The sequence below is a fragment of the Ranitomeya imitator genome, chromosome 2 (assembly GCF_032444005.1).
Source record: "Ranitomeya imitator isolate aRanImi1 chromosome 2, aRanImi1.pri, whole genome shotgun sequence".
Lineage (NCBI taxonomy): Eukaryota > Metazoa > Chordata > Amphibia > Anura > Dendrobatidae > Ranitomeya > Ranitomeya imitator.
In genome coordinates, this window is record NC_091283.1 from 403807221 (window position 1) to 403874485 (window position 67265).

At 46.4% G+C, this 67265-nt stretch overlaps 1 non-coding gene and 1 pseudogene across 1 annotated transcript; one reads left to right on the forward strand and one right to left on the reverse strand.

Annotated features, from left to right (window-relative positions):
- Positions 1-50001: 50001 nt before the first annotated feature.
- On the reverse strand, positions 50002-50097 carry LOC138668304 (U6 spliceosomal RNA; annotated as a pseudogene).
- A 663-nt stretch (positions 50098-50760) lies between these two features.
- Positions 50761-50832, forward strand: TRNAQ-CUG (transfer RNA glutamine (anticodon CUG)). Its single transcript has one exon. It is a non-coding gene; the product is annotated as a tRNA-Gln (tRNA).
- The last annotated feature ends 16433 nt before the right edge of the window (positions 50833-67265 follow it).

Sequence of the window (67265 nt, forward strand, 5' to 3'; positions counted from 1 at the left end):
CCAGCTGGAGACGTATAGCGCTCTCCTTTAATTGGGCAAATGTCAATTCAGGGTTCTTAAAAACAAGCATACTCACATGCCCCCGGTGAGAAGGGGTGTAGAGTCCCTCAATAAATTGATCTCTTAGCAGTTTATCCGCTCCGGTGTTAAAAATGGGTTCAGCCAGTGTAAGTGATTTAAGGGCTTCCTGCAGGTTTAAGGCAAAGTCTCTCACGCCCTCATTAACTTTTTGTTTGCAATTAAAGAATCGTACTTTAGCTTTGCTGCTGGCAGTGGTTTCAAATGTAGCTTTTAATCCAGCAAATATGCGTTCAACAGTGCCTTTTAGATCAGCTGCCCATGCTGTGACTTCTCGCTTAGCATGGCCACTTAACTGCATCATCAGGAGACTAACACGCTGAACTTCACCCACAGGGAACATGTCAAAATGGGCCAGCATCTTTTCTCTGAAATCGTCAAGGGTATTAGGCTCACCTTCATACATTGGAAGCCATGGGCCACCCGGGGTATATGGCATCAGCACCGGCATGATGGGCGCCACTCCTTGCACCGCTGCGCTACCGGACTCTCTATCGACACTCTGTCTTTCAGCTGCATTAGCGTCGCCGGGTGCTGCGGCGTCTCCGTGCTGCGACATACTGTGCCCCCTTAGTTAATCCGGACCCTTCCGGTCCTCCGCTTCCGTCGGGATAGTGTAGATTCGTTCCGCTGTGCAGCAGGATCGATTTTCCCCTTGCTCTGATGTCAGAGCGCTCAGCTTGGTGCCGCCCACAATGACACGCCCCCTGCTGCTCCAACCCACCGCGCTCTGTAATGGCGGATTCTGAAGTTTTTCAGTTAGACTGGGGCTCAGGTGATGGCGTAGCTCAATTAACAGTCTCGTGCCTAACGGTTATGAAGTGATTACCTCAGGGGATGGCGGCCATCTTTACTCCATTATAACCAATGGGGAAAAGTCACTTTCAATAGTTTTCAATGGGGAATGGATTTTTCTTTAATAAAGTCAATTTTCAAGATTTTTCATCCAAGTTTTCACAGTTTTGGGCTCCAATCACGGCACACAATACCCGGTATACGGGCTGGCTAGATCCTGTTCGTGACGCCAATTGTGACGCCCAAGAGACCGGGATACCCAGCACCGGACCAATGGGGTCTGTCTCTTGAGGGGGATGTCACGGGTGGCTTGACCCGGTGCTGTGGCCTCAGGCAATGCACAGTGTAAGGGGTATCGTGAGGGGACAGGCACTTACTTGATCAGCAGCAGGTTCTCCCAGCGGCGATGATCCTGATCCTGGATAGATGGATATTGTCCAAATGAAAGACTGAGGCACTGAAACGTTTAACCAGTTTACTTTAACATAAAAGGATTTACAACCAGTCCTGTCACCGGAGTCTGTATGGGAACTCTGAGTTACTTTGACCCTGCCGGGGTCTTCGCCTCTTATTGTGCGCAATTTCTGTGTGGCCCTGCTGCTGTATGTGAACTGGCTGCCGGCCCAATCTGTCCCCTCTGGGTCCTGGTTCGACGGGCAACCCGAGTCCTTTTATCGGCTTACCCCCTCCGGGAGTACCGCTGAACTCTGTGTCTGTTGCTGCGTCCGGCCCTAGTGAAGCTGATATCACCTCACGTTTTTCCGGTTGCTGTATTATATATAATGAATACAGCCACGGATCCGGTATCCGTCTTTGCGCCTGTTCTGGGTAGTGATTAATGCTACCCGGTTCTCACAATGTCCCTTTTCTCTGTCCCTCTTCTCCTCAGGCCGGTGATTTGGGCCTGGAAACCGTCATAGGGCTGTTAGAAATTCAGCTGTATGACCTCTCACTATCAGCTCCTTAGCCCAACTGCCATTTCTTCTCTCAGACCAGAATGGATTAAGGGGAGTCTCTGGAGCTCCCCCTTCTGGCCGGAGGTGGTAGTGCAGTTTTACTATTTTAGTATTTGTGTCTAGTGTCAGTAACTATTTTTGTGGCAAATACCCCTAGGGGTGCCACATTAACATAGGAACCCTTCTTTGATATCACCTTCACAATTCTTGCATCCACTGAACTTGTGAGTTTTTGGAGAGTTTCTGCTTGTATTTCTTTGCATGAAGTCAGAATAGCCTCCCAGAGCTGCTGTTTTGGTGTGAACTGCCTCCCACCCTCATAGATCTTTGGCTTGATGATACTCCAAAGGTTCTCTATAGGGTTGAGGTCAGGGGAAGATGGTGGCCACACCATGAGTTTATCTCCTTTTATGCCCATAGCAGCCAATGACTCAGAGGTATTCTTTGCAGCATGAGATGGGGCATTGTCAGCATGAAGATGATTTTGCTCCTGAAGGCATGTTTCTGCTTTTTATACCATGGAAGAAAGTTGTCAGTCAGAAACTCTATATACTTTGCAGAGGTCATTTCACACCTTCAGGAACCTTAAAGGACCAGCTGCTTCCCCATGATTCCGGATCAAAACAATACGCCTGACTGGCGTATTGGGCCCGGTCAGCAGGAGGGCCCGCATCGTGCCCCGTCTCTTCTGCTGATCGGGCCCCAGCGGCAGGATTTTGCCGGTGCTGTAACTGAACGCTGCGTCCGAGATGCAGGGTTCAGTTACACTCTATTCCCGTGCGAGCCCGACCCCGCATGCCAAAAGTTAAAGCCGCCAGCCAATAGGAGGCTGGCAGCTGGCGTCAGTGCGCACGTCACCGGCGTCAGACGTCATCCTGATTCGCCGGCGAGTGCTCGCATTCAGCCTGGAGGGAAGATCACCCGCCGCAGGAGCGCGGCAAGGTAAGAGGAAAGGTTTTTTTTTATTTTTTTTATTTTTATTGAAAGCAGCAAGCCGTCAGGATGGAGACAAGTGTCCATCCTGCAGGGTGCATAATAGAGACGGGGCAGAATGGAGACGGGTCAGGGTGAAAGATATGGAGGCATGATTGGAAACACAGGGGGCAGGATTGGAGACACCAGGCATGATTGACAGGGGGAATAATGGCGTCACGGGGCATGATTGGAGACATAGGGCAGAATGGAGACACAGGGGGCATGATTGGAGACACGGGACATGATTGGAGACATGGGCATGATTGGAGACACAGGGGCATGATTGACAGGGGGAATAATGGAGACACGGGGCATGATTGGATACATGGGGCAGTATGGAGACACAGGGGACATGATTGGAGACACAGGGCATGATTGGAGACACAGGGCAGAATGGAGACACAGGGGGCATGATTGGAGACACGGGGCATGATTGGAGACACAGGGGCAAGAATGGAGACACAGGGGGCATGATTGGAGACACAGGGGGCATGATTGGAGACACGGGGCATGATTGGAGACACGGGGCAGAATGGAGACACGGGGGGCATGATTGACAGGGGGAATAATGAAGACACAGGGCATGATTGGAGATACGAGACAGAATGGAGACACAGGAGACATGATTGGAGACACGGCCAGCGTCGGACTGGAGTACCTTGGGCCCACCAGAGAAAAATCATTCTTGGGGCCCACCATGCCGTTTAAAAATACCACACAGGATAGATCCTATATACCACCCGACACATGAGAGCTGACAGATCCTCTATATACTACACCACACACGAGAGCTGACAGATCCTCTATATACTACACCACACAGGAGAGCTGACAGATCCTCTATATACTACACCACACGGGAGAGCTGACAGATCCTCTATATACTACACCACACAGGAGAGCTGACAGATCCTCTATATACTACACCACACAGGAGATCTGACAGATCCTCTATATACTACACCACACAGGGGAGCTGACAGATCCTCTATATACTACACCACACGGGAGAGCTGACAGATCCTCTATGTACTACACCACACAGGAGAGCTGACAGATCCTCTATATACTACACCACACGGGAGAGCTGACAGATCCTCTATATACTACACCACACAGGAGAGCTGACAGATCCTCTATATACTACACCACACAGGATAGATCCACTATATACTACACCACACAGGAGAGCTGACAGATCCTCTATATACTACACCACACAGGAGAGCTGACAGATCCTCTATATACTACACCACACAGGAGAGCTGACAAATCCTCTATATACTACACCACACGGGAGAGCTGACAGATCCTCTATATACTACACCACACAGGAGAGCTGACAGATCCTCTATATACTACACCACACAGGAGATCTGACAGATCCTCTATATACTACACCACACAGGAGAGCTGACAGATCCTCTATATACTACACCACACGGGAGAGCTGACAGATCCTCTATATACTACACCACACGGGAGAGCTGACAGATCCTCTATATACTACACCACACAAGAGAGCTGACAGATCCTCTATATACTACACCACACAGGATAGATCCACTATTTACTACACCACACAGGAGAGCTGACAGATCCTCTATATACTACACCACACACGAGAGCTGACAGATCCTCTATATACTACACCACACAGGACAGATCCTCTGTATTCTACACCACACAGGAGAGCTGACAGATCCTCTATATACTACACCACACAGGAGAGCTGACAGATCCTCTATATACTACACCACACGGGAGAGCTCACAGATCCTCTATATACTACACCACACAGGAGAGCTGACAGATCCTCTATATACTACACCACACGGGAGAGCTGACAGATCCTCTATATACTACACCACACAGGACAGATCCACTATATACTACACCACACAGGAGATCTGACAGATCCTCTATATACTACACCACACAGGAGAGCTGACAGATCCTCTATATACTACACCACACGGGAGAGCTGACAGATCCTCTATATACTACACCACACAGGAGAGCTGACAGATCCTCTATATACTACACCACACGGGAGAGCTGACAGATCCTCTATATACTACACCACACAGGAGAGCTGACAGATCCTCTATATACTACACCACACAGGATAGATCCACTATATACTACACCACACAGGAGAGCTGACAGATCCTCTATATACTACACCACACACGAGAGCTGACAGATCCTCTATATACTACACCACACAGGACAGATCCTCTGTATACTACACCACACAGGAGAGCTGACAGATCCTCTATATACTACACCACACAGGAGAGCTGACAGATCCTCTATATACTACACCACACGGGAGAGCTGACAGATCCTCTATATACTACACCACACAGGAGAGCTGACAGATCCTCTATATACTACACCACACAGGAGAGCTGACAGATCCTCTATATACTACACCACACAGGATAGATCCACTATATACTACACCACACAGGATAGCTGACAGATCCTCTATATACTACACCACACACGAGAGCTGACAGATCCTCTATATACTACACCACACAGGACAGATCTTCTGTATACTACACCACACAGGAGAGCTGACAGATCCTCTATATACTACACCACACAGGAGAGCTGACAGATCCTCTATATACTACACCACACAGGAGAGCTGACAGATCCTTTATATACTACACCACACAGGAGAGCTGACAGATCCTCTATATACTACACCACACGGGAGAGCTGACAGATCCTCTATATACTACACCACACGGGAGAGCCGACAGATCGTCAATATACTACACCACACGGGAGAGCCGACAGATCGTCCATATACTACACCACACAGGATAGATCCTCTATATACTACACCACACGGGAGAGCTGACAGATCCTCTATATACTACACCACACAGGAGAGCTGACAGATCCTCTATATACTACACCACACAGGAGAGCTGACAGATCCTCTATATACTACACCACACGGGAGAGCTGACAGATCCTCTATATACTACACCACACAGGAGAGCTGACAGATCCTCTATATACTACACCACACAGGAGAGCTGACACATCCTCTATATACTACACCACACAGGAGAGCCGACAGATCCTCTATATACTACACCACACAGGAGAGCTGACAGATCCTCTATATACTACACCACACAGGAGAGCTGACAGATCCTCTATATACTACACCACACAGGAGAGCTGACAGATCCTCTATATGCTACACCGCACAGGAGAGCTGACAGATCCTCTATATACTACACCACACAGGAGAGCTGACAGATCATCTATATACTACACCACACAGGAGAGCTGACAGATCCTCTATATACTACACCACACAGGAGAGCTGACAGATCCTCTATATGCTACACCGCACAGGAGAGCTGACAGATCCTCTATATGCTACACCGCACAGGAGAGCTGACAGATCCTCTATATACTACACCACACAGGAGAGCTGACAGATCCTCTATATACTACACCACACGGGAGAGCTGACAGATCCTCTATATACTACACCACACGGGAGAGCCGACAGATCGTCCATATACTACACCACACAGGATAGATCCTCTATATACTACACCACACAGGATAGATCCTCTATATACTACACCACACAGGAGAGCTGACAGATCCTCTATATATTACACCACACAGGAGAGCTGACAGATCCTCTATATACTACACCACACAGGAGAGCTGACAGATCCTCTATATACTACACCACACGGGAGAACTGACAGATCCTCTATATACTACACCACACAGGAGAGCTGACAGATCCTCTATATACTACACCACACAGGAGAGCTGACAGATCCTCTATATACTACACCACACGGGAGAGCTGACAGATCCTCTATATACTACACCACACAGGAGAGCCGACAGATCCTCTATATACTACACCACAGAGGAGAGCTGACAGATCCTCTATATACTACACCACACGGGAGAGCCGACAGATCGTCCATATACTACACCACACAGGATAGATCCTCTATATACTACACCACACAGGATAGATCCTCTATATACTACACCACACAGGATAGATCCTCTATATACTACACCACACAGGAGAGCTGACAGATCCTCTATATACTACACCACACAGGATAGATCCTCTATATACTACACCACACAGGATAGATCCTCTATATACTACACCACACAGGATAGATCCTCTATATACTACACCACACAGGAGAGCTGACACATCCTCTATATACTACACCACACAGGAGCACTGACAGATCCTCTATATACTACACCACACAGGATAGATCCTCTATATACTACACCACACAGGAGAGCTGACAGATCCTCTATATATTACACCACACAGGAGCACTGACAGATCCTCTATATACTACACCACACAGGAGAGCTGACAGATCCTCTGTATACTACACCACACGGGAGAGCTGACAGATCCTCTATATACTACACCACACAGGAGAGCTGACAGATCCTCTATATACTACACCACACAGGAGAGCTGAAAGATCCTCTATATACTACACCACACAGGAGAGCTGACAGATCCTCTATATACTACACCACACAGGAGAGCTGAAAGATCCTCTATATACTACACCACACGGGAGAGCTGACAGATCCTCTATATACTACACCACACAGGAGAGCTAACAGATCCTCTATATACTACACCACACGGGAGAGCTGACAGATCCTCTATATACTACACCACACGGGAGAGCTGACAGATCCTCTATATACTACACCACACGGGAGAGCTGACAGATCCTCTATATACTACACCACACGGGAGAGCTGACAGATCCTCTATATACTACACCACACAGGAGAGCCAACAGATCGTCCATATACTACACCACACAGGAGAGCTGACCGATCGTCCATATACTACACCACACAGGATAGATCCTCTATATACTACACCACACAGGAGAGCTGACAGATCCTCTATATGCTACACCGCACAGGAGAGCTGACAGATCCTCTATATACTACACCACACAGGAGAGCTGACAGATCCTCTATATACTACACCACACGGGAGAGCTGACAGATCCTCTATATACTACACCACACGGGAGAGCCGACAGATCGTCCATATACTACACCACACAGGATAGATCCTCTATATACTACACCACACAGGATAGATCCTCTATATACTACACCACACAGGATAGATCCTCTATATACTACACCACACAGGAGAGCTGACAGATCCTCTATATATTACACCACACAGGAGAGCTGACAGATCCTCTATATACTACACCACACAGGAGAGCTGACAGATCCTCTATATACTACACCACACGGGAGAACTGACAGATCCTCTATATACTACACCACACAGGAGAGCTGACAGATCCTCTATATACTACACCACACAGGAGAGCTGACAGATCCTCTATATACTACACCACACAGGAGAGCTGACAGATCCTCTATATACTACACCACACGGGAGAGCTGACAGATCCTCTATATACTACACCACACAGGAGAGCTGACAGATCCTCTATATACTACACCACAGAGGAGAGCTGACAGATCCTCTATATACTACACCACACGGGAGAGCCGACAGATCGTCCATATACTACACCACACAGGATAGATCCTCTATATACTACACCACACAGGATAGATCCTCTATATACTACACCACACAGGATAGATCCTCTATATACTACACCACACAGGAGAGCTGACAGATCCTCTATATACTACACCACACAGGATAGATCCTCTATATACTACACCACACAGGATAGATCCTCTATATACTACACCACACAGGATAGATCCTCTATATACTACACCACACAGGAGAGCTGACACATCCTCTATATACTACACCACACAGGAGCACTGACAGATCCTCTATATACTACACCACACAGGATAGATCCTCTATATACTACACCACACAGGAGAGCTGACAGATCCTCTATATATTACACCACACAGGAGCACTGACAGATCCTCTATATACTACACCACACAGGACAGATCCTCTGTATACTACACCACACGGGAGAGCTGACAGATCCTCTATATACTACACCACACAGGAGAGCTGACAGATCCTCTATATACTACACCACACAGGAGAGCTGAAAGATCCTCTATATACTACACCACACAGGAGAGCTGACAGATCCTCTATATACTACACCACACAGGAGAGCTGAAAGATCCTCTATATACTACACCACACGGGAGAGCTGACAGATCCTCTATATACTACACCACACAGGAGAGCTAACAGATCCTCTATATACTACACCACACGGGAGAGCTGACAGATCCTCTATATACTACACCACACGGGAGAGCTGACAGATCCTCTATATACTACACCACACGGGAGAGCTGACAGATCCTCTATATACTACACCACACAGGAGAGCTGACAGATCCTCTATATACTACACCACACGGGAGAGCTAACAGATCCTCTATATACTACACCACACGGGAGAGCTGACAGATCCTCTATATACTACACCACACGGGAGAGCTGACAGATCCTCTATATACTACACCACACAGGAAAGCTGACAGATCCTCTATATACTACACCACACGGGAGAGCTGACAGATCCTCTATATACTACACCACACGGGAGAGCTGACAGATCCTCTATATACTACACCACACGGGAGAGCTGACAGATCCTCTATATACTACACCACACAGGAGAGCTGACAGATCCTCTATATACTACACCACACAGGAGAGCTGACACATCCTCTATATACTACACCACACAGGAGAGCTGACAGATCCTCTATATACTACACCACACAGGAGAGCTGACACATCCTCTATATACTACACCACACAGGAGAGCTGACAGATCCTCTATATACTACACCACACAGGAGAGCTGACAGATCCTCTATATACTACACCACACAGGAGAGCTGACAGATCCTCTATATGCTACACCGCACAGGAGAGCTGACAGATCCTCTATATACTACACCACACAGGAGAGCTGACAGATCCTCTATATATTACACCACACGGGAGAGCTGACAGATCCTCTATATACTACACCACACGGGAGAGCCGACAGATCGTCCATATACTACACCACACAGGATAGATCCTCTATATACTACACCACACAGGATAGATCCTCTATATACTACACCAGAGGTCCCCAACTTCAGTCCTCAAGGCCCACCAACATGTCATGTTTTCAGGATTTCCTTAGTCTTGCCCAGGTAATAATTGCATCACCTGTGCAATGCAAAGGAAATCCTGAAAACATGACCTGTTGGTGGGCCTTGAGGACTGGAGTTGGGCACCTCTGTACTACACCACACAGGATAGATCCTCTATATACTACACCACACAGGAGAGCTGACAGATCCTCTATATATTACACCACACAGGAGAGCTGACAGATCCTCTATATACTACACCACACAGGAGAGCTGACAGATCCTCTATATACTACACCACACGGGAGAACTGACAGATCCTCTATATACTACACCACACAGGAGAGCTGACAGATCCTCTATATGCTACACCACACGGGACAGCTGACAGATCCTCTATATACTACACCACACGGGAGAGCTGACAGATCCTCTATATACTACACCACACGGGAGAGCTGACAGATCCTCTATATACTACACCACACAGGAGAGCCGACAGATCGTCCATATACTATACCACACAGGAGAGCTGACCGATCGTCCATATACTTCACCACACAGGATAGATCCTCTATATACTACACCACACAGGATAGATCCTCTATATACTACACCACACAGGATAGATCCTCTATATACTACACCACACAGGAGAGCTGACAGATCCTCTATATACTACACCACACAGGATAGATCCTCTATATACTACACCACACAGGATAGATCCTCTATATACTACACCACACAGGATAGATCCTCTATATACTACACCACACAGGATAGATCCTCTATATACTACACCACACAGGATAGATCCTCTATATACTACACCACACAGGATAGATCCTCTATACACTACACCACACAGGAGAGCTGACAGATCCTCTATATACTACACCACACAGGATAGATCCTCTATATACTACACCACACAGGATAGATCCTCTATATACTACACCACACAGGATAGATCCTCTATATACTACACCACACAGGATAGATCCTCTATATACTACACCACACAGGATAGATCCTCTATATACTACACCACACAGGAGAGCTGACAGATCCTCTATATACTACACCACACAGGATAGATCCTCTATATACTACACCACACAGGATAGATCCTCTATATACTACACCACACAGGATAGATCCTCTATATACTACACCACACAGGATAGATCCTCTATATACTACACCACACAGGATAGATCCTCTATATACTACACCACACAGGATAGATCCTCTATATACTACACCACACAGGAGAACTGACAGATCCTCTATAAACTACACCACACAGGAGAGCCGACAGATCGTCCATATACTACACCACGCAGGATAGATCCTATGTATACTACACCACACAGGAGAGCTGACAGATCCTCTATATACTACACCACCCAGGAGAGCTGACAGATCCTCTATATACTACACCACACAGGAGAGCTGACAGATCCTCTGTATACTGCACCACACAGGAAAGCTGACAGATCCTCTATATACTACACCACACAGGAGAGCTGACAGATCCTCTATATACTACACCACCCAGGAGAGCTGACAGATCCTCTATATACTACACTACACCACACGGGAGAGCTGACAGATACAGGTCCTTCTCAAAAAATTAGCATATAGTGTTAAATTTCATTATTTACCATAATGTAATGATTACAATTAAACTTTCATATATTATAGATTCATTATCCACCAACTGAAATTTGTCAGGTCTTTTATTGTTTTAATACTGATGATTTTGGCATACAACTCCTGATAACCCAAAAAACCTGTCTCAATAAATTAGCATATCAAGAAAAGGTTCTCTAAACGACCTATTACCCTAATCTTCTGAATCAACTAATTAACTCTAAACACATGCAAAAGATACCTGAGGCTTTTATAAACTCCCTGCCTGGTTCATTACTCAAAACCCCCATCATGGGTAAGACTAGCAACCTGACAGATGTCAAGAAGGCCATCATTGACACCCTCAAGCAAGAGGGTAAGACCCAGAAAGAAATTTCTCAACAAATAGGCTGTTCCCAGAGTGCTGTATCAAGGCACCTCAATGGTAAGTCTGTTGGAAGGAAACAATGTGGCAGAAAACGCTGTACAACGAGAAGAGGAGACCGGACCCTGAGGAAGATTGTGGAGAAGGACCGATTCCAGACCTTGGGGAACCTGAGGAAGCAGTGGACTGAGTCTGGTGTGGAAACATCCAGAGCCACCGTGCACAGGCGTGTGCAGGAAATGGGCTACAGGTGCCGCATTCCCCAGGTAAAGCCACTTTTGAACCATAAACAGCGGCAGAGGCGCCTGACCTGGGCTACAGAGAAGCAGCACTGGACTGTTGCTAAGTGGTCCCAAGTACTTTTTTCTGATGAAAGCAAATTTTGCATGTCATTCGGAAATCAAGGTGCCAGAGTCTGGAGGAAGACTGGGGAGAAGGAAATGCCAAAATGCCTGAAGTCCAGTGTCAAGTACCCACAGTCAGTGACGGTGTGGGGTGCCATGTCAGCTGCTGGTGTTGGTCCACTGTGTTTCATCAAGGGCAGGGTCAATGCAGCTAGCTATCAGGAGATTTTGGAGCACTTCATGCTTCCATCGGCTGAAATGCTTTATGGAGATGAAGATTTCATTTTTCAGCACGACCTGGCACCTGCTCACAGTGCCAAAACCACTGGTAAATGGTTTACTGACCATGGTATTACTGTGCTCAATTGGCCTGCCAACTCTCCTGACCTGAACCCCATAGAGAATCTGTGGGATATTGTGAAGAGAAAGTTGAGAGACGCAAGACCCAACACTCTGGATGAGCTTAAGGCCGCTATTGAAGCATCCTGGGCCTCCATAACATCTCAGCAGTGTCACAGGCTGATTGCCTCCATGCCACGCCGCATTGAAGCAGTCATTTCTGCCAAAGGATTCCCGACCAAGTATTGAGTGCATAACTGAACATTATTATTTGTTGTTTTTTTTGTTTGTTATTAAAAAACACTTTTATTTGATTGGATGGGTGAAATATGCTAATTTATTGAGACAGGTTTTTTGGGTTATCAGGAGTTGTATGCCAAAATCATCAGTATTAAAACAATAAAAGACCTGACAAATTTCAGTTGGTGGATAATGAATCTATAATATATGAAAGTTTAATTGTAATCATTACATTATGGTAAATAATGAAATTTAACACTATATGCTAATTTTTTGAGAAGAACCTGTATATATATACATACATCTCTATATACTACACCACACAGGAGAACAGTAATGTAAATCCAGTGTGTGTAGTAAAATACTTACCGGTGGCCATATTCCACTGCAATGAAGAAGACAGAAGCAACGACACAGCGGCAGAAGACGGCGACTGCTGCGTATTTTATTACGCACAGGGAAGCTCTCTGTTGGGGGCGAGACATTGTTTTTATTAGTATGATTTTGGTATAGATGTGATTTTTTTCTTCACTTGTTATAGCTTTTTTTGTGGAATTGTGGCGACCCGAAAAAAGGACATTTGGAATTCTTGAGTTGTTTCTGTTTACGGTGTTTACTGATCGAGTTAATTGTTTTTATATTTTGATAGATCGGACGTTTCTGAACCCAGCAATGCCAAATATGTGTTGTTTTTTTATTTTTTAAATATATTTATTTTCAATTGACTAAAAAGGGGTGATTTGAACTTTTAGGAATTTTTAAAATTTTGTTTTTACCTTTCACTGGTACAGATAGCCCCCTTAGAGGACATGAGGATGCGATCATCCGATCGCATGTGCCATTAAATACAGTTATGCCACAGCATCACTGCAGATAGCAGAAATCACAGTCTCCTTTAAAGCCCGGCTACAGGAAGAAGACCCCTGGCTGTCATTACAACCCATCGGTGACCCACGATCACCTCATGGGCACCAATGGGTGAGAGAATGATACGCACGCATGTTGGCATGTGTTATATGCTGCTGTCAGAGATTGACACTGGCATTTAACACGCGCCATACATGTAAGGCTGATGTCGTAAAGGCGTTACCTGAGGACCCCCTTCACCACTGTGTCACCTCTTTTTTTCTGTGGGCCCCCTCCCCCACTGTGCCACCTCTATTTTCCTGTGGGCCCCCTCCCCCACTGTGTCACCTCTATTTTCCTGTGGGCCCCCTCCCCCACTGTGCTACCTCTATTTTCCTGTGGGCCCCCTCCCCCACTGTGTCACCTCTATTTTCCTGTGGGCCCCCTCCCCCACTGTGTCACCTCTATTTTCCTGTGGGCCCCCTTCCCCACTGTGTCACCTCTTTTTTTCTGTGGGCCCCCTCCCCCACTGTGTCACCTCTATTTTCCTGTGGGCCCCCTCCCCCACTGTGCCACCTCTATTTTCCTGTGGGCCCCCTCCCCCACTGTGCTACCTCTATTTTCCTGTGGGCCCCCTCCCCCACTGTGCCACCTCTATTTTCCTGTGGGCCCCCTCCCCCACTGTGCTACCTCTATTTTCCTGTGGGCCCCCTCCCCCACTGTGCTACCTCTATTTTCCTGTGGGCCCCCTCCCCCACTGTGCCACCTCTATTTTCCTGTGTGTCCCCTCCCCCACTGTCACCTCTATTTTCCTGTGGGCCCCCTCCCCCACTGTCACCTCTATTTTCCTGTGGGCCCCCTCCCCCACTGTGTCACCTCTGATTTCCTATGGGCCTAGTCAGAGAGGGAAAGGGGAGCCACAGTAAAATAGAGGTGGATGACACAATAGGAGAGGGGGTCCACAAGAAAATTAGAATATCACTGTGGGCCCCCTCCCCTAACTGCCTCTGTGCAGGCATCATAGAGTTATTTACTTACAGTCACAGTGACTCTGACTGCAGCCATCAGACTCCTTCTGCTCCACTGCAGCTTGGGTTGTAGGACTCCTGACCAATCACAGCACAGCTCCTTGCCTGAGCTGTGCTGTGAGCTCACACAAAGAAAACTAACGCTGATTGGCTGAATTGCAGCCAATCAGCGTTTGCACTGCTGCCCAGGGCTTTGTGGATTGTGGAAGAGGAGCAGAGATCATACCCAGGCACCCAGCACAGGAAACAGGTGACTGCGGCGGGTCAGCTGTGTGCTGTCTGCTCTCAGCCTCACAGTCAGCTGTTCCTCTGACTGCTGGCTGAAGAGAGGGTCGGCACACACACACAGCTCTTCCGGCAGAGGAATAGCAGCGGCAGCAGGTGATGTGAAGGAGCTGCTCCTGCACTTCCCATCTCCTGTGCAGTCTGCCAGCCGATGCCGGCTATATAATGTGCGCACTAGGGTTGAGCGAAACGGGTCGAAATTTTTCAAAAGTCGGCGACTTTTGGCAAGGTCGGGTTTCATGAAACCCGACCCGACCCCAGTGTGGGGTCGGCCATGAAGTCGGCGATCTTTTGAATCTAGAATCAGGAGGGCGTTAAACTAGAAGAAGAGGGGACGGGAAGAAAAACATTAGACTCGAACAAAGACGACCCAGGAAAACATACTCAGAAGGGAGGTAAGAACATTTCTAAAACAATCCACAGTGAGGAGATTGGAACAAAACAAAATCCTCTAAACTGCATGCTCGCAAACGCCAGAAGCCTGACAAACAAGATGGAAGAACTAGAAGCAGAAATATCTACAGGTAACTTTGACATAGTGGGAATAACCGAGACATGGTTAGATGAAAGCTATGACTGGGCAGTTAACTTACAGGGTTACAGTCTGTTTAGAAAGGATCGTAAAAATCGGAGAGGAGGAGGGGTTTGTCTCTATGTAAAGTCTTGTCTAAAGTCCACTTTAAGGGAGGATATTAGCGAAGGGAATGAGGATGTCGAGTCCATATGGGTCGAAATTCATGGAGGGAAAAATGGTAACAAAATTCTCATTGGGGTCTGTTACAAACCCCCAAATATAACAGAAACCATGGAAAGTCTACTTCTAAAGCAGATAGATGAAGCTGCAACCCATAATGAGGTCCTGGTTATGGGGGACTTTAACTACCCGGATATTAACTGGGAAACAGAAACCTGTGAAACCCATAAAGGCAACAGGTTTCTGCTAATAACCAAGAAAAATTATCTTTCACAATTGGTGCAGAATCCAACCAGAGGAGCAGCACTTTTAGACCTAATACTATCTAATAGACCTGACAGAATAACAAATCTGCAGGTGGCCGGGCATCTAGGAAATAGCGACCACAATATTTTACAGTTTCACCTGTCTTTCACTAGGGGGACTTGTCAGGGAGTCACAAAAACATTGAACTTTAGGAAGGCAAAGTTTGAACAGCTTAGAGATGCCCTTAATCTGGTAGACTGGGACAATATCCTCAGAAATGAGAATACAGATAATAAATGGGAAATGTTTAAGAACATCCTAAATAGGCAGTGTAAGCGGTTTATACCTTGTGGGAATAAAAGGACTAGAAATAGGAAAAACCCAATGTGGCTAAACAAAGAAGTAAGACAGGCAATTAACAGTAAAAAGAAAGCATTTGCACTACTAAAGCAGGATGGCACCATTGAAGCTCTAAAAAACTATAGGGAGAAAAATACTTTATCTAAAAAACTAATTAAAGCTGCCAAAAAGGAAACAGAGAAGCACATTGCTAAGGAGAGTAAAACTAATCCCAAACTGTTCTTCAACTATATCAATAGTAAAAGAATAAAAACTGAAAATGTAGGCCCCTTAAAAAATAGTGAGGAAAGAATGGTTGTAGATGACGAGGAAAAAGCTAACATATTAAACACCTTCTTCTCCACGGTATTCACGGTGGAAAATGAAATGCTAGGTGAAATCCCAAGAAACAATGAAAACCCTATATTAAGGGTCACCAATCTAACCCAAGAAGAGGTGCGAAACCGGCTAAATAAGATTAAAATAGATAAATCTCCGGGTCCGGATGGCATACACCCACGAGTACTAAGAGAACTAAGTAATGTAATAGATAAACCATTATTTCTTATTTTTAGTGACTCTATAGCAACAGGGTCTGTTCCGCAGGACTGGCGCATAGCAAATGTGGTGCCAATATTCAAAAAGGGCTCTAAAAGTGAACCTGGAAATTATAGGCCAGTAAGTCTAACCTCTATTGTTGGTAAAATATTTGAAGGGTTTCTGAGGGATGTTATTCTGGATTATCTCAATGAGAATAACTGTTTAACTCCATATCAGCATGGGTTTATGAGAAATCGCTCCTGTCAAACCAATCTAATCAGTTTTTATGAAGAGGTAAGCTATAGACTGGACCACGGTGAGTCATTGGACGTGGTATATCTCGATTTTTCCAAAGCGTTTGATACCGTGCCGCACACGAGGTTGGTACACAAAATGAGAATGCTTGGTCTGGGGGAAAATGTGTGTAAATGGGTTAGTAACTGGCTTAGTGATAGAAAGCAGAGGGTGGTTATAAATGGTATAGTCTCTAACTGGGTCGAAGTGACCAGTGGGGTACCGCAGGGGTCAGTATTGGGACCTGTTCTCTTCAACATATTCATTAATGATCTGGTAGAAGGTTTACACAGTAAAATATCGATATTTGCAGATGATACAAAACTATGTAAAGCAGTTAATACAAGAGAAGATAGTATTCTGCTACAGATGGATCTGGATAAGTTGGAAACTTGGGCTGAAAGGTGGCAGATGAGGTTTAACAATGATAAATGTAAGGTTATACACATGGGAAGAGGGAATCAATATCACCATTACACACTGAACGGGAAACCACTGGGTAAATCTGACAGGGAGAAGGACTTGGGGATCCTAGTTAATGATAAACTTACCTGGAGCAGCCAGTGCCAGGCAGCAGCTGCCAAGGCAAACAGGATCATGGGGTGCATTAAAAGAGGTCTGGATACACATGATGAGAGCATTATACTGCCTCTGTACAAATCCCTAGTTAGACCGCACATGGAGTACTGTGTCCAGTTTTGGGCACCGGTGCTCAGGAAGGATATAATGGAACTAGAGAGAGTACAAAGGAGGGCAACAAAATTAATAAAGGGGATGGGAGAACTACAATACCCAGATAGATTAGCGAAATTAGGATTATTTAGTCTAGAAAAAAGACGACTGAGGGGCGATCTAATAACCATGTATAAGTATATAAGGGGACAATACAAATATCTCGCTGAGGATCTGTTTATACCAAGGAAGGTGACGGGCACAAGGGGGCATTCTTTGCGTCTGGAGGAGAGAAGGTTTTTCCACCAACATAGAAGAGGATTCTTTACTGTTAGGGCAGTGAGAATCTGGAATTGCTTGCCTGAGGAGGTGGTGATGGCGAACTCAGTCGAGGGGTTCAAGAGAGGCCTGGATGTCTTCCTGGAGCAGAACAATATTGTATCATACAATTATTAGGTTCTGTAGAAGGACGTAGATCTGGGTATTTATTATGATGGAATATAGGCTGAACTGGATGGACAAATGTCTTTTTTCGGCCTTACTAACTATGTTACTATGTTACTATGTTACTATGGAATTCCTATACCGATTCCCGATATGTTTAAGATATCGGGAATTGGTATCGGAATTCAGATTTAAGTGTAAAATAAAGAATTAAAATAAAAAATATCGCAATACTTACCCTCTGACGCGCCCTGGTACTAACCGGGAACCTTCCTTCCTTAGAATCAGCCTTCCAGGACCTTGCGGTGACGTCGCGGTGACGTCGCGGCTTGTGATTGGCCGCGCGGCCGCCCATGTGACCGCTCGCGCGGCCAATCACAAGCCGCGACGTCACCCGCGATGTCACCGAAGGTCCTGGAAGGGCTGATTCTTAGGAAGGAAGGCTGCCGGAAAGAAGCAGGGCGCGTCCGAGGGTGAGTATATACCTAATAGGAATATACTCACCCTCGGACGCGCCCTGCTTCTTTCCGGCAGCCTTCCAGGACCTTCGGTGAAGTCGCGGGTGACGTCGCGGCTTGTGATTGGCCGCGCGAGCGGTCACATGGGCGGCCGCGCGGCCAATCACAAGCCGCGACGTCACCGCAAGGTCCTGGAAGGCTGATTCTAAGGAAGGAAGGTTCCCGGTTAGTACCAGGGCGCGTCAGAGGGTAAGTATTGCGATATTTTTTATTTTAATTCTTTATTTTACGCTAAAATATGGATCGCAGGGCCTGAAGGAGAGTTTCCGCTCCTTCAGACCCTGGGAACCATGGAAACCCAATGCACTGCATTGGGTTTCGAGTTTCGTCCGACCCCGACCCCGACTTTTTTATAGGATCGGCCGATTTCACTCGACCCAACTTTTTCAAAAGTCGGGTTTCGTGAAACCCAACCCGATCCTATAAAAGTAAAGGTCGCTCAACCCTAGTGCGCACTGCTGTGCGCAAGCTATGAGCATGCAGGGCAGGCACAAATGAAGGAGGCAGGAGATGGGGGGCGGGTGTCCCGGTGCCCCAGTCCGACCCTGGACACGGCAGAATGGAGACACTGAGCAGAATGGAGACACATGGGGCATGATTGGAGACATGAAGCAGAATGGAGACACAGGGGGCAGACTGGAGGCACAGGGGGCAGAATGGAGACAAGGGCAGAATGGAGACATGGGGCAGAATGGAGACACGGGGCATGATTGGAGTCACGGGGCATGATAGGAGACACGAGGCAGGATTGGAGACACAGGGCAGGATTGGAGACATGGGGCAGGATTGGAGACATGGGGCAGGATTGGAGACATGGGGCAGGATTGGAGACACGGGGCAGGATTGGAGACATGGGGCATGATTGGAGACACAGGGGGTATGATTGGAGACATGGGGCAGAATGGAGACATGATGGCAGGATGGAAGATATGGGGGCAGGATGGGAGACATGGTGGCAGGATGAAAGATATGGGGGCTGGATTGGAGACACAGGGGGCAGGATTGGAGACATGGTGCGGAAAGGAGACAGATTGGGCAGGATGGAAACAGATGGTGCAGATTCATGGGGCAGGATCATGTGACAGATGGGGCAGGATAATGGGAAAGATGGGGCAGGAGCATGGGACAGATGGGGCAGGATCATGGGACAGATGGGGCGGGATGGGGAGACCATATGGGGCAGAATGGATACTCATGAGGGCCGGATGGGAGAACATATGGCTGGAGCCAGGAATGAGACACACGATGGCCAGGATGGGGGATATTATTACCATAGGGGCTAATTAAGGGATACTATTACTGCAGTGATGTATTTATTTTATTTTTTGAGGATACGGTTTTAAATGGGGAGGCGGTCCTGTTACTGTGCAGAGTGACACTATGTTGCCTTTTTTCTTTGTTTGGTGTAGTGTAGAAGTTGGGGAAAAAAGTAATGTGTTCTGCAAGCGGTGCTCTAGATAACTGTGTTATTTCCTGCATAGATGTGTCCTGGCTGGAAGAAGTGACGTCGATCTGTGCTGGATGAAGATAAAAGACTTCACCTAGAGGTGTCACTGGTGAGTCTGTGTGTTACCTATTCACTGACACTATACACTGTATACTATATACAACGGTCCTGTGTATAATGTCACCAGTGATCACTGTATTACCTTTACACTGACACTGCATACTAAGTACAGATCTCCCGTGTATAATGGCACATATGGTGATATTAGTATTGTGGTTTTTTTTTAATCACTGAGCAGTATTGTAGTATTCAGACACAAAATGGTGGTAATATGTTGTCCGGCCATGGTGTGGTGGTATTTGTTCCTTGTATGTGGTATTATTGGTCACCATATAATGGTAATATGTGATCTGGTCATGGTGTGGCGGTATTTGTTCTTTGTATGTGGTATTATAGGTCACTATGTGGTGGTAATATAGTGTCTGGTCATGGTACGGTGGTATTTGTCCCTTGTGTGTGGTATTATTGGTCATTTTAAAGATTTAAAAACACACCTAAATTGCATTACATATTTTACCAAATGTTTAATAGGTTAGAGTAGAGTAGGGCCTGACCAAAAGAGTCTACCGTGTCGTGGTGACGGCTTAAAAAATCTTTTGGTCAAAGCAAAGGCTGCTGGTTATATGTGTGATCTGGTGATGGAAACTGTTAATGTGTGATTGTTGAGAAGTTGAGTTTTTCCAAGAGAGAGCGGTGGGGCTGTGGACAGTTCGAGGGGTGGAGCCTGGACGGAGTCTCAAAAGGGCCCAAAAATGTTTGACAGTATGGGGCCCTGAAATTCCTAGTGACAGCCCTGCAAAACATGACTCCTCCACCTCCTTGCTGACGTCGCAGTCTTGTTGGGACATGGTGGCCATCCACCAACCATCCACTACTCCATCCATCTGGACCATCTAGGATTGCGCGACACTCATCAGTAAGCAAGACTGTTTGCAAATTAGTCTTCATGTATGTCTGGGCCCACTGCAACCGTTTCTGCTTGTGAACACTGTTTAGGGGTGGCCGAATAGTAGGTTTATGCACCGCAGCAAGCCTTTGAAGGATCCTATACCTTGAGGTTTGAGGGACTCCAGAGGCACCAGCAGCTTCAAATAACTGTTTGCTGCTTTGTAATGGTATTTATTGCAGCTGCTCTCTTAATCCAATGAATTTGTCTGGCAGAAACCTTCCTCATTATGCCTTTATCTGCATGAACTCTATTTCAGTCACAAATCTCTTCACAGTATGATGATCACTCTTAAGTTTTCATGAAATATCTAATGTTTTCATACCTTGTCCAAGGCATTGCACTATTTAACGGTTTTCATCAGCAGAGAGATCCTTTTTATTTTCCATATTGCTTGAAACCTGTGGCCTGCTTGAATCACCTGGAAAACTAATTATCACACGTGTTTAAGATTGATTTCAGTGATCCATTGAGCCCTGAGACACAATACCATCCACGAGTTTATTTAAAAACAAAACAATTAAATCTTTATGACACTTAAATCCAATTTGCATAATAATTTGGAACACAGTATATATATATATATATATACAGGGTGGAGCGCGGTAATTTGCTTTTTTGCACTGCATGCTGTGGCGGCACTGTCGGTCGAAGAGAGGGGAGAGTGGGTGTGGCTTACAGTGGCTGATGGGAGATTTGTATTCCTCTGCCTTTCAGTTGCCATCATGCAGTGGACACGTGAGGAGAGGTCATTTTGTGTTGAAGCGTATTTTTCAAATGCCCACTCGATCATTGCAGTGCAGCGTGCTTTTCGTTTACAATTCGCTGTTCCTCCACGCGGACGTGTTCCTGGACGGCAATCAATTGTAAATTGGGTGAATGCATTCAGAACAGCAGGGAATGTGTCATGTGTACGAAGGGGACCTGAGAGAAGGATTACAACACCACAAAACATCGAGAGAGTTAGAGCAGCAGTACTGCAATCTCCGAAACGCTCTGCTCGGAAGCAATCATTTGCTCTTGGCATTTCAAGACGTTCTCTCCACCGGATTCTTCATGATGAACTGAATTTTCACCCGTATAAAATGTGCGTGGTCCAACATTTGTCAGCATGGGACTATTTGACACGGCGGACCTCTTGTGAAGACATGTTAGCAACGATACCCCATGACGCAATTGTGTTTTTTTCTGATGAGGCACATTTTCACCTCAGTGGGTGTGTAAACAAACAAAATATGCGTTACTGTAGTGAAACAAACCCCAGAGAAGTTCACGAGAGACCTCTGCATTCGGACCGCGTCACTGTCTGGTGCGCCATATCACGAGTAGGCATCATTGGTCCTTACTTTTTTCAGGATAATGGTCGTGCCATAACTGTGAACTCCGAACGGTACTTGTCTATGATACAGGATTATTTTCAGCCGGCTCTTGAGGCAATGGAACTAGAGGATACATGGTTCCAACAGGATGGTGCCACTGCACACACAGCGAGGGTTACCATGAATTGTTTGAGGCAAATGTTTCCTGGACGGCTTATCTCTTTGAGGGGAGATGTGAACTGGCCAGCACGCTCACCAGATTTAGCCCCATGCGATTTTTTCCTTTGGGGTTACCTGAAGTCTAAGGTGTATATCAACCGTCCCAACACCTTGGAAGACCTAAGGAACAATATTGAAGCTGAAATTGGCAGAATACCAGTGGACATGCTTGTTAGAGTTCATGAAAACTTCAGAAAAAGTATGCAGCAGTGTGTGGATAGCGAAGGTCGACATTTGCCAGATACACTATTTAAAACCATGTAATTTAAAAATTCCATTACTGTTCAGTATAATTAAAATATAAAATAAATTTTTCTAATGATCATAATTTTTTTATTTCATTCCCAAATCAGCAAATTACCGCGCTCCACCCTGTATATATATATATATATATATATATATATATACACACACACATACACACTGCTCAAAAAAAATAAAGGGAACACTTAAACAACAGAATATAACTCCAAGTAAATCAAACTTCTGTGAAATCAAACTGTCCACTTAGGAAGCAACACTGTTTGACAATCAATTTTACATGCTGTTGTGCAAATGGAATAGACAACAGATGGAAATTATTGGCAATAATCAAGACACACTCAATAAAGGAGTGGTTCTGCAGGCAGGCCACATCTCAGTACCAATGCTTTCTGGCTGATGTTTTGGTCACTTTTGAATGTTGGTTGTGCTTTCACACTCGTGGTAGCATGAGACGGGCTCTACAACCCACACAAGTGGCTCAGGTAGTGCAGCTCATCCAAGATGGCACATCATGGCGAGCTGTGGCAAGAAGGTTTGCTGTGTCTGTCAGTGTAGTGTCCAGAGGCTGGAGGCGCTACCAGAAGACAGGCCAGTACACCAGGAGACGTGGAGGGGGCCGTTGGAGGGCAACAACCCAGCAGCAGGACCACTACCTCAGCCTTTGTGCAAGGAGAAACAGGAGGAGCACTGCCAGAGCCCTGCAAAATGTCCTCCAGCAGGCCACACGTGCATGTGTCTGCACAAACAGGTTAGAAACCGATTCCATGAGGATGGTCTGAGTGCCCGACGCCCACAGATGGGGGTTGTGCTCACAGCCCAACACTGTGCAGGACGATTGGCATTTGCCACAGAACACCAGGATTGGCAAATCTGCCACTGGCACTCAGTGCAGATGAAAGCAGGTTCACCCTGAGAACATGTGACAGACGTGACAGAGTCTGAAGACGCCGTGGAGAGTGATCTGCTGCCTGCAACATCCTTCAGCATGACCGGTTTGGCAGTGGGTCAGTAATGGTGTGGGGTGGCATTTCTTTGGAGGGCCGCACAGCCTTCCATGTGCTCGTCAGAGGTAGCCTGACTGCCATTAGGTACCTAGATGAGATCCTCAGACCCCTTGTGAGACCATATGCTGGTGCGGTTGGCCCTGGGTTCCTCCTAATGCAGGACAATGCCAGACCTCATGTGACTGGAGTGTGTCAGCAGTTCCTGCAAGATGAAGGCATTGAAGCTATGGAGTGGCTCGCCCTTTCCCCAGACCTGAATCCGACTGAGCACATCTGGGACATCATGTGTCGCTCCATCCACCAATGTCACGCTGCACCACAGACTATCCAGGAGGTGGCGGATGCTTTAGTTCAGGTCTGGGAGGAGACCCCAGGAGACCATCCGCCGCCCCATCAGGAGCATGCCCAGGCGTTGTACAGTAGGTAGGTCATACAAGCACATGGAGGCCACACACACTACTGAGCATCTTTTCCTTGTCTTGAGGCATTTCCACTGAAGTTGGATCAGCCTGTAATTTGATTTTCCACTTTGATTTTGAGTATCATTCCAAATCCAGACCTCCATGAGAAATTCATTTTGATTTACATTGATAATTATGTTTTATTGTTCTGATCACATTCCACTATGCAATGAATGAAAATTTTCAACTGGAATATTTCATTCAGAGATATCTAGGATGTGGTATTTTAGTGTTCCCTTTATTTGTTTGAGCAGTGTATATATACAGTACAGAGCAAAAGTTTGGACACACCTTCTTCAGATTTTTCTGTAATTTCATGACTATGAAAATTGTACATTCACACTGAAGGCATCAAAACTATGAATTAACACATGTGGAATTACATACTTAACAAAAAAGTGTGAAATAACTGAAATTATGTCTTATATTCTAGGTTCTTCAAAGTAGCCACCTTTTGCCTTGATGACTGCTTTGCACACTCTTGGCATTGTCTTGATGAGCTTCAAGAGGTAGTCACCGGGAATGGTTTTCAATTCACAGGTGTGCCCTGTCAGGTTTAACCCCTTCAAGACGCAGCCCTTTTTTGATTTTGCGTTTTGGTTTTTCGCTCCGCTCATTCCCAGAGCCATAACTTTTTTATTTTTCCATCAATATGGCCATGTGAGGGCTTATTTTTTTGGGGGGGTGAGTTGTACTTTTGAATGACACCATTGGTTTTACCATGCCTTGTACTAGAAAATGGGAAAAAAATTCCAAGTGTGGTGAAATTCCAAAAAAAGTGCAATTCCACATTTGTTTTTTTGTTTGGCTTTTTTGTTAGGTTCACTAAATGCTAAAACTGACCTGCCATTGTGATTCTCCAGGTTATTACGAGTTCATAGACCTCAAATATGTGTAAGTTATTTTTTATCTAAGTGGTGAAAAAAAATTCAAAACTTTGCTAAAAAAAAATTTGCGCCATTTTCCAATACCCGTAGCGTCTCCATTTCTCGGGATCTTGGGTCAGGTAAGGGCTTATTTTTGCGCGCCGAGCTGACGTTTTTATTGATACTGCTTTTGTGCAGATACGTTCTTTTGATCGCCCGTTATTGCATTTTAATGCAATGTCGCTGCGACAAAAAAAAACATAATTCTGGCATTTCACATTTTTTTTCTCGCTGCGCTGTTTAGCGATCAGGTTAATGCTTGCTTTTTATTGATAGATCGGGCGATTCTGAACGCGGCGATACCAAATATGTGTATGTTTGATTTTTTTATTGTTTTATTTTGGATGGGGCAAAAGGGGGGTGATTTAAACTTTTATATTTTTTTTATTTTTTCATATTTTTTAAAACTTTTTTACTTTTGCCATACTTCAATAGCCTTCATGGGAGGCTAGAAGCTGGCATAGCCTGATTGGCTCTGCTACATAGCAGTGATCATCAGATCGCTCCTATGTAGCTGAATTGCAGTCTTGCTATGAGCGCCGACCACAGGGTGGCACTCACAGCAAGCCGGCATCAGTAACCATAGAGGTCTCAAGGAGACCTCTGGTTGCTATGCCGACGCATCGCTGACCTCCGATCATGTGACGGGGTCAGCTATGAGCACATTTCTGGCCGCGCGGCCAGAAGCGGTAGTTAAATGCGTTTGACAGCGGCATTTAACTGGTTAATAGCAGCAGGTGGATCGCGATTCCACCTGCCGCTATTGCGCGTACATATCAGCTGTACAAAACAGCTGACATGTCGCTACTTTGATGTGGGCTAACCGCCGGAGCCCACATCAAAGAGGGAGACACGACATGTGCCGTTCTAGTATGGGGCATGTTGTGAAGGGGTTAATAAGTGGGATTTCTTGCTTTGATGACTGGTTTGCACACTCATAGCATTCTCTTGGTGAGCTTCAAGAGGTAGTCACCAGGAATGGTTTTCACTTCACAGGTGTGCCCTGTCAGGTTTAATAAATTGGATTTCTTGCCTTATAAATGGGGTTGGGACCTTCAATTGTGTTGTGCAGAAGTCTGGTGGATGCACAGCTGATAGTCCTTCTGAATAGACTGTTAGCATTTGTATTATGGCAAGAAAAAAGCAGCTAAGTAAAAAAAAACGAGTGGCCATCATTACTTTAAGAAATTAAGGTCAGTCAGTCCGAAAAATTGGGAAAACTTTGAAAGTGTCCCCAAGTGCAGTGGCAAAAACCATCAAGCGCTACAAAGAAACTGGCTCACATGAGGACCGCCCCATGAAAGGAAGACCAAGAGTCACCTCTTCTTCTGAGGATAAGTTTATCCGAGTCACCAGCCTCAGAAATCGCAGGTTAACAGCAGCTCAGATTAGAGACCAGTTCAATGCCACACAGAGTTCTAGCAGCAGACACACCTCTACAACAACTGTTAAGAGGAGACTAGGTGTAGCAGGCCTTCATGGTAAAATAGCTGCTAGAAAACCACTGCTAAGGACAGGCAACAAGCAGAAGAGACTTGTTTGGGCTAAAGACCACAAGGAATGGACATTAGACTAGTGGAAATCTGTGCTTTGGTCTGATGAGTCCAAATTTGAGATCTTTGGTTCCAACCACGGTGTCTTTGTGCGAAGCAGAAAAGGTGAACGGATGGACTCTATATGCCTGGTTCCTACCGTGAAGCATGGAGGAGGAGGTGTGATAGTGTGGGGGTGCTTTGCTGGTGACACTGTTGCAGCAGCATGATATTCCATCCGGTTTGCCTTTAGTTGGGCCATCATTTATTTTTCACCAGGACAATGACCCCAAACACACATCCAGGCTGTGTAAGGGCTATTTGACCAAGAAGGAGAGTGATGGGGTGCTACGCCAGATGACCTGGCCTCCACAGTCACCAGACCTGAATCCAATCGAGATGGTTTGGGGTGAGCTGGACCGCAGAGTGAAGGCAAAAGGGCCAACAAGTGCTAAGCATCTCTGGGAACTCCTTCAAGATTGTTGGAAGACCATTCCCGGTGACTACCTCTTGAAGCTCATCAAGAAAATGCCAAGAGTGTGCAAAGCAGTCATCAAAGCAAAAGGTGGCTACTTTGAAGAACCTAGAATATAAGACATATTTTCAGTTGTTTCACACTTTTTTGTTAAGTATATAATTCCACATGTGTTAATTCATAGTTTTGATGCCTTCAGTGTGAATGTACAATTTTCATAGTAATGAAAATACAGAAAAATCTTTAAATGAGAAGGTTTGTCCAAACTTTTGGTCTGTACTGTATATATACAGTATATAGTAATGCTGCGGTAGCATTGTACGCAGTGAAGTGGCAGTGTAATAATACTCACCTGCTCCTGGCGCGGTCCCTGCATGTCCCTGGTTCTCCGGGCGCCGGCAGCTTCTTCCAGCATTGAGCGGTCACATGGTATTGGGACCTGTTCTCTTCAACATATTCATTAATGATCTGGTAGAAGGTTTACACAGTAAAATATCGATATTTGCAGATGATACAAAACTATTTAAAGCAGTTAATACAAGAGAAGATAGTATTCTGCTACAGATGGATCTGGATAAGTTGGAAACTTGGGCTGAAAGGTGGCAGATGAGGTTTAACAATGATAAATGTAAGGTTATACACATGGGAAGAAGGAATCAATGTCACCATTACACACTGAATGGGAAACCACTGGGTAAATCTGACAGGGAGAAGGACTTGGGGATCCTAGTTAATGATAAACTTACCTGGAGCAGCCAGTGCCAGGCAGCAGCTGCCAAGGCAAACAGGATCATGGGGTGCATTAAAAGAGGTCTGGATACACATGATGAGAGCATTATACTGCCTCTGTACAAATCCCTAGTTAGACCGCACATGGAGTACTGTGTCCAGTTTTGGGCACCGGTGCTCAGGAAGGATATAATGGAACTAGAGAGAGTACAAAGGAGGCCAACAAAATTAATAAAGGGGATGGGAGAACTACAATACCCAGATAGATTAGCGAAATTAGGATTATTTAGTTTAGAAAAAAGACGACTGAGGGGCGATCTAATAACCATGTATAAGTATATAAGGGGACAATACAAATATCTCGCTGAGGATCTGTTTATACCAAGGAAGGTGACGGGCACAAGGGGGCATTCTTTGCGTCTGGAGGAGAGAAGGTTTTTCCACCAACATAGAAGAGGATTCTTTACTGTTAGGGCAGTGAGAATCTGGAATTGCTTGCCTGAGGAGGTGGTGATGGCGAACTCAGTCGAGGGGTTCAAGAGAGGCCTGGATGTCTTCCTGGAGCAGAACAATATTGTATCATACAATTAGGTTCTGTAGAAGGACGTAGATCTGGGGATTTATTATGATGGAATATAGGCTGAACTGGATGGACAAATGTCTTTTTTCGGCCTTACTAACTATGTTACTATGTTACTATTACAGTAATGGATATGGAACCGACTCCACTCCCATAGGAGTGACCTATGACCGCTCAACACAGGAAGAAGCTGCCGGCGGGCGCCCGGAGAACCAGGGACGTGCAGGGACCGCGCCAGGAGCAGGTGAGTATAACGGGGGCATTGCGCAAAATTCACCTGTCCGCGTTCCACCGCCAGGCTCTGTCTTCCGCGTCCTCTGCAGTGACGCTCAGGTCAGAGGGCGCGATGACGCGATTAGTGTGCGTGCTGCCCTCTGCCTGAACTTCAGTGCTGAGGATGTGGAAGACACAGCGGCGCCCGGCAGTCGAACAGGGAAAGGTGACTATAGCAAGTGCCAGGGGCCTGAGCGACGAGAGGTGAGTATGTGATTTTTTTATTTTTTTTTTAATCGCAGCAACAGCATATGGGGCAAATGTCTCTATGGAGCATCTTATGGGGCCATAATCAGGATTTGTGGAGCATTATTCTGGGCAAATGTGTCTATAGAGCATCTTATGGGGCCATAATCAGCATTTTGGAGCATTATACGGCGCAAATGTCTGTATGGAGCTGGAGCATCTTATGGGGCCATAATCAGCATTTGTGGAGCATGATATGGGGCAAATGTCTGTATGGAGCATCTTATGGGGCCATAATCAGCATTTGTGCAGCATTGTATGGGGCAAATGTCTGTATGGAGCATCTTATTGGGCCATAATCAGCATTTGTGCAGCATTATATGGGGCAAATGTCTGTATGGAGCATCTTATGGGGCAATAATCAGCATTTGTGCAGCATTATATGGGGCATATGTCTGTATGGAGCATCTTATGGGGCCATAATCAGCATTTGTGCAGCATTATATGGGGCATATTTTAATATGGAGCATCTTATTGGGCCCATCATGAACTGTATGGAGCATTACAGTTATATGAAAAAGTTTGGGCACCCCTATTAATCTTAAGCTTAATGTTTTATAAAAATTGTTTTTTTTGCAATAGCTATTTCAGTTTCATATATCTAATAACTGTTGGACACAGTAATGTTTCTGCCTTGAAATGAGGTTTATTGTACTAACAGAAAATGTGCAATCTGCATTCAAACAAAATTTGACAGGTGCATAAGTATGGGCACCCCACCAGAAAAGTGACATTAATATTTAGTAGATCCTCCTTTTGCAAAAATAACAGCCTCTAGTCACTTCCTGTAGCTTTAAATGAGTTCCTGGATGAAGGTATTTTGACCATTCCTCTTTACAAAACAATTCCAGTTCAGTTAAGTTTGATTGTCGCCGAGCATGGACAGCCCTCTTCAAATGATCCCACAGATGTTCAATGATATTCAGGTCTGGGGACTGGGATGGCCATTCCAGAACAGTGTAATTGTTCCTCTGCATGAATACCTGAGTAGATTTGGAGCGGTGTGTTATGACCTGGTGGTCAGGACAATAATGGACCTGAAGGTTAAGAGCACACGGAATGACCTGATAGTTACTGATAATATAGGACGAGCTCTGGGATGTGGAAACTCTGCTGACCGCAATCCCTAATCCTATCAACCACACTAGAAATAGCCGTGTGTTATGATCTGGTAATTCAGTACCACAATGGACATAGAAGTCAGAGCACATACAGGGACCTGACAATAACCCAAAAACATAGAACGAGCCCTGAGACGTGGGAACTCTGCTGACCGCAATCCCTAATCCTCTCCAACCACACTAGAGGCAGCCGTGGATTGCGCCTAACGCTCCCTATGCAACTCGGCACAGCCTGAGAAACTAGCTAGCCTGAAGATAGAAAAATAAGCCTACCTTGCCTCAGAGAAATACCCCAAAGGAAAAGGCAGCCCCCACATATAATGATTGTGAGTTAAGATGAAAAGACAAACGTAGAGATGAAATAGATTTAGCAAAGTGAGGCCCGACTTTCTGAACAGAGCGAGGATAGGAAAGGTAACTTTGCGGTCAACACAAAACCCTACAAACAACCACGCAAAAGGGGGCAAAAAGACCCTCCGTACCGAACTAACGGCACGGAGGTACACCCTCTGCGTCCCAGAGCTTCCAGCAAGCAAGAAAAAACAAATAAGCAAGCTGGACAGAAAAAAACAGCAAACAAAAAACAAAAGCGGAACTTAGCTATGCAGAGCAGCAGGCCACAGGAATGATCCAGGAGGAAACAGGTCCAATACTAGAACATTGACTGGAGGCCAGGATCAAAGCACTAGGTGGAGTTAAATAGAGCAGCACCTAACGACTTCACCACATCACCTGAGGAAGGAAACCCAGAAGCCGCAGTACCACTCTCCTCCACCAACGGAAGCTCACAGAGAGAATCAGCCGAAGTACCACTTGTGACCACAGGAGGGAGCTCTGCCACAGAATTCACAACAGTACCCCCCCCCCTTGAGGAGGGGTCACCGAACCCTCACCAGAGCCCCCAGGCCGACCAGGATGAGCCATATGAAAGGCACGAACAAGATCGGGAGCATGGACATCAGAGGCAAAGACCAAGGAATTATCTTCCTGAGCATAACCCTTCCACTTAACCAGATACTGGAGTTTCCGTCTTGAAACACGAGAATCCAAAATCTTCTCCACAATATACTCCAACTCCCCCTCCACCAAAACCGGGGCAGGAGGATCAACAGATGGAACCATAGGTGCCACGTATCTCCGCAACAATGACCTATGGAATACGTTATGAATGGAAAAAGAATCTGGAAGGGTCAGACGAAAAGACACAGGATTAAGAACCTCAGAAATCCTATACGGACCAATGAAACGAGGTTTAAACTTAGGAGAGGAAACCTTCATAGGAATATGACGAGAAGATAACCAAACCAAATCCCCAACACGAAGTCGGGGACCCACACAGCGTCTGCGATTAGCGAAACGTTGAGCCTTCTCCTGGGACAAGGTCAAATTGTCCACTACATGAGTCCAAATCTGCTGCAACCTGTCCACCACAGTATCCACACCAGGACAGTCCGAAGACTCAACCTGCCCTGAAGAGAAACGAGGATGGAACCCAAAGTTGCAGAAAAACGGCGAAACCAAGATAGCCGACCTGGCCCGATTATTAAGGGTGAACTCAGCCAAAGGCAAAAAGGACACCCAGTCATCCTGATCAGCAGAAACAAAGCATCTCAGATATGTTTCCAAGGTCTGATTGGTTCGTTCGGTCTGGCCATTAGTCTGAGGATGGAAAGCCGAGGAAAAAGACAAGTCAATGCCCATCCTAGCACAAAAGGCTCGCCAAAACCTCGAAACAAACTGGGAACCTCTGTCAGAAACGATATTCTCTGGAATGCCATGTAAACGAACCACATGCTGGAAGAACAATGGCACCAAATCAGAGGAGGAAGGTAATTTAAACAAGGGTACCAAATGGACCATCTTAGAGAAGCGATCACAAACCACCCAAATGACTGACATTTTTTGAGAGACGGGAAGATCAGAAATAAAATCCATAGAGATATGTGTCCAAGGCCTCTTCGGGACCGGCAAGGGCAAAAGCAACCCACTGACACGAGAACAGCAGGGCTTAGCCCGAGCACAAATCCCACAGGACTGCACAAAAGAACGCACATCCCGCGACAGAGATGGCCACCAAAAGGATCTAGCCACTAACTCTCTGGTACCAAAGATTCCAGGATGACCAGCCAACACCGAACAATGAACCTCAGAGATAACTTTATTCGTCCACCTATCAGGGACAAACAGTTTCTCCGCTGGGCAACGATCAGGTTTATTAGCCTGAAATTTTTGCAGCACCCGCCGCAAATCAGGGGAGATGGCAGACACAATTACTCCCTCTTTGAGAATACCCGCCGGCTCAGATAAACCCGGAGAGTCGGGCACAAAACTCCTAGACAGAGCATCCGCCTTCACATTTTTAGAGCCCGGAAGGTATGAAATCACAAAATCAAAACGGGCAAAAAACAGCGACCAACGAGCCTGTCTAGGATTCAACCGCTTGGCAGACTCGAGATAAGTCAAGTTCTTATGATCAGTCAAGACCACCACGCGATGCTTAGCTCCTTCAAGCCAATGACGCCACTCCTCGAATGCCCACTTCATGGCCAGCAACTCTCGATTGCCAACATCATAATTTCGCTCAGCAGGCGAAAACTTCCTGGAAAAGAAGGCGCATGGTTTCATCACCGAGCAATCAGAACTTCTCTGCGACAAAACAGCCCCTGCTCCAATCTCAGAAGCATCAACCTCGACCTGGAATGGAAGCGAAACATCTGGTTGACACAACACAGGGGCAGAAGAAAAACGACGCTTCAACTCTTGAAAAGCTTCCACAGCAGCAGAAGACCAATTGACCACATCAGCACCCTTCTTGGTCAAATCGGTCAATGGTTTAGCAATACTAGAAAAATTGCAGATGAAGCGACGATAAAAATTAGCAAAGCCCAGGAACTTTTGCAGACTTTTCAGAGATGTCGGCTGAGTCCAATCATGGATGGCTTGGACCTTAACAGGGTCCATCTCGATAGTAGAAGGGGAAAAGATGAACCCCAAAAATGAAACCTTCTGAACACCAAAGAGACACTTAGATCCCTTCACAAACAAAGAATTAGCACGCAGGACCTGAAACACCGTTCTGACCTGCTTCACATGAGACTCCCAATCATCCGAGAAGATCAAAATGTCATCCAAGTACACAATCAGGAATTTATCCAGGTACTCTCGGAAGATGTCATGCATAAAGGACTGAAACACTGATGGAGCATTGGCAAGTCCGAATGGCATTACTAGATACTCAAAATGGCCCTCGGGCGTATTAAATGCAGTTTTCCATTCATCGCCTCGCTTAATACGCACAAGATTATACGCACCACGAAGATCTATCTTGGTGAACCAACTAGCCCCCTTAATCTGAGCAAACAAATCAGATAACAACGGCAAGGGGTACTGAAATTTAACCGTGATCTTATTTAGAAGGCGGTAATCTATACAAGGTCTCAGCGAACCATCTTTCTTGGCCACAAAAAAGAACCCTGCTCCTAATGGCGACGATGACGGGCGAATATGCCCCTTCTCCAAGGACTCCTTCACGTAACTCCGCATAGCGGCGTGCTCAGGCACAGATAAATTAAACAGTCGACCCTTTGGGAATTTACTACCAGGAATCAAATCGATAGCACAATCACAATCCCTATGCGGAGGTAGGGTATCGGACTTGGGCTCATCAAATACATCCCGGTAATCAGACAAGAACTCTGAAACCTCAGAAGGGGTGGATGACGAAATAGACAGAAATGGGACATCACCATGTACCCCCTGACAACCCCAGCTGGACACAGACATGGATTTCCAATCTAATACTGGATTATGGACTTGTAGCCATGGCAACCCCAACACGACCACATCATGCAGATTATGCAACACCAGAAAGCGAATAACCTCCTGATGTGCAGGAGCCATGCACATGGTCAGCTGGGTCCAGTACTGAGGCTTATTCTTGGCCAAAGGCGTAGCATCAATTCCTCTCAATGGAATAGGACACTGCAAGGGCTCCAAGAAAAACCCACAACGCCTAGCATACTCCAAGCCCATCAAATTCAGGGCAGCGCCTGAATCCACAAATGCCATGACAGAATAAGATGACAAAGAGCAGATCAAGTTAACGGACAAAAGAAATTTTGACTGTACCATACCAATGGTGGCAGACCTAGCGAACCGCTTAGTGCGCTTAGGACAATCAGAGATAGCATGAGTGGAATCACCACAGTAGAAACACAGCTCATTCTGACGTCTGTGTTCTTGCCGTTCAACTCTGGTCAAAGTCCTATCGCACTGCATAGGCTCAGGTTTATGCTCAGATAATACCGCCAAATGGTGCACAGATTTACGCTCACGCAAGCGTCGACCGATTTGAATGGCCAAAGACATAGACTCATTCAGACCAGCAGGCATAGGAAATCCCACCATGACATCCTTAAGGGCTTCAGAGAGACCTTTTCTGAAAATAGCTGCGAGCGCACCTTCATTCCATTGAGTGAGTACGGACCACTTTCTAAATTTCTGACAATATACCTCTATCTCATCCTGACCCTGACACAGAGTCAGTAAATTTTTCTCTGCCTGATCCACTGAATTTGGTTCATCGTACAGCAATCCGAGCGCCAGGAAAAAAGCATCAATATTACATAATGCAGGATCTCCTGGCGCAAGAGAAAATGCCCAGTCCTGAGGGTCGCCACGTAAAAAAGAAATAATGATCCTAACATGTTGAACTGGGTCACCAGGGGAGCGAGGTTTCAAAGCCAGAAATAGTTTACAATTATTTTTGAAACTAAGAAACTTAGTTCTATCTCCAAAAAACAAATCAGGAATAGGTATTCTAGGTTCTAACATAGATTTCTGATCAATACTGTCTTGAATCTTTTGTACTCTTGCCGTGAGCTGATCCACACAAGAAGACAGACCTTTAATGTCCATCGCTACACCTGTGTCCTGAACCACCCAAATGTCTAGGGGGAAAAAAAAGGCAAAACACAGTGCAGAGAAAAAAAAATGGTCTCAGAACTTCTTTTTTCCCTCTATTGAGAATCATTAGTACTTTGGGCCTCCAGTACTGTTATGATCTGGCAATTCAGTACCACAATGGACATAGAAGTCAGAGCACATACAGTGACCTGACAATAACCCAAAAACATAGAACGAGCTCTGAGACGTGGGAACTCTGCTGACCGCAATCCCTAATCCTCTCCAACCACACTAGAGGCAGCCGTGGATTGCGCCTAACGCTCCCTATGCAACTCGGCACAGCCTGAGAAGCTAGCTAGCCTGAAGATAGAAAAATAAGCCTACCTTGCCTCAGAGAAATACCCCAAAGGAAAAGGCAGCCCCCACATATAATGACTGTGAGTTAAGATGAAAAGACAAACGTAGAGATGAAATAGATTTAGCAAAATGAGGCCCGACTTTCTGAACAGAGCGAGGATAGGAAAGGTAACTTTGCGGTCAACACAAAACCCTACAAACAACCACGCAAAAGGGGGCAAAAAGACCCTCCGTACCGAACTAACGGCACAGAGGTACACCCTCTGCGTCCCAGAGCTTCCAGCAAGCAAGAAAAAACAAATAAGCAAGCTGGACAGAAAAAAACAGCAAACAAAAAACAAAAGCGGAACTTAGCTATGCAGAGCAGCAGGCCACAGGAACGATCCAGGAGGAAACAGATCCAATACTAGAACATTGACTGGAGGCCAGGATCAAAGCACTAGGTGGAGTTAAATAGAGCAGCACCTAACGACTTCACCACATCACCTGAGGAAGGAAACCCAGAAGCCGCAGTACCACTCTCCTCCACCAACGGAAGCTCACAGAGAGAATCAGCCGAAGTACCACTTGTGACCACAGGAGGGAGCTCTGCCACAGAATTCACAACAGCCGTGGATTGCTCCTAACGCTCCCTATGCAACTCGGCACAGCCTAAGGAACTAGCTAGCCCTAAAGATAGAAAAATAAAGCCTACCTTGCCTCAGAGAAATTCGCCAATGGAAAAGGCAGCCCCCCACATATAATGACTGTGAGTAAAGATGAAAATACAAACACAGAGATTAAATAGATTAAGCAAAGTGAGGCCCGACTTACTGAACAGACTGAGGATAGGAAAGGTAGCTTTGCGGTCAGCACAAAAACCTACAAAAAGACCACGCAGAGGGCGCAAAAAGACCCTCCGCACCGACTCACGGTGCGGAGGCGCTCCCTCTGCGTCCCAGAGCTTCCAGCAAGCAAGACAACAATCCAAATAGCAAGCTGGACAGAAAAATAGCAAACCAGAGAAAAATAAGCAGTCACTTAGCTTCTGCTGGGAAGACAGGTCACAAGAACGATCCAGGAGAGAACTAGACCAATACTGGAACATTGACAGGTGGCATGGAGCAAAGATCTAAGTGGCGTTAAATAGAGGAGCCAGCTAACGAATTAACCTCGTCACCTGTGGAAGGAAACTCAGAAACACCCACAGCCACCAGAGAAAGTCCATGGACAGAACCAGCCGAAGTACCATTCATGACCACAGGAGGGAGCCCGACAACAGAATTCACAACAGTGGTGTTTTGGATCATTGTCTTGCTGAAAGATCCATCCCCTGCGTAACTTCAACTTTGTCACTGATTCATGAACATTATTGTCAAGAATCTGCTGATACTGAGAGGAATCCATGCATCCCTCAACTTTAACAAGATTCCCGGGGCCGGCATTGGCCACACAGCCCCAATGCATGATGGAACATCCACCAAATTTTACTGTGGGTAGCAAGTGTTTTTCTTGGAATGCTGTGGGAGGTGGAGCCGCATATTCATCACTGTAATGTGCGGCACCACGTGACCACTCATACAGGACAAGCAGCGACGCTGAGTGGATGTATGCGCCGAGGGAGTTGGGTAAGTATTTTAATGCCAGCGGGCGGGCGCACAGGGGGTGGGAGGGGGCAGATTACCGGCAACTTTATTTTAAAAACAAAAATAAATTAAAAAAAAGATTATTCATTCCTTCTTTCCAGCGAACGCTGCTGGAGAGAAGAAATGAATGGGGCTTCAGCACCACACGTGTAGCACTTACAGTACTTACAGTAGCGCTGTCTCCTGCACGGCACACGGACTGCACACAGACAACATCCGTGTGCGGTACGTGTTTTACACGGACCCATTGACTTTAATGGGTCTGTGTAATACGTGCGCTCCCACGAACACTGACATGTCTCCATATTTTTCAAACGGACACACGGTCCGTGAAAACACGCTGACATGTGCAGAGACACATTGATTTTAATGTGTCTACGTGAGTCAGTGTCTCTGGTACGTGAGGAAACTGTCACCTCACGTACCGGAGCCACTGACGTGTGAAACCGGCCAAATGAAAGCTGAAAGTCTGAACTTCAACTTCATCTGAATTGTTTTTTTTTTTTAAATTAATTATAGTAATGTCTTTAACCAAAATTAGAAAAATGTTGTCTCTGTCCAAATATATATGGACGTGACTGTAGATCTACAGATAGAAACAAAACAACCAGTACTCCTATTGTGAACACGTGCACGCTGCAAAACTGCATTATATAGACAAAAAAGAACACAGCAGCACATGTGCATGAATCTAGGCCATGGGAAAACACAGAAAAACATTAAAAACATTCAAAATGTTTTTGAGAAGTATAATCTATTTTGAATGTTTTTAATGTTTTTCTGTGTTTTCCCACGGCCTAGATTGATGCACATGTGCTGCTGTGTTCTTTTATGTCTATATAATGCAATTTTGCAGCGTGCATGTGTTAACATTAGGAGTACTGGTTGTTGTTTTTTTTTTTGTCTATTTAGTTATTGGATGCTGGCTGCCTCCAGACTGATCTTGCACTCCTCCCATTGACCTTGCAGGTGACGGTAATCAGCTCTACCTGCCCAGAAATTGTAGCCCAAGAGTGACATCTTTTGTCCATAGTTGTAGGCTGGTGGCCCCATAGTGGCATGTACAGGAGAGTAGGACCCATCAGACGGAGGTCACCTTGCTGTGGTTGATAGGCATACATGAATTGGCCAATTTATGCGCTAAGAACCTTCATTTTCATCTATTACTGTAAGTTTTGTAAAAAAAAAAAAATTTAAATATTTTTGAGAAGTATAATCTATTTTGAATGTTTTTCTGTGTTTTCACATGGCCTAGATTCATGCACATGTGCTGCTGTGATCTTTTTTGTCTATATCTACAGATATATCTATCTATCTGTCTATCTATCTATCTATCTGTATATCTATCTATCTATCTGTATATCTATCTATCTACAGTGCCTTGCGAAAGAATTCGGCCCCCTGGAACTTTTCAACCTTTTCCCACATATCATGCTTCAAACATAAAGATACAAATGTAAATTTTTGGTGAAGGATCAACAAGTGGAACACAATTGTGAAGTTGAACGAAATTTATTGGTTATTTTACATTTTTGTGGAAATTCAAAAACTGAAAATTGGGCGTGTAATATTATGCGGCCCCTTTAACTTAATACTTTGTTACGCCACCTTTTGCTGCGATTACGGCTGCATGTCGCTTGGGGTATGTCTCTATCAGTATAGATATATCTGTCTATCTAATATCTATCTATTATCTATCACCTATCTGTGTGTGTAAACATAATTCTTCAATGGAGTATGTAAATGAAGAGGTTGGATAAGATATTACATCACAAGTTTTTTTTAATTAAATAATAGATCTTTATTTAGCTTACAACATCGCATACAAATCAGCATGGAAAAACGCATGAAAATCCGCACGGATTTTTACCTGCGTTTTCTGCCAAGAGATGCAGAATCTGCACAGAACATTCCACAGGCAAATCTGCAACGTGTGCACATAGTATGTGGGCTGGTGGGGTTTGTGTGGCAGGGTTTTTTGTCCCAGTCCGGCCCTGTTTATTTTGCTTTACATACAAATCATTACCCTGGAAAGGATGTTCCCTAACATATTACCTAGGAAAATCCATTTTGGTTTCGTTTTTGTATGTTTTATTGTGCGCCTGTAAAAGTGGCGGAAGACTCTGACAACATTGGTCAAAGCAGTGACCTGGGAGTCAGGAATGCTTCCAGGGGCGATCCCCATGATGTTCCCATGTCATTTGAGCAGTGTTTCCATCAATTACTGACTTTTTTAGACCCTAAAAGGACCCCCGGGGGATCGCGGCAAAAATGCTCGGTTTTCCCATAGACTTACATTGGGCTCGGTGCTCGGGTCGAGTACCCGCGTATTCCAAATTGCTCGACCCGAGCAACAAGCACCCGAGCATTTTAGTGCTCACCCATTACTAGTAATAATGCCCCTCAGTGCCACGTACAAGTTATAATGCCTCCTCAGTGCCATGTACAAGTTATAATGCCCCCTCAGTGCCACATATAAGTAATAATGCCCCTCAGTGCCACATGTAAGTAATAATGCCCCTCAGTGCCACATATGAGTAATAATGCCCCACTCAATGCCACATATGAGTTGTAATGCTCCCTCAGTGCCACATATCAGTTACAATGCCCCCTCAGTGCCACGTACAAGTTATAATGCCCCTTCAGTGCCACATATAAGTTATAATGCCCCCTCAGTGCCACATGCAATTAGTAATGCCTGTCAGTGCCACATATATGTGGCACTGAGGGCGCATTGTAACTTATATGTGGCACTGACAGGCATTACTAATTGCATGTGGCACTGAGGGGGCATTATAACTTATCTATATATATAATTGTCTAAGGGTCACTTCCGTCTTTCTGTCTGTCCTTCTTTCTGTCATGGATATTCATTGGTTGCGGGCCTCGCGGCCTCTGTCTGTCATGGAATCCAAGTCGCTGATTGGTCTCGCCAGCTGCCTGTCATGGCTGCCGCGACCAATCAGCGATGGCCACAGTCCGATTAGTCCCTCCCCTACTCCCCTGCAGTCACAATGGCCGCCGCCCGCTCCATACTCCCTGCAGTCAGTGTGCCCGGCGCCCGCTCCATACTCCCCACAGTCAGTGTCCCCAGCGCCTGCTCCATACTCCCCGCTCCATACTCCCCGCAGTCAGTGTCCTCGGCGCCCACTCCATACTCCCCGCAGTCAGTGTCCCCGGCGCCCGCTCCATACTCCCCGCAGTCAGTGTCACCGGTGCCTGCTCCATACTCCCCGCAGTCAGTGTCACCGGTGCCCGCTCCATACTCCCCTCCGGTCACCGCTCACACAGGGTTAATGCCAGCGGTAACGGACCGCGTTATGCCGCGGGTAGCGCACTTCGTAACCGCTGCTATTAACCCTGTGTGACCAAGATTTTACTATTGATGCTGCCTATGCAGCGTCAATAGTAAAAAGATCTAATGTTAAAAACAATAAAAAAACAAAAAACCTGATATTCTCACCTTCCGTCGTCGGACGATGCACTCACGCCGGCCGCCATCTTCCGTTCCCAGAGATGCATTGCGAACTTACCCAGAAGACTTAGCGGTCTCGCGAGACCGCTAAGTCATCTGGGTAAGTTCGCAATGCATCCTGGGAACGGAAGATGGCGGCCGCATCACACAGCTTCGCTGGATCCCAGGGGTGAGTATATAACTATTTTTTATTTTAATTATTTTTTTTTAACAGGGATATGGTGCACACACTGCTAAATACTGCGTGGGCAGTGTTATATACCTACGTGACTGGCCAATATACTATGTGACTGGGCAATATACTACGTCGCTGGGCAATATACTAAGTGGCTGGGCAATATACTACGTCGCTGGGCAATATACTACGTGACTGGGCAATATACTACGTGACTGGGCAATATACTACATGGCTCTGCTGAATACTACGTCGCTGGGCAATATACTACGTCGCTGGACAATATACTACGTCACTGGGCAATATGCTACATGGCTCTGTGCTGAATACTACGTCGCTGGGCAATATACTACGTCACTGGGCAATATACTACATGGCTCTGTGCTGAATACTACGTCGCTGGGCAATATACTACGTCGCTGGGCAATATACTACGTCGCTGGGCAATATACTACGTGACTGGGCAATATACTACTTCACTGGGCAATATACTACGTCGCTGGGCAATATACTACGTGGCTGGGCAATATACTGTTGTGAATTCTGTGGCAGAGCTCCCTCCTGTGGTCACAAGTGGTACTTCGGCTGATTCTCTCTGGGAGCTTCTGTTTGTGGAGGAAAGTGGTACGGCGGCTTCTGAGTTTCCTCCCTCAGGTGATCTGGTGAGGTCGTTAGGTGCTTCTCTACTTAACTCCACCTAATGCTTTGATCCATGCTTCCTGTCAATGTTCCAGTGTTGGACTTGTTTTTCCCTGGATCATTCCTGTGGCCTGCTGCTCTGCATAGCTAAGTTCTTCTTTGCTATTTGTTTGCTATTTTTTCTGTCCAGCTTGTCTAATTGTTTTGCTGGAAGCTCTGGGACACAAAGGGTGTACCTCCGTGCCGTTAGTTCGGTACGGAGGGTCTTTTTGCCCCCTTTGCGTGGTTTTCTTTAGGGTTTTGTGTAGACCGCAAAGTTATCTTTCCTATCCTCGCTCTGTTAAGAAAGTCGGGCCTCACTTTGCTGAATCTATTTCATCCCTACGTTTGTCTTTTCATCTTAACTCACAGTCATTATATGTGGGGGGCTGCCTTTTCCTTTGGGGTATTTCTCTGAGGCAAGGTAGGCTTATTTTCTATCTTCAGGCTAGTTAGTTTCTCAGGCTGTGCCGAGTTGCATAGGCAGAGTTAGGCGCAATCCACGGCTGCCTCTAGTGTTGTTTGGAGAGGATTAGGGATTGCGGTCTGCAGAGTTCCCACGTCTCAGAGCTCGTTCTATTATTTTGGGTTATTGTCAGATCACTGTATGTGCTCTGACCGCTATGTCCATTGTGATACTGAATTGCCTATCACAACAGTACAGGAAGCCAAAAGTGCTAATGATTCTCAATAGAGGGAAAAAAGAAGTTCTGAGACCATTTTTTTTTTCTTTGCACTGTGTTTTGCCTTTTTTTTTCCCCTAAACATTTGGGTGGTTCAGGACACAGGTGTAGCAATGGACATTAAAGGTCTGTCTTCATGTGTGGATCAGCTCACGGCAAGAGTACAAAATATTCAAGATTTTGTGGTTCAGAATTCTTTGTTAGAACCGAGAATTCCTATTCCAGATTTGTTTTTTGGAGATAGAACTAAATTTCTGAGTTTCAAAAATAATTGTAAACTATTTCTGGCTTTGAAACCTCGCTCCTCTGGTGACCCAGTTCAACAGGTTAGGATCGTCATTTCTTTTTTGCGTGGCGACCCTCAGGGCTGGGCATTTTCTCTTGCGTCAGGAGATCCTGCATTAAGTAATATCGATGCGTTTTTTCTGGCGCTTGGATTACTGTACGATGAGCCTAATTCAGTGGATCAGGCAGAAAAAAATTTGCTGGCTCTTTGTCAGGCTCAGGATGAGATAGAGGTATATTGCCAGAAATTTAGAAAGTGGTCCGTGCTCACTCAATGGAATGAATCTGCGCTGGCAGCTATATTCAGAAAGGGTCTCTCTGAAGCCCTTAAGGATGTCATGGTGGGATTTCCTATGCCTGCTGGTTTGAATGAGTCTATGTCTTTGGCCATTCAGATCGGTCGACGCTTGCGTGAGCGTCAATCTGTGCACCATTTGGCGGTATTACCTGAGATTAAACCTGAGCCTATGCAGTGCGATAGGACTATGACCAGAGTTGAACGGCAAGAACACAGACGTCTGAATGGGCTGTGTTTCTACTGTGGTGATTCCACTCATGCTATCTCTGATTGTCCTAAGCGCACTAAGCGGTTCGCTAGGTCTGCCACCATTGGTACAGTACAGTCAAAATTTCTTCTGTCCGTTACCTTGATCTGCTCTTTGTCATCGTATTCTGTCATGGCGTTTGTGGATTCAGGCGCTGCCCTGAATTTGATGGACTTGGAATATGCTAAGCGTTGTGGGTTTTTCTTGGAGCCCTTGCAGTGTCCTATTCCATTGAGAGGAATTGATGCTACGCCTTTGGCCAAGAATAAGCCTCAATACTGGACCCAGCTGACCATGTGCATGGCTCCTGCACATCAGGAGGTTATTCGCTTTCTGGTGTTGCATAATCTGCATGATGTGGTCGTGTTGGGGTTGCCATGGCTACAAGCCCATAATCCAGTATTGGATTGGAAATCCATGTCGGTGTCCAGCTGGGTTTGTCAGGGGGTACATGGTGATGTTCCATTTCTGTCAATTTCGTCATCCACCCCTTCTGAGGTTCCAGAGTTCTTGTCTGATTACCGGGATGTATTTGATGAGCCCAAGTCCGATGCCCTACCTCCGCATAGGGATTGTGATTGTGCTATCAATTTGATTCCTGGTAGTAAATTCCCAAAAGGTCGACTGTTTAATTTATCCGTGCCTGAGCACACCGCTATGCGCAGTTATGTGAAGGAATCCCTGGAGAAGGGGCATATTCGCCCGTCATCGTCGCCATTAGGAGCAGGGTTCTTTTTTGTAGCCAAGAAGGATGGTTCGCTGAGACCGTGTATAGATTACCGCCTTCTTAATAAGATCACTGTTAAATTTCAGTACCCCTTGCCATTGTTATCTGATTTGTTTGCTCTGATTAAGGGGGCTAGTTGGTTCACCAAGATAGATCTTCGTGGTGCGTATAATCTGGTGCGAATCAGGCGAGGCGATGAATGGAAAACTGCATTTAATACGCCCGAGGGTCATTTTGAGTATCTAGTGATGCCATTCGGACTTGCCAATGCTCCATCAGTGTTTCAGTCCTTTATGCATGACATCTTCCGAGAGTACCTGGATAAATTCCTGATTGTGTACTTGGATGACATTTTGATCTTCTCGGATGATTGGGAGTCTCATGTGAAGCAGGTCAGAACGGTTTTTCAGGTCCTGCGTGCTAATTCTTTGTTTGTGAAGGGATCAAAGTGTCTCTTTGGTGTGCAGAAGGTTTCATTTTTGGGGTTCATCTTTTCCCCTTCTACTATCGAGATGGATCCTGTTAAGGTCCAAGCCATCCATGATTGGACTCAGCTGACATCTCTGAAAAGTCTGCAAAAGTTCCTGGGCTTTGCTAATTTTTATCGTCGCTTCATCTGCAATTTTTCTAGTATTGCCAAACCATTGACCGATTTGACCAAGAAGGGTGCTGATTTGGTCAATTGGTCTTCTGCTGCTGTGGAAGCTTTTCAAGAGTTGAAGCGTCGTTTTTCTTCTGCCCCTGTGTTGTGTCAGCCAGATGTTTCTCTTCCGTTCCAGGTCGAGGTTGATGCTTCTGAGATTGGAGCAGGGGCTGTTTTGTCGCAGAGAGGTTCTGATTGCTCAGTGATGAAACCATGCGCTTTTTTTTCCAGGAAGTTTTCGCCTGCTGAGCAAAATTATGATGTGGGCAACCGAGAGTTGCTTGCCATGAAGTGGGCATTCGAGGAGTGGCGTCATTGGCTTGAAGGAGCTAAGCATCGCGTGGTGGTATTGACTGATCATAAGAACTTGACTTATCTCGAGTCTGCTAAGCGTTTGAATCCTAGACAGGCTCGTTGGTCGCTGTTTTTTGCCCGTTTTGACTTTGTGATTTCGTACCTTCCGGGCTCTAAAAATGTGAAGGCAGATGCTCTGTCTAGGAGTTTTGTGCCCGACTCTCCGTGTTTATCTGAGCCGGCGGGTATCCTCAAAGAAGGAGTAATTGTGTCTGCCATCTCCCCTGATTTGCGGCGGGTGCTGCAAAAATTTCAGGCTAATAAACCTGATCGTTGTCCAGCGGAGAAACTGTTTGTCCCTGATAGGTGGACGAATAAAGTTATCTCTGAGGTTCATTGTTCGGTGTTGGCTGGTCATCCTGGAATCTTTGGTACCAGAGAGTTAGTGGCTAGATCCTTTTGGTGGCCATCTCTGTCGCGGGATGTGCGTACTTTTGTGCAGTCCTGTGGGATTTGTTCTCGGGCTAAGCCCTGCTGTTCTCGTGCCAGTGGGTTGCTTTTGCCCTTGCTGGTCCCGAAGAGGCCTTGGACACATATCTCTATGGATGTTATTTCAGATCTTCCCGTTTCTCAAAAGATGTCAGTCATTTGGGTGGTCTGTGATCGCTTTTCTAAGATGGTCCATCTGGTACCCTTGTCTAAATTGCCTTCCTCCTCTGATTTGGTGCCATTGTTCTTCCAGCATGTGGTTCGTTTGCATGGCATTCCAGAGAATATCGTTTCTGACAGAGGTTCCCAGTTTGTTTCGAGGTTTTGGCGAGCCTTTTGTGGTAGGATGGGCATTGACTTGTCTTTTTCCTCGGCTTTCCATCCTCAGACTAATGGCCAGACCGAACGAACCAATCAGACCTTGGAAACCTATCTGAGATGCTTTGTTTCTGCCGATCAGGATGACTGGGTGTCCTTTTTGCCTTTGGCTGAGTTCGCCCTTAATAATTGGGCCAGCTCGGCTACCTTGGTTTCGCCATTTTTCTGCAATTCTGGGTTCCATCCTCGTTTCTCTTCAGGACAGGTTGAGTCTTCGGACTGTCCTGGTGTGGATACTGTGGTGGACAGGTTGCAGCAGATTTGGACTCATGTAGTGGACAATTTGACCTTGTCCCAGGAGAAGGCTCAACGTTTCACTAATCGCAGACGCCGTGTGGGTCCCCGACTTCGTGTTGGGGATCTGGTTTGGTTATCTTCTCGTCATATTCCTATGAAGGTTTCCTCTCCTAAGTTAAAACCTCGTTTCATTGGTCGGTATAGGATTTCTGAGGTTCTTAATCCTGTGTCTTTTCGTCTGACCCTCCCAGATTCTTTTTCCATACATAACGTATTCCATAGGTCATTGTTGCGGAGATACGTGGCACCTATGGTTCCATCTGTTGATCCTCCTGCCCCGGTTTTGGAGGAGGGGGAATTGGAGTATATTGTGGAGAAGATTTTGGATTCTCGTGTTTCAAGACGGAAACTCCAGTATCTGGTTAAATGGAAGGGTTATGCTCAGGAAGATAATTCCTGGGTTTTTGCCTCTGATGTCCATGCTCCCGATCTTGTTCGTGCCTTTCATGTGGCTCATCCTGGTCGGCCTGGGGGCTCTGGTGAGGGTTCGGTGACCCCTCCTCAAGGGGGGGGGTACTGTTGTGAATTCTGTGGCAGAGCTCCCTCCTGTGGTCACAAGTGGTACTTCGGCTGATTCTCTCTGGGAGCTTCCGTTTGTGGAGGAAAGTGGTACTGCGGCTTCTGAGTTTCCTCCCTCAGGTGATCTGGTGAGGTCGTTAGGTGCTTCTCTACTTAACTCCACCTAATGCTTTGATCCATGCTTCCTGTCAATGTTCCAGTGTTGGACTTGTTTTTCCCTGGATCATTCCTGTGGCCTGCTGCTCTGCATAGCTAAGTTCTTCTTTGCTATTTGTTTGCTATTTTTTCTGTCCAGCTTGTCTAATTGTTTTGCTGGAAGCTCTGGGACGCAAAGGGTGTACCTCCGTGCCGTTAGTTCGGTACGGAGGGTCTTTTTGCCCCCTTTGCGTGGTTTTCTTTAGGGTTTTGTGTAGACCGCAAAGTTATCTTTCCTATCCTCGCTCTGTTAAGAAAGTCGGGCCTCACTTTGCTGAATCTATTTCATCCCTACGTTTGTCTTTTCATCTTAACTCACAGTCATTATATGTGGGGGGCTGCCTTTTCCTTTGGGGTATTTCTCTGAGGCAAGGTAGGCTTATTTTATATCTTCAGGCTAGTTAGTTTCTCAGGCTGTGCCGAGTTGCATAGGCAGAGTTAGGCACAATCCACGGCTGCCTCTAGTGTTGTTTGGAGAGGATTAGAGATTGCGGTCTGCAGAGTTCCCACGTCTCAGAGCTCGTTCTATTATTTTGGGTTATTGTCAGATCACTGTATGTGCTCTGACCGCTATGTCCATTGTGATACTGAATTGCCTATCACAACAATATACTACGTCGCTGTGCAATATACTACGTGACTGGGCAATATACTACGTGACTGGGCAATATACTACGTGACTGGGCAATATACTACGTGACTGGGCAATATACTACATGGCTGGGCAATATACTACGTGGCTGGGCAATATACTATGTGGTTGGGCAATATACTACGTCACTGGGCAATATACTACTTCACTGGGCAATATACTACTTCACTGGGCAATATACTACTTCACTGGGCAATATACTACGTCGCTGGGCAATATACTACGTGGCTGGGCAATATACTACGTCACTGGGCAATATACTACGTCACTGGGCAATATACTATGTGGCTGGGCAATATACTACGTGGCTGGGCAATATACTACGTGGCTGGACAATATACTACGTGACTGGGCAATATACTACGTGGGCTGTGGAATATACTACGTGACTGGGCAATATACTACATGGGCTGTGCAATATACTACGTGGGCATGCATATTCTAGAATACCCGATGTGTTAGAATTGGGCCACCATCTAGTAAGTTATAATGCCCCCTCAGTGCCACGTACAAGTTATAATGCCCCCTCAGAGCCACATATCTACTATATAATTGTATAAGGGTCACTTCCGTCTTTCTGTCTTTCCTTCTTTATGTCACGGATATTCATTGGTCGCGGCCTCTGTCTGTCAAGGAAATCCAAGTCGCTGATTGGTCGCGTCAAAACAGCCACGAGTCCACGACCAATCAGCGACGGGCACAGTCCGGAAGAAAATGGCCGCTCCTTAATCCCCGCAGTCACTGCCCAGCGCCCGCATACTCCCCTCCAGCCACCGCTAACACAGGGTTAATGCCGGCAGTAACAGACCGCGTTATGCCGCGGGTAACGCACTCCGTTACCGCCGCTATTAACCCTGTGTGTCCCCAACTTTTTACTATTGATGCTGCCTATGCGGCATCAATAGTAAAAAATCTAATGTTAAAAATAATTAAAAAAACAAAAAACCTGCTATACTCACCCTCCGTTGTCCGCAGAGCCGGCCGCCATCTTCCGTTCCTGGCGATGCATTGCGAAATTTCCCAGAAGACTTAGCGGCCTCGCGAGACCGCTAAGTCATCTGGGTAATTTTGCAATGCATCCTGGGAACGGAAGATGGCGGCAGCCGTGCGCTACAAGGGGCCCTCGGATCCGAAGGCGAGTATGTTTATTTTTAATTTTTTAACCTGTGACATACGTGACTGGGCAATATACTATGTAGCTGGGCAATATACTACGTCGCTGTGCAATATACTACGTGGCTGGGCAATATACTACGTGACTGGGCAATATACTATGTGACTGGGCAATATACTACGTGGCTCTGTGCTGTATACTACGTGGCTGGGCAATATACTACGTCACTGGGCAATATACTACATAACTTGGCAATATACTACGTGTCTGTGCTGTATACTCCGTCGCCCTGTTCTGCATACTACGTCACTGTTCAATATACTACGTCACTGGGCAATATAGTACAAAGCTGGGCAATATACTATGTGGCTGGGCAATATACTACGTCACTGGGCAATATACTACGTAGCTGAGCAATATACTACGTGGCTGGGCAATATACTACGTGACTGGGCAATATACTATGTAGCTGGGCAATATACTACGTCGCTGGGCAATATACTATGTGGCTGGGCAATATACTACGTGACTGGGCAATATACTACGTCACTGGGCAATATACTACGTCGCTGGGCAATATACTACGTGGCTGGGCAATATACTACATCACTGGGCAATACACTACGTGGCTGGGCAATATACTACCTGACTGGGCAATATACTATGTGACTGGGCAATATACTATGTGACTGGGCAATATACTATGTGACTGGGCAATATACTATGTGGCTGGGCAATATACTACGTCACTGGGCAATATACTACGTGACTGGGCAATATACTACGTGACTGGGCAATATACTACTTCACTGGGCAATATACTACTTCACTGGGCAATATACTACGTGACTGGGCAATATACTACGTCACTGGGCAATATACTTCGTCACTGGGCAATATACTATGTGACTGGGCAATATACTACTTCACTGGGAAATATACTACTTCACTGGGCAATATACTACGTGGCTGGGCAATATACTACGTCACTGGGCAATATACTACGTCACTGGGCAATATACTACGTGGCTGGGCAATATACTACGTGGCTGGGCAATATACTACGTGACTAGGCAATGTACTACGTGGCTGGGCAATATACTACGTGGTTGGGCAATATACTACGTGACTGGGCAATATACTACTTCACTGGGCAATATACTACGTGGCTGTGCAATATACTACGTGGCTGTGCAATATACTACGTGACTGGGCAATATACTACGTGACTGGGCAATATACTACGTGACTGGGCAATATACTACGTAGCTGGGCAATATACTACGTGGCTGGGCTATATACTACGTGACTGGCAAATATACTACGTGGGCTGTGGAATATACTACGTGACTGGGCAATATACTACGTGGCTGGGCAATATACTACGTGGGCTGTGCAATATACTATGTGGGCATGCATATTCTAGAATACCCGGTGCGTTAGAATCGGGCCACCATCTAGTAAGTTATAATGCTCCCTCAGTGTTATGTGCCAGTAATAATGCCCCATCGGTGCCACATACACGTAATATAATGCGTGTCATCCTTGCGCAGGGGCCATGCTAATCTCTGTATCTTGCCAATTTTAGTCTATGTACTGCTGAAGGGAGCATTGTAATACTTCTGGCCAGTATAGTCCATTAGTCTAAAAATGTTTAACTTGTGGGAACTTTTATGACTCATGGAAAAACTTTGTCATCAGTACATGGGTGTATTCATAAAAATTAAAAAAAATAGGAAGTAATTGGAAAATAATAAATATTTTGTCACAAACAAATATGCAAATGAAAGAGTATGCTGGGAGAAGCGAGTGTGAAGCTACAGAGTGTGGTCTTTCAGCTGTACCAGATCACAGACAGCGTGTCTGTCGGCGGAGGAATTTATTGATCCCGCTCAGACACAGTGTGAAGCCAATGTGAACAGTTTCCCGCACTTTTGCCTGTGCTGACGTAGATCACACTGATATAAGAAAAGGCTGATTGTGCTTTCAGAGAACCAGAAGCAGAGTGGCGCAGCGGAAGCGTGCTGGGCCCATAACCCAGAGGTCGATGGATCGAAACCATCCTCTGCTAATGTTTTGTTTTTTTTTCTTAATAAATAAATATTATTTAAAGTAACGTTAAAAATTACATTCTTTCGTGGATTTTCAGGTCTCAATGTCAGTGCATATAATCGTTTCAGTATTGTCTGTCTTTCACTACAATACTGTCCTCTGTTCCTATGCCACCGTGTGGCCAAAACATAGCAGTCTTTAATTTCCATGTTACCTTTCAGCTGGTTCCATGGTGTAATGGTTAGCACTCTGGACTCTGAATCCAGCGATCCGAGTTCAAATCTCGGTGGAACCTGATTTTTTTTTTTTTTTCATATTAAAAAATAAACAATGAAAACAGTGCAAGTTTTTTTAAATAATATTTTTCATTACTCTACTGCTGGCACCATCTGTCTGTTGTGCTCTCTACTTTTCAAGCGTTCAGAAAACCGAGCTCGAGGTCTGCCAGTTTCATTTCTTTCATTGCTATTGGCACAAAGCGGCTCCTATTTTTATGGAGGTGGTGCACAAAAATATGACTATACTAGGGAACAGAGTATGACCATTTCTGTATAGGAGAACAAAAAATCACATTACTATTGTATAAGGGCTCACAGGGGGACATTACTAATGTATAGAGGGCATTACTACTGTACAACGGCTCACGGAGGGACATTACTATTGTACAGGGGGCATTACTACTGTATATGGGCTCACAGGGGCATTACTACTGTACTGGAGTGCATTACTACTGTATATGGGCTCACAGGGGCATTACTACTGCACTGCGGTGCATTACTACTGTATATGGGCTCACAGGGGGACATTACTACTGTACAGGGGGCATTAAAACTGTATATGGGCTCACAAGGGCATTACTACTGTACTGGGGTACATTACTACTGTATATGGGCTCACATGGGCATTACTACTGTACTGGGGTGCATTACTACTGTATATGGGCTAACAGGGGGGACATTACTACTGTACAGGGGGCATTACTACTGTATATGTGCTCATCGGGGCATTCCTACTGTACTGGGGTGCATTACTACTGTATATGAGCTCACGGGGGCATTACTACTGTACTGGGATGCATTACTACTGTATATGGGCTCACAGGGGGGACATTACTACTGTACATGGAGCACTACCACTGTACAAAGGTTTACAGGGGGCATTACTACTGTATAGGGGCTTGCAGGGGGCATTAGTACTGTACATGGGGCATTTTTACTGTACATGGGCTCACGGGGGCATTACTACTGTACTGGGGTGCATTATTACTGTATATGGGCTCACAGGGGGACATTACTACTGTACAGGGGGCATTACTACTGTATAAGGGGGCATTACTACTGTACAAAGGCTCACAGAGGGGCATTACTACTGTATAGGGGCTTAAAGGGGGCATTACTACTCTACAAGGGTTTACAGGGGAGCATTACTACTGTACACGGAGCATTACCACTGTACAAAGGCTTACAGGGGCATTACTACTGTATAGGGGCTTGCAGGGGGCATTAGTACTGTACAGGGGGCATTACTACTGTACAGGGGGTATTACTACTGTACAAGGGCTTACAGGGGAGCATTACTACTGTACACGGAGCATTACCACTGTACAAAGGCTTACAGGGGGCATTACTACTGTATAGGGGCTTGCAGGGGGCATTTATACTGTACAGGGGGGCATTACTACTGTACAGAGGGGCATTACTACTGTGCAGGGGGACACTACTACTGTACAAGGGCTTACAGGGGAAATGTTATGGACCTGGTGGTTAGGAGCACACGGAATGACCTGATGGTTAAACTAACACAGGACAAGCTCTGGGAAGTGGGAGCTCTGCTGACCGCAAGCCCTAATCCTATCACACACACTAGAAATAGCCGTGGAGCGTACCTAACTCTGCCTAGACGCCTCTTCACAGCCTAAGAGCTAACTACCCCTAGAGAAAGGAAATAAAGCCTACCCTGCCTCAGATAAATTCCCCAAAGGAAAAGGCAGCCCCCCACAAATATTGACTGTGAGTTAAGATGAAAGTCACAAACACAGGAATGAAACAAGTTTCAGCAAAGGGAGGCCAGACTTACTAAACAGACTGAGGATAGAAAAGGTATCTTTGCGGTCAGCACAAAAAACTACAAAAAGACCACTCAGAGTGTGCAAAAAGACCCCCGCACCGACTCACGGTGCGGAGGTGCCACTCTGCATCCCAGAGCTTCCAGCTAGCAAGGCAAAATCATGATAGCAAGCTGGACAAGAAAACAATGAACAACAAATAAACTAGCAGGGACTTAGCTTCTGCTGGAGTAGACAGGTCACTAGAAAGATCCAAGAGCGAACTGAACCAGTACTAGAACATTGACAGCTGGCATGGAGTAACGATCTGAGTGGAGTTAAATAGAGCAGCCAGCCAAAGAATAAACTAGGTCACCTGTGGAAGGAACCTCAGAACCAGCAGCTCCACTCACAGCCACCAGAGGGAGTCCATGGACAGAACTCGCTGAAGTACCATTCATGACCACAGGAGGGAGTTCGATAACAGAATTCACAACAGGGAGCATTACTACTGTACAGGGGCTTACAGGGGAGCATTACTACTGTACATAGAGCATTACCACTGTACAAAGGCTTAAAGATGGCGTTACTACTATATAAGGGCCTGCAGGGGGCATTTATACTGTATAGGGGGCATTACTACTGTACACGGGCTCACAGGGGGGCATTACTACTGTACAGGAGTGTTTACCACTGTAGAGGGGTTTACAGGCAGGCGCTACTATTGTACAGGGGGCATTACTACTGTACAGGCGGCAATACCACTGTAGAGGTGCTACAGGGGGTACTGCTATTGTACAAGGGAGCATTACATCTGTAGATGGGCCTACAGATGGCATTACCACTGTAGAGGAGCTTACAGGGGGGCACTGCTACTGGAGCTCACAAGGGGCATTACTACATTACAGGGTGGTGCATTACCACTGTAGATGAGCTCACAAGGGGGGCATTGCTACTGTAAAGGAGTTTACAATGGGCATTAACACTTTACAGTAAAGGAGCAGGGACAGTACTAATGCACAGGTGTTCCCAAGTGGTATTAGTACTTTACAGGGGACATTACTAGAGTACAGGGTCTCATGGGGTCAGTACTACTGTGCAGGGGACATTACTACCATACGGTTGTGCTTCAAATATTACATATTTTCAGAGAATATGAATGATAACACCAAAACTTTTTCTCCACTCATGGTTAGTGGTTGGGTGAAGCCATTTATTGTCAAACTATTCTGTTTTCTCTTTTTAAATCATAATGATAGCCCAAAAAATCCAAATGACTCTGATCAAAACATTACATACCCTGGTGATTTTGGCCTGATAACATGCACAGAAGTTTACACAAATGGGTTTGAATGGCTACTAAAGGTAACATCCTCACCTGTGACCTGTTTGCTTGTAATCAGTGTGTGTGCATAAAAGCTGAGTGAGTTTCTCGGATCCAGACTGACTCTTGCATCTTTCATCCAACCATTGACGTTTCTGGATTGTGAGTCATGGGGAAAGCAAAATAATTGTCAACAGATCTATGGGAAAAGGTAGTTGAACTGTATAAAACAGGAAAGGGATACAAAAAGATATCCAAGGAATTGAAAATGCCAGTCAGCAGCATTCAAACTGCGATTAACAAATGGAAAATCTGGGGCTCTGTAAAAACAAAACAATGGTCAGGTAGACCAACAAAAATGTTGTCCACAACTGCCTGGAAAATTGTTCGGGATGCAAAGAAAAACCCAAAAATAACAAAAGCTGAAATACAGGACTCTCTGAAAACTAGCGGTGTGGCTGTTTCAAGATGCACAATAAGGAGGCACTTAAAGAAAAATGGACTGCATGGTCGAGTCGTCAGAAGAAAGTCATTACTGCTCAAATGCCACAAAGTATCTTGCCTACAATAAGCAAAACAGCACAGAGACAAGCCTCAAAACTTCTGGATCAGGGTAATTTGGAGTGATGAGACCAAAATTGAACTGTATGTAACATACATAGTAACATAGTAACATAGTTAGTAAGGCCGAAAAAAGACATTTGTCCATCCAGTTCAGCCTATATTCCATTATAATAAATACCCAGATCTACGTCCTTCTACAGAACCTAATAATTGTATGATACAATATTGTTCTGCTCCAGGAAGACATCCAGGCCTCTCTTGAACCCCTCGACTGAGTTCGCCATCACCACCTCCTCAGGCAAGCAATTCCAGATTCTCACTGCCCTAACAGTAAAGAATCCTCTTCTATGTTGGTGGAAAAACCTTCTCTCCTCCAGACGCAAAGAATGCCCCCTTGTGCCCGTCACCTTCCTTGGTATAAACAGATCCTCAGCGAGATATTTGTATTGTCCCCTTATATACTTATACATGGTTATTAGATCGCCCCTCAGTCGTCTTTTTTCTAGACTAAATAATCCTAATTTCGCTAATCTATCTGGGTATTGTAGTTCTCCCATCCCCTTTATTAATTTTGTTGCCCTCCTTTGTACTCTCTCTAGTTCCATTATATCCTTCCTGAGCACCGGTGCCCAAAACTGGACACAGTACTCCATGTGCGGTCTAACTAGGGATTTGTACAGAGGCAGTATAATGCTCTCATCATGTGTATCCAGACCTCTTTTAATGCACCCCATGATCCTGTTTGCCTTGGCAGCTGCTGCCTGGCACTGGCTGCTCCAGGTAAGTTTATCATTAACTAGGATCCCCAAGTCCTTCTCCCTGTCAGATTTACCCAGTGGTTTCTGGCCACAACCATAAACGTTACATTTGGAGAGAGGTCAACAAGACCTATGATGAATGGAACACCATTCCTACTGTAAAGCACGGAGGTGGATAGCTGATGTTTTGGGGATGTGTGAGCTACAAAGGCACAGGAAACAGTCAAAGTTGAAGGAAAGATGGAGGCAAATTTGCACTCAACAGCTCGGAAGCTGACATGGAATGTACTGGAACGTTCCAACATGACAACGATCCAAAACACAAGGCCAAGTCGACCTGTCATTGGCTACAGCAGAACAAAGTGAAGGTTCTGGAGTGGCCGTCTCAGTCTCCTGACCTCAATATCATTGAGCCACTCTGGGGAGATCTCAAGTGCGCAGTTCATGCTCGACAGCCCAGGAATTTAGAGGAACTGGAGGCTTTTTGCCAAGAAGATTGGGCAGCTTTACCATTTGAGGAAATAAAGAACCTCATCCACAACTTCCACAAAAGATTTCAAACTGTCATTGATGTTAGAGGGTGCCATACACGGTATTAAGAAATGGGGTATGTGAACTTTTCATCAGTGTCATTTGGATGTTTTGGGTTGTCGTTATGATTTAAAAAGTGAAAACACAGTAGTTTGACAATAAATGGCTTCACCCAACCACTAACCATGAGTGGAGAAAAAGTTTTGGCTATCATTCATATTCTCTGAAAAAGGCCAAGAAAGAAAAAATTCTGCCGGAGTATGTAAACTTTTGAGCACAATTGTATAGGGTCTCACAAGGGGCATTACTACTTTTCAGAGGGGCATTACTACTGAAGTGGGGATTACGGGGAGGTGCATGACTACTGCGCAGGGGCTTATGGAGGCAGTAGTACTACTGTACAGAGATGCATTACTACTGTACTTGGACTCACAGAGGGCATTACTACTAGAAAGGGGTTCACAGGGGGCATTACTACTGTACATAGGGCATTATTACTTAGAGGGATAGATATTGATGCTGTACAGGGACTGATAGAGGTGCATTACTACTGTACAGTGACTCACATGGAGGCATTACTACTTGGATGGGGCACAAAAAGTGCATTTTTCCTTTGAGAGCAGAAAGGGGGAACAATACTAATGAATGGTGATCAAAGAGGAGCATTACTACAATATAGGGTCAGAAAAAAATAGCATATTTACTGTGTGGGAGCACAAGTAATAAAAAGGGACATTAATACTGTTTTTTGGGGGGGAAGGAGCTGGCATAATAATTATGTAGTGGCACAAAAAGGGTATTTTAGTGTTCAGGAGTTCAAAAGGACAACCAAAGGTAATATTTGTGGCTAAAAGAGGAGCATTATTATTGTATGGGGAAACAAAAGAGGACATTGCAACTATTTAGGGCACAAAAGGGGGCACTCAGTAGCGTAGCTATCGGTGAAGGGGGGAAAGGGTGTGGTTGCAGCGGGCCACGTGCTCAGAGGGGTGTATATCGGCGTGCGTAGCGCACTAATTCAGTTAAACTCTGCGGTGGAGCAGGGAGACGTGATCTCTCTGCAATACCGCTGCACGTTTTGTAGACCGCAGATCTATGTAAGACTTGACCTTGGTATAGTCGAAGGCGCTCCATGGGAATAGCAAATACACCCTTTAATCCAACTAAATGTTGGTACCCCTATTTACCAACCCACCATTTACCCACCCCCCTTACCAATTAATGACAGAGACATAATTTTGTTTGAATAGTATAGGCCACAGCAGCCTCTTTTATTAAACATAAAACATTAACAATAAATGTAAAAAACATTAACATTTTTAAAACTAGGAGAAGTCCTTGGAGCCCCCAAGAATCTGGTGATGTAACAACCCATAAAGTGAACAACAACTTAACCAATGTTTTACTCCCAGCCGTTGTAACCCTGGCTCGGGAGCACCAAAAACCCACAAGAGGGTTCACTGTTCACGGTAATAATCTGCCGGAACTCCCCACCACCATTCACCAGATCCGAAACATATTAACTCCAAACGGGGGAGCCATATGCCAATGGACCCCCCAAACCAATTTTCACCAACTCCAAGGACTCCCCCCAGCTGCCACAACGAGAGGCCTTTGAACACCTTAAAGGCCTGAGACCCCACCAAAACGAAAAGCCATGGCCCTTTCAATGCCTTCCTGTAGACCCAGAGTCCAAAAATCCATGCCCACGGCATTCAAATGAACACCGTCAGCCAACCAATACTCCCCTTTACTTTTTTCCAATTCAAAGTGTCTCACCGCTACGCCCCCATTCCGAGACACAAAGGTGGACACTGCCCTATTAACTTTTATCCTGGCCTTATCGATTTTCTCCAAAGACCTCATATGCTTCCACTGTTTCCGTGGCACAATGTCAGACCAGACAATGGTCAAACCTGGGTACAATACCCATAACCTCAAGCAATCCTGCTTTATGTCTTTTACCAACTCCCGAAAAGGCCGGGCCCCCAAATCGTTACCCCCAACATGTAAAACCAACACATCCGGGGCTCTGTCCAAACTCACATTGTTATGGATCTCGCGCAACACTCGATTCCATGCCATCCCCCGAAAACCAAGCCACCGGATCACTGCCACACTTCGGTCAAAACCAAGCTGTCTGCCCTCCGTCCGCACATCGGCCCGCAGCGCTCCCCAATAGACATATGAGTGTCCGAGAATTCACACCAGTAATACCTGGGGACCTGGAAAACAAAACACAAACTCAAAATAAAACCCACACCGTAGAAAAACCCTCAACGTAACTCTTATTACTCCCCGCCAACCATCCCCTGTGGACGCACGTAACTGCGAAACCTGCTTGATCGCCACCTGCCGATCCGCCGAATGGCAGGAGCCCCCAGACCCCCAAGTGCAGCTTCAGTCGCGGCCCCAATCCGAAAAGAATGGGAGGCAAAACAGGCCCCATCCAATCCCAACAGCGCAATTGCCCTTTTAAAAACCGCTGTGAATTGGTAGCGAGACAAACAAGAACCATCTTGATGACACAATAATGATCGATCGCGCCTAGGCTGAAGGCCCCAGTACCGGCGCCGACAGGCAACAGGACACATAGACGAACCATCAACTGAGCCCAACACGATCCTACTACCCCGGCCCTCCTGATCCGATTTTGATCGCCGTAACCACAGTTCCACGCGACCATCAGACAAAAACACATCCCTGGCCAAAAGTCCCCCCGACACCCGCTTACTAGGCGACACTAACTCGCCAACTCGAATAGCCCCGAAAAAGGCTAAGGAAAAAGCCAGCCGAAATAAACAAAGCTCCAAAACCGAAAAACATAAGGATGACAACACCTCGCCCAACTTCTCTAATACTTTAAAGGAAACCGGCCGCCTAGAATCCTTTTTCTCCGGCCGCCGCCTGAAACCTTTTACCGCTCGCTGCACCAAAAAGGACTTGGTAATATCGCACAGACCCCGCAATTTAAACCCAAAGGCCAAAGCCGCCAAGACTCTTGCCACTTTAGAAGATGACCATCCAACCGATGCCCCGCGACTCAACCATGACAGCAGGAACCCCACCTGCTCCTCCTGACTGGACCCACCGGATGCGGCCGAAAACAAGTCCTCCCACTCCCTCCAAATCGCCTGATAAGCCTCCCAAGTTCTAGGAGCCAACGACGCCTTAATCAATGCCTCAGCGTCCCGGATACCACTAGCCAAAGTTCCGCAGGGCACTCCAACCCGACCACTTGAGCCTCTGGAGCAAAAGACCGGAAACGAGAAAGAGAGTCAGCAATGGAATTACAAACTCCCGGCACATGCGACGCAGCTACGTGTGCATTCAAAGACAAACACAACAACACCAATTGCCTTAAGACACGCACCACCGGAGGCGATGACGCGGACAAGCTGTTAATCGCGCAAACCACCCCCATGTTATCACAGTGAAAACGAACTCGCCTATTTCGAAAAATCCCCTGCCACAAATGCACCGCTACCAAAACAGGAAAAATTTCCAACAGCGCAATGTTACGAACCAGGCCAGAGGAAATCCAACCCGCTGGCCATTTTGACGCACACCATTGTCCCTGAAAGTACGCTCCAAAACCCGACCCACCGGCTGCATCGGTAAATAACTCCAACGACTCATTGCCAATCACACCCTCGATAAACAAGGACCTGCCATTATAAGTCTTCAAGAACTCACTCCAAACCGCCAAATCCTCCTTGTGTTCAGCCGACAACCGTACGAAATGGTGAGGAGCCTTGACTCCCGCAGTCGCGCTAGCCAACCTCCTAGAAAAAACTCGGCCCATCGGCATGACTCGACAAGCGAAATTAAGTTTTCCTAGCAATGATTGCAAATCTCGCAAAGGCAACTTGCGCAGGCGACCAGCCCGCTACACCTCGTCCCGAAGGCCTGCCACTTTGTCCTCCGGCAACCGAAACTCCCACCAAACGGTATCGATGACGATACCTAAAAAACACAAACATGTGCTCGGGCCCTCCGTCTTACCCGGGGCCAGCGGAATGCCAAAACGAAAAGCCACCCATTCTATTGCACTGAAAATCCTGGAACAACAGTCAGACCCCGCCGGGCCGACGCACAAAAAATCGTCTAAGTAGTGCAGAATCGAATCACAAAAAGAAATGTCTCGAACTACCCATTCCAAAAAGGAACTAAAAGCCTCGAACAGGGCACAAGATAACGAACAACCCATGGGTAAACACCTATCGACAAAAAATCGATCCTCCCAAAAACAACCAAGAAGTCTAACGCTAGACGGATGAACTGGCAACAGGCGGAAAGCGGATTCTATATCCGTCTTGGCAAGAAGCGCGCCTTTTCCGCATTTTTGCACCCAAATCACCGCCTCATCAAACGATGCGTACACCACCGAACACAGCTCCGGATCAATGCCATCGTTCACCGATTGCCCCTTGGGGTACGACAAATGCTGAATCAGGCGAAATTTTCCCGTCTCTTTTTTAGGGACTACACCCAAAGGGGAGACGACTAAATCTTCAAACGGAGCATGTTCAAATGGGCCCGCCATGCGGCCCAGCACCACCTCCTTACGTAATTTTTCTGAAACCACCTCAGCATGCAACAAAGCTGACCGCAAATTTTTTCTAACCAAGGGAACCACAAAGGAAGGGGCCGGAATACCAAAACCTTCCGTAAAGCCTGACAACAACAAGGACGCCTTTTCCCTATCCGGGTATCTATTTAGATAAGGGGCCATCCTTTCCACCTTCATCGGTGTCTCCCCCATAGGAATTAACTGAACCTGACTTTGCCTTGCCTTTTTTAAAACATTTTGCGGCTCCGTGGGAGGTACCGCTGCAGTGGGAGCACAAATGCTTAAATTTACAATTGACTCCAAATTTGCACTGTCCCTCATTAAATTGCCAGCAGACGCCCAATTTCTGTCCGCCTGCCTGTCCCGCATTACCTGAGGTGCTCGCAGCACCGGGCTGTGAACCATGGCCGGAAACACCTGGATCCCCCGTGAAAGGGGGTACCGAACTTGTACTGCGCCATTACGTGCAACCAAAGACCAATATCTTTCTGGTCCCATCTAATGGCTGGCCGAACAGCTTTTCTCTGTCTGAACTGCTCGTCGTACCTAAGCCACGCCTGACCGCCGTACACCCTGTGAGACTCACTGATGGAATCCATGTAGCAAAATAAACCCGAACAATTCTCGGGCGCCGTCTCGCCTATAACACTGGCCAGGATAGCGAAAGCCTGAAGCCAATTAGCAAAAGTTTGGGGAATCAAACGCCACCGCCGTTTTTCCTCCTCCTCAGAGGCGTAGCTAGGGCATTTGCCGCCCGGGGCTGTTCCCGAGTTTGGCGCCCCCCCCCATCCCCCGGCTCAATACACACAAAGGTTACCAAAATTGGTTTTCCTGTTTTGTAGAACTTAAACTGGGCCTAATGGTGTCACCCCCACATGCCAAACCTGTGACTTAATACCACCACACCATGACCAGACCACATAGTGACCGAATAATACTACATACAAGGGACAAATACCACAACACCATTTCCAGACCACATATTACCACCACATAGTGACTGAATACTACAATACTGATCAGTAATAAAAAAAACCCACAATACTATCACTATAAGTGCCAGTATTCACAGGAGATCTGTACTTAGTATGCAGTGTCTGTGTAGAGGTAATACAGAGATCACTGGTGGTATTATACACAGGAACTCTGTATATAATGTATAGATAATACAGTGATCACTGGTGACATTGTACACAGGACCGCTGTATATAGTATACAGTGTATAGTGTCAGTGTATAGGTAACACTGACTCACCAGTGACGTCTCTAGGTGAAGTCCTTCATCTTTCATCCAGCACAGACCGCCATCATTCCTTCCAGCCAGGACTCGTTTCTGCAGGAAATAACACAGTTATCTCGAGCTCCGCTTGCAGAACACATTACTTAATTTTTCACAACTTCTACATTACACCACATGAAGAAAAAAAGGTGATATAGTGTCACTCTGCACAGTAACAGGACCGCCCCCTCATTTAAAACAGTATACTCAAAAAATAAAATAAATACATCACTGCAGTAATAATATCCCTTAATTAGCCCCTATGGTAATACTATTCCCCACCCTGGCCCCGTTTATCTCATTCCTGGCTCCAGCCATATGTTCTGGCATCCTGCCCTCATGAGTATCCATTCTACCCCATATGATCTCCCCATCCTGCCCCACCAGCCTCCATCGTATCCGTCCTGCCCCATGATCCAATCCTGCCCATGCCTCAAGTCCTGCCCCCAGTGTGTCCAGCAATCTGCCCCAGTGTGTCCAGCATATTACCCCCATGTTGTCCAGCATTGCCCCAGTGTGTCCAGCATATTACCCCCAGTGTGTCCAGCAATCTGCCCCAGTGTCCAGCATTGCCCCAGTGTGTCCAGAAATCTGCCCCAGGGTCTCCAGCAATGCCCCAGTGTGCACAGCAATCTGCCCCAGTGTGCACAGCAATCTGCCCCAGTGTGCACAGCAATCTGCCCCAGTGTGCACAGCAATCTTCCACAGTGTGCACAGCAATCTGCCCCAGTGTCCAGCATTGCCCCAGCGTGTCCAGCAATCTGCCCCAGTGTCCAACATTGCCCCAGTGTCCAGAAATCTGCCCCAGGGTCTCCAGCATTGTCCCAGTATATCCAGAAATCTGCCCCAGTGTGTCCAGAAATCTGCCCCAGTGTCTCCAGCATTGCCTCAATGTGTCCAGAAATCTGCCCCAGGGTCTCCAGTATTGCCCCAGTGTGTCCAGCAATCTGCCCCATGGTCTCCTGTATTGCCCCAGTGCGTCTAGCATTCTGCCCCATGGTCTCCAGTATTGCCCCAGTGTGTCCAGCATTCTGCCCCATGGTCTCCAGTATTGCCCCAGTGTGTCCAGCATTCTGCCCCATGGTCTCCAGTATTGCCCCAGTGTGTCCAGCAATCTGCCCCATGGTCTCCTGTATTGCCCCAGTGTGCCCAGCATTCTGCCCCATGGTCTCCAGTATTGCCCCGGTGTGTCCAGCAATCTGCCCCATGGTCTCCAGTATTGCCCCAGTGTGTCCAGCATTGCCCCCAGACAGAGTCAGACATAAAGAAAAAAAAAGTAAAATCCTCACCTCTCCCGTTCCTAGCGCAGGTCCGGTGCAGCCAGTCAGCGTCTCTCCGGCTCTGCAACGCTCAGGACAGAGAGGCTGAGCGGCGCGCACAGTGATGACGTCATCGCGCCCTCTGCCCTGAGACGTCGCAGAGTCAGAGGGTGCTGAAGACGCTGCAGCTGCCGCAGGAACCAGGAGAGGTGAGTATTAGGCCGGCGTCACACACAGCGTAAAACAATACGGTCCGTATATTACGGCCGTAATACGCTAAAAAGTCCCGAAAAAAGTGGTCCGTAGCTCCTCTGTAGGCAGGGTGTGTCAGCGTTTTTTGCGCATGGCATCCTCCGTATGTAATCCGTATGGCATCCGTACTGCGTGGTTTTCTCGCAGGCTAGCAAAACCAACATACCGCTATAGAAGTGATCCATGTGTCCCAAAAAGAAAAGAAAATATATATATACTGTCTATTTATATATATATATATATATATATATATATATATATGTCAGTAGACACATATATTAGAGAGAAAAGCCGGTAATTCAGTGCGGTGTACAGTAAAATCACACTGACAGCTTACAGTAGAATAGGTAGAATAAATGTGTACACACAGAATAGGTATATATATATATATATATGTCAGTGAGACACATATATGTATATATATTAATATTTATTCCAGCGCTATACAGCTTGAAAGCCGGTAATTCAATTACCGGCTTTTTCTTTCTCCTTCCTAAAACCCGACATGATTTGAGACATGGTTTACATACAGTAAACCATGTCTTCTCTCCATTTTTTTTGCAGATTCCACACTACTAATGTCAGTAGTGTGTATCTGCAAAATTTGGCCGTTCTAGCTCTTAAAATAAAGGGTTAAATGGCGGAAAAAATTGGCGTGGGCTCCCGCGCAATTTTCTCCGCCAGAGTAGTAAAGCCAGTGACTGAGGGCAGATATTAATAGCCTGTAGAGGGTCCACGGTTATTGGCCCCCCCCTGGCTAAAAATATCTGCCCCCAGCCACCCCAGAAAAGGCACATCTGGAAGATGCGCCTATTCTGGCACTTGGCCACTCTCTTCCCATTCCCGTGTAGCGGTGGGATATGGGGTAATGAAGGGTTAATGCCACCTTGCTATTGTAAGGTGACATTAAGCCTAATTAATAATGGAGAGGCGTCAATTATGACACCTATCCATTATTAATCCAATTGTAGTGAAGGGTTAAATAAAACACAAACACATTATTTAAAATTATTTTAATGAAATAAAAACAATGGTTGTTGCAGTATTTTATTCAACGCCCAATCCAGTCACTGAAGACCCTCGTTCTGTGAGTAAAAAAACATAATAAACCAACAATATACTTACCCTCCGCAGATCTGTAACGTCCAACGATGTAAATCCTTCTGAAGGGGTTAAAACATTTTGCAGCAAGGAGCTGTGCTAATGCAGGCTGCTCCTCGCTGCAAAACCCCAGGGAATGAGGCTAAAAAAAGATCAATGATCTATATTTAGCTTCATTTGCGGTGAGGCGCCCTCTGCTGGCTGTTCATAGATCGTGGGAAATTACCTAGAAAGCTCCCTGGCTTTCTAGATAATTTCCCATGATCTATGAACAGCCAGCAGAGGGCGCCTCACCGCAAATGAAGCTAAATATAGATCATTGATCTATTTTTAGCCTCATTCCCTGGGGTTTTGCAGCGAGGAGCAGCCTGCATTAGCACAGCTCCTTGCTGCAAAATGTTTTAACCCCTTCAGAAGGATTTACATCGTTGGACGTTACAGATCTGCGGAGGGTAAGTATATTGTTGGTTTATTATGTTTTTTTACTCACAGAACGAGGGTCTTCAGTGACTGGATTGGGCGTTGAATAAAATACTGCAACAACCATTGTTTTTATTTCATTAAAATAATTTTAAATAATGTGTTTGTGTTTTATTTAACCCTTCACTACAATTGGATTAATAATGGATAGGTGTCATAATTGACGCCTCTCCATTATTAATTAGGCTTAATGTCACCTTACAATAGCAAGGTGGCATTAACCCTTCATTACCCCATATCCAACCGCTACACGGGAATGGGAAGAGAGTGGCCAAGTGCCAGAATAGGCGCATCTTCCAGATGTGCCTTTTCTGGGGTGGCTGGGGGCAGATATTTTTAGCCAGGGGGGGGCCAATAACCGTGGACCCTCTCCAGGCTATTAATATCTGCCCTCAGTCACTGGCTTTACTACTCTGGCGGAGAAAATTGCGCGGGAGCCCACGCCAATTTTTTCCGCCATTTAACCCTTTATTTTAAGAGCTAGAACGGCCAAATTTTGCAGATACACACTACTGACATTAGTAGTGTGGAATCTGCAAAAAAAAATGGAGAGAAGACATGGTTTACTGTATGTAAACCATGTCTCAAATCATGTCGGGTTTTAGGAAGGAGAAAGAAAAAGCCGGTAATTGAATTACCGGCTTTCAAGCTGTATAGCGCTGGAATAAATATTAATATATATACATATATGTGTCTCACTGACATATATATATATATATATATATACCTATTCTATGTGTACACATTTATTCTACCTATTGGACTGTAAGCTGTCAGTGTGATTTTACTGTACACCGCACTGAATTGCCGGCTTTTCTCTCTAACAGCGCTGCGTATTTCTCGCAAGTCACACTGCTTGTCCGTGTGTAATCCGTATTTTTCACGCTTCCATAGACTTTCATTGGCGTATTTCTTGCGCAGTACGGTGACAAACGCAGCATGCTGCGATTTTGTACGGCCGTAGAAAGCCGTATAATACTGATCAGTAAAATACGGCAAATAGGAGCAGGGGCATAGAGAATAATTGTGCCGTATTTTTTGCGAGTTTTACGGACGTAGATTCTGCGCTCTTACGTCCGTAAAACTCGCAAGTGTGACGCCGGCCTTAGAGCGGGGGCTGGGGGGAGCCTGGTCTTAGCGGCGGACGGCGCCGCCCGAAGATTTAAAGGGCCCGCGTCTTTTTTTTTTTTCCTTCCTCCTCCTGCAGCGCCGGCCGCCCCCCGCATTGTGCCGCCTGGGGCGGCCCGCCCCCCCGCACCCATTTCCTACGCCACTGCTCCTCCTCCTTTCTCGAATCATCCTTCTTCCCCTTATCCAGATTAAATTGAAAAAATTTCCACATATACATCTTTACTTATCTTTTCTCTAACCTCTTTTTTAAGATGCGCCCCCAACGGGCCCTCAAAACACACATATACCTCCCCGTGCGCCCTGTCGTCTAAATGGATCCTACACTCCTTCTCTTTTTCTGTCTGCACCGAAACGGAATCCGGTTCCGAGACCTCAACCTGCGCCGCCGCTGCACTAACCGGTCCCAGCTGTGGACCCGACCAAGCACCCAAAAACCCCTGCGGACCAACACCGCTATCCAATCTCGCCAACAACGTCTGCACGCTAGCTAAAAGCTCCCGGACCCCTGCTGCTTCACCACCGCCTGCCAAACCCGCCACAGCTAAACCGCTAAGCGCTCCCTGACCACCACTAACTGCAGGCGAACACGCATCAGAATGACACAAACGAGACACAGACGCATACTCACTGGGCTGCAAGGGATCTGTGGTCCCTCCAGCCGGAGTGCTGGTATCCGGATGTCCGCGGACCGCCACCGAACCGTCCACCGATGAACCTTGGTGCTGACCATCTGACCCGATGCTCCGGAACGTCGCCGGTACCTGAGGCACCGAATCCGGGCTCCAGGTGCCAGGGGAATATACTGGGTCACGCTGTCCGCTGCCCGCCACGCTCCTGGCTGCCGCAGGAGGCTGACCAGGCCTCAGCCCTGGAGCAGGGAGACCCCCCGCCGCCGCTGCAGGGGCCGGCCCGGCGCCGTCCAGCCTCGGGCCGCCCGATCCTCCGGCCACTACCGCTCCTCCAGACCCAGTCGCCGTTGCCGAGGCAGGCCGCGCGGCAGGCACATCACCGCTGCGGCCTCCCGATGCCCTAGGCCCCAGCCGCTGCCCGGCGCGTCTTGGCTCCGCCCCCACCGCGCCACGAGGTGAGGGCCTCGTAACCGCCGCTGTGCCCCGCCTGGCTGTCGGATTCCTCCCAGGCCGGGGCCTGCTCGCCGCTGCTCTTACCGGCGCCCGGCCTGGAGGGTCCCGGGAGGGGCTCCTGCGCCTGCGGGGGGCACGTGGCCTGGAATCGGGCGACAGCCGCTCAGGTGGCCGTGTCCGCCGAGCTCGCCGCTCCAAAGGGGGGACCGCTGATGAGGATCCTCCACCGCCGCCATCCATCAAGTGAGCCACCTGCGCTTCCAGCCAGCCCGGAGGGCGAGAAGCTGCAGCCGCCCTCAGGCTCTCCAGGACGGCGTCCACGCTGGCCATGCTTCTGCGAAGGTGAGCGGG